The sequence below is a fragment of the Palaemon carinicauda genome, chromosome 14, assembly GCF_036898095.1.
Source record: "Palaemon carinicauda isolate YSFRI2023 chromosome 14, ASM3689809v2, whole genome shotgun sequence".
In the NCBI taxonomy this organism is placed as follows: domain Eukaryota; kingdom Metazoa; phylum Arthropoda; class Malacostraca; order Decapoda; family Palaemonidae; genus Palaemon; species Palaemon carinicauda.
The window spans coordinates 136148320-136205222 of record NC_090738.1 but is presented as its reverse complement, the minus strand read 5'-3'; the positions used below and the strand labels follow the sequence as shown (position 1 = coordinate 136205222).

General features: G+C 38.0%; 1 protein-coding gene across 1 annotated transcript; it reads left to right on the top strand.

Moving 5' to 3' along the window:
- Window positions 1-8661: 8661 nt before the first annotated feature.
- MED1 (Mediator complex subunit 1) lies at window positions 8662-51288 on the top strand. The gene is made up of 11 exons (XM_068387449.1): window positions 8662-8737; window positions 13264-13451; window positions 14019-14152; window positions 14785-14929; window positions 28903-29037; window positions 36078-36189; window positions 38240-38438; window positions 40193-40424; window positions 41396-41576; window positions 42171-42372; window positions 47419-51288. The coding sequence occupies exons 1-11, from the start codon at window positions 8689-8691 to the stop codon at window positions 50714-50716; spliced, it is 4875 nt and encodes a 1624-aa protein (XP_068243550.1). The 5' UTR covers window positions 8662-8688; the 3' UTR covers window positions 50717-51288.
- Window positions 51289-56903: the final 5615 nt, after the last annotated feature.

Genomic DNA, 56903 nt, shown 5'->3' with positions numbered 1-56903 from the left:
CCTGAATTATCTTTATGAAATAAATTCCCTTTCCAAATTCCTGAATTATCTTTATGAAATAAATTCCCTTTCCAAATTCCTGAATTATCTTTATGAAATAAATTCCCTTTCCAAATTCCTGAATTATCTTTATGAAATAAATTCCCTTTCCAAATTCCTGAATTATCTTTATGAAATAAATTCCCTTTCCAAATTCCTTTCCAAATTCCTGAATTATCTTTATGAAATAAATTCCCTTTCCAAATTCCTTTCCAAATTCCTGAATTATCTTTATGAAATAAATTCCCTTTCCAAATTCCTTTCCAAATTCCTGAATTATCTTTATGAAATAAATTCCCTTTCCAAATTCCTGAATTATCTTTATGAAATAAATTCCCTTTCCAAATTCCTTTCCAAATTCCTGAATTATCTTTATGAAATAAATTCCCTTTCCAAATTCCTTTCCAAATTCCTGAATTATCTTTATGAAATAAATTCCCTTTCCAAATTCCTTTCCAAATTCCTGAATTATCTTTATGAAATAAATTCCCTTTCCAAATTCCTTTCCAAATTCCTGAATTATCTTTATGAAATAAATTCCCTTTCCAAATTCCTGAATTATCTTTATGAAATAAATTCCCTTTCCAAATTCCTTTCCAAATTCCTGAATTATCTTTATGAAATAAATTCCCTTTCCAAATTCCTTTCCAAATTCCTGAATTATCTTTATGAAATAAATTCCCTTTCCAAATTCCTGAATTATCTTTATGAAATAAATTCCCTTTCCAAATTCCTTTCCAAATTCCTGAATTATCTTTATGAAATAAATTCCCTTTCCAAATTCCTGAATTATCTTTATGAAATAAATTCCCTTTCCAAATTCCTGAATTATCTTTATGAAATAAATTCCCTTTCCAAATTCCTGAATTATCTTTATGAAATAAATTCCCTTTCCAAATTCCTGAATTATCTTTATGAAATAAATTCCCTTTCCAAATTCCTGAATTGTCTTTATGAAATAAATCCCCTTTCCAAATTCCTGAATTATCTTTATGAAATAAATTCCCTTTCCAAATTCCTGAATTATCTTTATGAAATAAATTCCCTTTCCAAATTCCTGAATTATCTTTATGAAATAAACTCCCTTTCCAAATTCCTGAATTATCTTTATGAAATAAACTCCCTTTCCAAGTTCCTGAATTATCTTTAGGAAATAAATTCCCTTTCCAAATTCCTGAATTATCTTTATGAAATAAATTCCCTTTCCAAATTCCTGAATTATCTTTATGAAATAAACTCCCTTTCCAAATTCCTGAATTATCTTTATGAAATAAATTCCCTTTCCAAATTCCTGAATTATCTTTATGAAATAAACTCCCTTTCCAAATTCCTGAATTATCTTTATGAAATAAACTCCCTTTCCAAATTCCTGAATTATCTTTATGAAATAAACTCCCTTTCCAAATTCCTGAATTATCTTTATGAAATAAATTCCCTTTCCAAATTCCTGAATTATCTTATGAAATAAATTCCCTTTCCAAATTCCTGAATTAATTCATGAAATAAATTCCCTTTCCAAATTCCTGAATTATCTTTATGAAATAAATTCCCTTTCCAAATTCCTGAATTATCTTTATGAAATAAATTCCCTTTCCAAATTCCTGAATTATCTTTATGAAATAAATTCCCTTTCCAAATTCCTGAATTATCTTTATGAAATAAATTCCCTTTCCAAATTCCTGAATTATCTTTATGAAATAAATTCCCTTTCCAAATTCCTGAATTATCTTTATGAAATAAATTCCCTTTCCAAATTCCTGAATTATCTTTATGAAATAAATTCCCTTTCCAAATTCCTGAATTATCTTTATGAAATAAACTCCCTTTCCAAATTCCTGAATTAATTCATGAAATAAATTCCCTTTCCAAATTCCTTTCCAAATTCCTGAATTATCTTTATGAAATAAATTCCCTTTCCAAATTCCTTTCCAAATTCCTGAATTATCTTTATGAAATAAATTCCCTTTCCAAATTCCTTTCCAAATTCCTGAATTATCTTTATGAAATAAATTCCCTTTCCAAATTCCTTTCCAAATTCCTGAATTATCTTTATGAAATAAATTCCCTTTCCAAATTCCTTTCCAAATTCCTGAATTATCTTTATGAAATAAATTCCCTTTCCAAATTCCTTTCCAAATTCCTGAATTATCTTTATGAAATAAATTCCCTTTCCAAATTCCTTTCCAAATTCCTGAATTATCTTTATGAAATAAATTCCCTTTCCAAATTCCTTTCCAAATTCCTGAATTATCTTTATGAAATAAATTCCCTTTCCAAATTCCTTTCCAAATTCCTGAATTATCTTTATGAAATAAATTCCCTTTCCAAATTCCTTTCCAAATTCCTGAATTATCTTTATGAAATAAATTCCCTTTCCAAATTCCTGAATTATCTTTATGAAATAAATTCCCTTTCCAAATTCCTTTCCAAATTCCTGAATTATCTTTATGAAATAAATTCCCTTTCCAAATTCCTTTCCAAATTCCTGAATTATCTTTATGAAATAAATTCCCTTTCCAAATTCCTTTCCAAATTCCTGAATTATCTTTATGAAATAAATTCCCTTTCCAAATTCCTTTCCAAATTCCTGAATTATCTTTATGAAATAAATTCCCTTTCCAAATTCCTTTCCAAATTCCTGAATTATCTTTATGAAATAAATTCCCTTTCCAAATTCCTTTCCAAATTCCTGAATTATCTTTATGAAATAAATTCCCTTTCCAAATTCCTTTCCAAATTCCTGAATTATCTTTATGAAATAAATTCCCTTTCCAAATTCCTTTCCAAATTCCTGAATTATCTTTATGAAATAAATTCCCTTTCCAAATTCCTTTCCAAATTCCTGAATTATCTTTATGAAATAAATTCCCTTTCCAAATTCCTTTCCAAATTCCTGAATTATCTTTATGAAATAAATTCCCTTTCCAAATTCCTTTCCAAATTCCTGAATTATCTTTATGAAATAAATTCCCTTTCCAAATTCCTTTCCAAATTCCTGAATTATCTTTATGAAATAAATTCCCTTTCCAAATTCCTTTCCAAATTCCTGAATTATCTTTATGAAATAAATTCCCTTTCCAAATTCCTTTCCAAATTCCTGAATTATCTTTATGAAATAAATTCCATTTCCAAATTCCTTTCCAAATTCCTTTCCAAATTCCTGAATTATCTTTATGAAATAAATTCCCTTTCCAAATTCCTTTCCAAATTCCTGAATTATCTTTATGAAATAAATTCCCTTTCCAAATTCCTTTCCAAATTCCTGAATTATCTTTATGAAATAAATTCCCTTTCCAAATTCCTTTCCAAATTCCTGAATTATCTTTATGAAATAAATTCCCTTTCCAAATTCCTTTCCAAATTCCTGAATTATCTTTATGAAATAAATTCCCTTTCCAAATTCCTTTCCAAATTCCTGAATTATCTTTATGAAATAAATTCCCTTTCCAAATTCCTGAATTATCTTTATGAAATAAATTCCCTTTCCAAATTCCTGAATTATCTTTATGAAATAAACTCCCTTTCCAAATTCCTGAATTATCTTTATGAAATAAATTCCCTTTCCAAATTCCTGAATTATCTTTATGAAATAAATTCCCTTTCCAAATTCCTGAATTGTCTTTATGAAATAAATTCCCTTTCCAAATTCCTGAATTGTCTTTATGAAATAAATTCCCTTTCCAAATTCCTGAATTATCTTTATGAAATAAATTCCCGTTCCAAATTCCTGAATTGTCTTTATGAAATAAATTCCCTTTCCAAATTCCTGAATTATCTTTATGAAATAAATTCCCTTTCCAAATTCCTGAATTATCTTTATGAAATAAATTCCCTTTCCAAATTCCTGAATTGTCTTTATGAAATAAACTCCCTTTCCAAATTCCTGAATTATCTTTATGAAATAGATTCCCTTTCCAAATTCCTGAATTATCTTTATGAAATAAATTCCCTTTCCAAATTCCTGAATTATCTTTATGAAATAAATTCCCTTTCCAAATTCCTGAATTATCTTTATGAAATAAATTCCCTTTCCAAATTCCTTTCCAAATTCCTGAATTATCTTTATGAAATAAATTCCCTTTCCAAATTCCTTTCCAAATTCCTGAATTATCTTTATGAAATAAATTCCCTTTCCAAATTCCTTTCCAAATTCCTGAATTATCTTTATGAAATAAATTCCCTTTCCAAATTCCTTTCCAAATTCCTGAATTATCTTTATGAAATAAATTCCCTTTCCAAATTCCTTTCCAAATTCCTGAATTATCTTTATGAAATAAATTCCCTTTCCAAATTCCTTTCCAAATTCCTGAATTATCTTTATGAAATAAATTCCCTTTCCAAATTCCTTTCCAAATTCCTGAATTATCTTTATGAAATAAATTCCCTTTCCAAATTCCTTTCCAAATTCCTGAATTATCTTTATGAAATAAATTCCCTTTCCAAATTCCTGAATTGTCTTTATGAAATAAACTCCCTTTCCAAATTCCTGAATTATCTTTATGAAATAGATTCCCTTTCCAAATTCCTGAATTATCTTTATGAAATAAATTCCCTTTCCAAATTCCTTTCCAAATTCCTGAATTATCTTTATGAAATAAATTCCCTTTCCAAATTCCTTTCCAAATTCCTGAATTATCTTTATGAAATAAATTCCCTTTCCAAATTCCTTTCCAAATTCCTGAATTATCTTTATGAAATAAATTCCCTTTCCAAATTCCTTTCCAAATTCCTGAATTATCTTTATGAAATAAATTCCCTTTCCAAATTCCTGAATTGTCTTTATGAAATAAACTCCCTTTCCAAATTCCTGAATTATCTTTATGAAATAGATTCCCTTTCCAAATTCCTGAATTATCTTTATGAAATAAATTCCCTTTCCAAATTCCTGAATTATCTTTATGAAATAAATTCCCTTTCCAAATTCCTGAATTATCTTTATGAAATAAATTCCCTTTCCAAATTCCTTTCCAAATTCCTGAATTATCTTTATGAAATAAATTCCCTTTCCAAATTCCTTTCCAAATTCCTGAATTATCTTTATGAAATAAATTCCCTTTCCAAATTCCTTTCCAAATTCCTGAATTATCTTTATGAAATAAATTCCCTTTCCAAATTCCTTTCCAAATTCCTGAATTATCTTTATGAAATAAATTCCCGTTCCAAATTCCTGAATTGTCTTTATGAAATAAATTCCCTTTCCAAATTCCTGAATTATCTTTATGAAATAAATTCCCTTTCCAAATTCCTGAATTATCTTTATGAAATAAATTCCCTTTCCAAATTCCTGAATTGTCTTTATGAAATAAACTCCCTTTCCAAATTCCTGAATTATCTTTATGAAATAGATTCCCTTTCCAAATTCCTGAATTATCTTTATGAAATAAATTCCCTTTCCAAATTCCTGAATTATCTTTATGAAATAAATTCCCTTTCCAAATTCCTGAATTATCTTTATGAAATAAATTCCCTTTCCAAATTCCTTTCCAAATTCCTGAATTATCTTTATGAAATAAATTCCCTTTCCAAATTCCTTTCCAAATTCCTGAATTATCTTTATGAAATAAATTCCCTTTCCAAATTCCTTTCCAAATTCCTGAATTATCTTTATGAAATAAATTCCCTTTCCAAATTCCTGAATTATCTTTATGAAATAAATTCCCTTTCCAAATTCCTGAATTATCTTTATGAAATAAATTCCCTTTCCAAATTCCTGAATTATCTTTATGAAATAAATTCCCTTTCCAAATTCCTGAATTATCTTTATGAAATAAATTCCCTTTCCAAATTCCTTTCCAAATTCCTGAATTATCTTTATGAAATAAATTCCCTTTCCAAATTCCTTTCCAAATTCCTGAATTATCTTTATGAAATAAATTCCCTTTCCAAATTCCTTTCCAAATTCCTGAATTATCTTTATGAAATAAATTCCCTTTCCAAATTCCTTTCCAAATTCCTGAATTATCTTTATGAAATAAATTCCCTTTCCAAATTCCTGAATTATCTTTATGAAATAAATTCCCTTTCCAAATTCCTTTCCAAATTCCTGAATTATCTTTATGAAATAAATTCCCTTTCCAAATTCCTTTCCAAATTCCTGAATTATCTTTATGAAATAAATTCCCTTTCCAAATTCCTTTCCAAATTCCTGAATTATCTTTATGAAATAAATTCCCTTTCCAAATTCCTTTCCAAATTCCTGAATTATCTTTATGAAATAAATTCCCTTTCCAAATTCCTTTCCAAATTCCTGAATTATCTTTATGAAATAAATTCCCTTTCCAAATTCCTTTCCAAATTCCTGAATTATCTTTATGAAATAAATTCCCTTTCCAAATTCCTTTCCAAATTCCTGAATTATCTTTATGAAATAAATTCCCTTTCCAAATTCCTTTCCAAATTCCTGAATTATCTTTATGAAATAAATTCCCTTTCCAAATTCCTTTCCAAATTCCTGAATTATCTTTATGAAATAAATTCCATTTCCAAATTCCTTTCCAAATTCCTTTCCAAATTCCTGAATTATCTTTATGAAATAAATTCCCTTTCCAAATTCCTTTCCAAATTCCTGAATTATCTTTATGAAATAAATTCCCTTTCCAAATTCCTTTCCAAATTCCTGAATTATCTTTATGAAATAAATTCCCTTTCCAAATTCCTTTCCAAATTCCTGAATTATCTTTATGAAATAAATTCCCTTTCCAAATTCCTTTCCAAATTCCTGAATTATCTTTATGAAATAAATTCCCTTTCCAAATTCCTTTCCAAATTCCTGAATTATCTTTATGAAATAAATTCCCTTTCCAAATTCCTGAATTATCTTTATGAAATAAATTCCCTTTCCAAATTCCTGAATTATCTTTATGAAATAAACTCCCTTTCCAAATTCCTGAATTATCTTTATGAAATAAATTCCCTTTCCAAATTCCTGAATTATCTTTATGAAATAAATTCCTTTTCCAAATTCCTGAATTGTCTTTATGAAATAAATTCCCTTTCCAAATTCCTGAATTGTCTTTATGAAATAAATTCCCTTTCCAAATTCCTGAATTATCTTTATGAAATAAATTCCCGTTCCAAATTCCTGAATTGTCTTTATGAAATAAATTCCCTTTCCAAATTCCTGAATTATCTTTATGAAATAAATTCCCTTTCCAAATTCCTGAATTATCTTTATGAAATAAATTCCCTTTCCAAATTCCTGAATTGTCTTTATGAAATAAACTCCCTTTCCAAATTCCTGAATTATCTTTATGAAATAGATTCCCTTTCCAAATTCCTGAATTATCTTTATGAAATAAATTCCCTTTCCAAATTCCTGAATTATCTTTATGAAATAAATTCCCTTTCCAAATTCCTGAATTATCTTTATGAAATAAATTCCCTTTCCAAATTCCTTTCCAAATTCCTGAATTATCTTTATGAAATAAATTCCCTTTCCAAATTCCTTTCCAAATTCCTGAATTATCTTTATGAAATAAATTCCCTTTCCAAATTCCTTTCCAAATTCCTGAATTATCTTTATGAAATAAATTCCCTTTCCAAATTCCTTTCCAAATTCCTGAATTATCTTTATGAAATAAATTCCCTTTCCAAATTCCTTTCCAAATTCCTGAATTATCTTTATGAAATAAATTCCCTTTCCAAATTCCTTTCCAAATTCCTGAATTATCTTTATGAAATAAATTCCATTTCCAAATTCCTTTCCAAATTCCTGAATTATCTTTATGAAATAAATTCCCGTTCCAAATTCCTTTCCAAATTCCTGAATTATCTTTATGAAATAAATTCCCTTTCCAAATTCCTTTCCAAATTCCTGAATTATCTTTATAAAAATAAATTCCCTTTCCAAATTCCTTTCCAAATTCCTGAATTATCTTTATGAAATAAATTCCCTTTCCAAATTCCTTTCCAAATTCCTGAATTATCTTTATGAAATAAATTCCCTTTCCAAATTCCTTTCCAAATTCCTGAATTATCTTTATGAAATAAATTCCCTTTCCAAATTCCTTTCCAAATTCCTGAATTATCTTTATGAAATAAATTCCCTTTCCAAATTCCTAACTGTCAGGAATTTACGTCTGGACGAATTTCGATCGTGTTCGAAACCCTCAAAAAAGCTAAATTAGAAAACATTAAATATATAGTTGATGATATATGATATATGATATTAATATATAGAATATTATTAATATTATTAATTTAGGAAATAATGTTTATTGTTTGACCTATTATTTAGACCAATAACAACCTTTGTGTAGGCCTATTTTCTAAACGCAATTTGATTCGCATGGCGTTCGAAACCGTGGGAATGGCTTGGGTTGATGGATTGTGAATAATTTGAATTTGTAGTTTAATATGAGTAATATATAATAGTATATTATAAGAAATAAATATATTTCTATAAACTAACCTTTGTGTAGGCCTATTTTCTAAACGCAATTTGATTCGCATGGCGTTCGAAACCGTGAGAATGGCTTGGGTTGGATTATGAATAATTTGATTTTGAAGTTTAAAATAAGCAATATAAAATAATTTATTATAAATAATAAATGTAATTATATATTATATATCTAAATATATATCAAACAGCCTCGTAAAATCCATAAATTCCCGTCAAAGGAATCGGACGAGTTTAGTAAACATCTGAAAATGGCTACCACCGAAAGGCCTTTGCTGGAGACGAACTCGAAAGTACAAAGTACGTTGCTATTATCTCTCACTTTACATTTAAATTGTGTCACATTACTTATAAAGACTCGAAAAGTAACCAGACGAAGCTCGAAGGGAATTAAATAGACGGGAATATATAAACGAAGCCTCCAAATGCATCTCGTCCCAGCGCTAGGGCAGCACCATATTTACTTGTTTATTTGAGGTGTTTACACCTTATAATTACACTTAGTTTATATATCTATGAATGAAATTGATATATTATCTCCGTATTTATCACGATACATCGTATATTCGGCTTAAATACAGTATACTGTAGGTTAAAATACAGTATACTGTAGGCTCTCGTAACCGTTTTGGGAATTTGCTACCGCTGGAATTTGTTACCGCTGGAATTTGTCGGTATTTTCCTTGGAATTAATCTTTAAAAATTCCATATTTGAACCATCATAGTTATGAAATAACACCATTCGATTATCCTATGTCTTTTAGACAACTATCCTACAATTAGGATTCATTTGCTAGGGTCAATGTCCTACACCGTAGGCCAAAATTATAATTATTCCTATTTAGCCGATATTTTATTCTAGACAATTAATATTTAGATATTACGCATATAATTGTTATTCCTGGGGAGGAGCCTTTGTATATCAACGGCCAGTTCCTTCCTCTTACATAGAAAATGGGAATTTTCATCATATTTTCTAGTAATTTGTAAGACTTTTTCAGCAAAACTACAGGAAAACTCCCCCTAATTTAAACCTCCCCATCTAACCTAACCTACAAGCCATGTCCTCACCTACTTACCTAACAAGGGCGGGTAACGCCCCCCTGCGACCCTCCTTAGACTGCCGTAGTCTTAGCCGGTGTGACGGTCTGAACGATCCCCTGGTCTCAGAATTCTCCTTGACATTATATAATGGTTCTTTTCCGCCATTAGCTTGCTTCGCTCGCATGAAAATAAAACATTAAGCTCGTATATACTGGCAAGCGGTAATGTTGAGCTGCGCAAGCTAACATTACAGGAAAATAAAACATCAACCTCGTATGCACTGGCAAACGGTAATGTTCGCGCATGCGCAGATTATCAAGGAGAATTCTGAGACCGGGGGAGCGTTCAGACCGTCACACTAGCCGTCACTGTACATACAGTTGGCGGGGTGTATGTATGATAGCGGCCACCTGTATGTATTATTATGGCGAACTTAGAATGCGGCAATGTAAGGGGGGCCGCAGGGGGCGTTAGCCTCCCCCCGTTACGTATGTAAGTACACGGCTTGTAGGTTAGGTTAGTTGATGTCCATCTTAAATGAAGGCACGAGGAACTGGCCACTAATATACAAAGGCTCCTATTTGGCCGCTATCATATGTACACCCCTACTTGGGATATGCGTAAACTTAATTTACTGAAACACGATATTATGAAGGTAGTTTTAATGATTTATGAATATTATGATTGTGTTACTTCACCAATATTCTCTAAGTTCCTCAGGGTACGTACACCAGCCATCGGTAGCTCCTACATTGTTTATGAAATTACCGATAGGTAGAGCCTCGGTCGTCTTAAATTACGAATCTAACATATGCAGACCCAGCCATATGCATTCCGACTGCTTGGTCAAGTTTGTAGTTGCCGGGAAACGTCTTGTAAATGTGCAGTTATTCATTTGATAATTACCTAAAATGGTTAGGTGGGGAACCTGTCGTTGTAATGCATAGGTCGATAAAGCCGCTGCCAATTACACGTTTGAGGAATTGCTGCCAAGCACGGGCTCCTGCTTTTGGAGTCTATAACTCATATGGACGGAGCCTGGGTAAAATTTCAAAAGTTATGACTGAAAAACACCCTTTTGAAAGAGAAACAAACACAAGAATGCCGTCTGACCTAAGGTTCCTCGCCTAACCTAACCCCTACTCTTTAGCTGTAGTAAGCAGCTCTTCTAGGAGGACACTCCAAAATCAAACCATTGTTCTCTAGTCTTGGTTAGTGCCATACCCTCTGTACCATGGCCTTCCACTATCTTGGATTAGAGTTCTCTTGCTTGAGGGTACACTCAGGTATACTCTTCTATCTTATTTTTCTTCCTCTTGTGTATTCTAAGTTTTTATAGTTTATATATATATGAAAGATCTAATTTAATGTTGTTACTGTTCTTAGAATGTATTTTGATTGTTTATTACTTCTCTTGTTGTTTATTTATTTCCTAGTTTCCTTTCCTCACTGGGCTATTTTCCCCCGTTGGAGCCCTTTGGCTTATAGCATCTTGCTTTTCCAACTAGTGTTTTAGCTTAGCTAGTAATGATAATAATGTCCAACAGATTTAGGAAAAATAAAATTGTCTTGAATATTTGTGGTTGAAGATGACAGATACATTATAGTGTGGTACTGTATTACAGCCATTAAATTTAAAGCAAAATTATTTATTTGTGCATTGAACTTTTGTAGTGAAGAGAAGCCGTGTAAAATCTATGATTGATTGATCAATTATAAGTAATCTGTCATTGTAAACAAAGAAGACAAAATTATTATTATTAGCTAAGCTAGCCTACAACCCTAGTTGGAAAAGCATGATGCTATAAGCCCAAGGGCTCCAATAGGAAAAAATAGCCCAGTGAGGAAAGGAAACAAGGAAATAAACTGCAAGAGAAGTAATAATAACCAAAATAAAACATTTTACGATATTGAACATTAAATTATATCTATCATATTGAATTATAAAAACTTCATAAAAAAAGAGGGAGAGAAACAAGATGGAAAGAGCATGCCCGAGTGTACCCTCAAGCAAGAGAACTCTAACCCAAGATGGTGGAAAACCATGGTGCAGAGGCTATGGCACTACCCAAGACTAGAGAACAATAGTTTGATTTTGGAGTGTCCTTTTCCTAGGAGAGCTGCTTGCCATAGCTAATGAGTCTCTTCTATCCTTACCAAAAGGAAATTAGCCACTGATCTATTAAATTGCAGTAGTTAACCCCTTGAGTTAAGAAGTACTGTTTGGTAATCTTAGTGTTGTCAGGTGTATGAGGGCAGAGGAGAATGCGAAAAGAATAGCCCAGACTATTCGATATATGTGTAGGCAAAGAAAAAATGAACCGTAACTGCCTGGCCAGTCAAAAGGATCCAATAACACACTAGCGGTTGTATCTCAATGGGCGGCGGGTACCGTGGCCAAACTACTACCAATAATAGTAGGGATTATAGTTCTGTACTATTTGATAGTCATTGTCTTGACCCTTTTATCTTGTGAATAACCCCATTGGCTTTTTCCAAAGTAGACAAAATAAATAATTGGGTACTAAAGGTAGTAGGGATTACAGTTTTGTACTGTCATAGCCATTGTCTCTACCCTTTTATTGTATGACTAACCAAATCCCCTTTTTTCCAAAGTAGAGAAAATAAATAATCCGATACCAATGATGGTAGGCATCACAGTTCTGTACTGTGATAGCCATTGTCTTTTCCCTTTTTATTGTATGACTAACCAAATCCCCTTTTTTCCAAAGTAGATGAAATAAGTAATCCGATACCAATGATGACAGGCATCACAGTTCCGTACTGTGATAGCCATGGTCTCGACCCTTTTATCGTATGACTAACCAAATCCCCTTTTTTCCAAAGTAGATGAAATATTCCTATACCAATGATGGCAGGCATCACAGTTCCGTACTGTGATAGCCATTGTCTCGACCCTTTTATTGTATGACTAACCAAATCCCCTTTTTTCCAAAGTAGATGAAATAAATAATCCGATACCAATGATGGCAGGCATCACAGTTCTGTACTGTGATAGCCATTGTCTCGACCCTTTTATTGTACTGTGATAGCCATTGTCTTTTCCCCTTTTATTGTATGACTAACCAAATCCCCTTTTTTCCAAAGTAGATGAAATAAATAATCCGATACCAATGATGGCAAGCATCACAGTTCTGTAATGTGATAGCCATTGTCTCGACCCTTTTATCGTATGACTAACCAAATCCCCTTTTTTCCAAAGTAGATGAAATAAATAATCCGATACCAATGATGGCAGGTACAGTATTACAGTTCCGTACTGTGATAGCCATTGTCTTTTCCCCTTTTATCGTGTGAATAACCGCCCCTGTTTTTTTCAGCTGGTGATGAGCCATCGTCTTTGCCCCTTTTATCGTGTGAATAACCGCCCCTGTTTTTTTCAGCTGGTGATGAGCCATCGTCTTTGCCCCTTTTATCGTGTGAATAACCGCCCCTGTTTTTTTCAGCTGGTGATGAGCCATCGTCTTTGCCCCTTTTATCGTGTGAATAACCGCCCCTGTTTTTTTCAGCTGGTGATGAGCCATCGTCTTTGCCCCTTTTATCGTGTGAATAACCGCCCCTGTTTTTTTCAGCTGGTGATGAGCCATCGTCTTTGCCCCTTTTATCGTGTGAATAACCGCCCCTGTTTTTTTCAGCTGGTGATGAGCCATCGTCTTTGCCCCTTTTATCGTGTGAATAACCGCCCCTGTTTTTTTCAGCTGGTGATGAGCCATCGTCTTTGCCCCTTTTATCGTGTGAATAACCGCCTCCCTTTTTCTTAGCTGGTGATGATGCAGTCGCAGGGAGGTGCACGGGCGCCACCCCATCAACGGGCACCACAACCACCATAACCACAACGACGACGAGCACAGCTTGGCAAATGGAGGTTCTCATGGAACGTCTTCGAAGCAAAGCCGGCGGGTTTCAGTCCCTCGTTGAATCGGCAAAGGGGATCAAGCAGGCTATTATGGTGAGTGTTGTTTGTCAATAGTTTTATATGAAACTCTAGTGCCTTCATTTTACTGCAAACGTTAAGGTTATTTTTAACCCTTTTACCCCCAAAGGACGTACTGGTACGTTTCACAAAACTCATCCCTTTACCCCCAGGGACGTACTGGTACGTCCTTGCAAAAAACTGCTATTTACATTTCTTTTTGCATATTTTTGATAATCTTTTAGAAACTTCAGGCATTCTCCAAGAGAATGAGACCAACCTGACCTCTCTATGATGAAAATTAAGGCTGTTAGAGCAATTTAAAGAAATTATACTGCAAAATGTGCTTGAAAAAAATAACCCCTGGGGGTTAAGGGTTGGAAAGTTCCAAATAGCCTGGGGTAAAAGGGTTAAGAGAGTGGATGTGAGAGGACGCCATTAGTGGGGAAGGGTGAGGAAGGGTTTCAAGTCAACTTGCGGTACAAGTTAATCTTTGCCGAACCTTTTAGTTAATTGTAGATGAAAACCTTGTTCTTATGTATTTACTGTAATAATACTGAAACGTACATGTAGTGTATTAATATGCAACCTTAATTTCAACAGAACAAACATCACATTCTCGATCCCGGCGAGCGGGCAGCTCTAGGATCGTGCCTTGACTCTCTCCAGAACAATATAAAAGTTACGTCTCTATCGGCGATGGTAGAGAGATTGGAGGCTACTGCGAGACAGCTTGGGTAAGTGTTCTATTCCGGTTAACATTCCGATGTGTAAAGCTGACGGTTAATGCAGTTATACTTAGATTATTTGTCCGCTTAAATTCTTTGCTGTTACATTTATATGGTCTTTTATGTAAAAAAAAAATAAAATTACTGTAGGTATCTTTTAAAATTGTATTTTAGGGTTTGGTCCCTTTCAATTGTTAGGTTGGAAGCATTTTAGACATTATAGTTGTTGTCCCAGCAAAGATCTGGCAGTAATTTTAGTCATCTGGAAGTGTTTTAAATGTTATAGATGCTGTCCTAGCAAAGATCTGGCAGGGATTTTAGTCTTTTGGGAGTGTTTTAAACATTATAGATGTTGTCCTAGCAAAGATCTGGGAGTGATTTTAGTCTTCTGAAAGCATTTTAAAAGTCATAGATTGTGTCCTAGCAAAGATCTGGCAGTAATTTTAGTCTTTTGGGAGTGTTTTAAACGTTATAGATGCTACCTGAGCAAATGTAATAGTCGATGGAAGACGAGTGAAGTCCCAACTAGACACTAAGGCGATTGTTCCTTTTCATGAGATCTTAATAATTTTATAGACTTTTTCCGACTATGAAGTTTTAGCATTAAATTTGAGTGTCTTATCGGTTTATTTCCTTGCCAGGTTGAAGTTTACGGCCGCAACCACCGGATCCGAAGTATTCGTCTCGTGCGACATGTTTTACGTGGAAGTGTTACTAGACCCGGACGGCAGAGTGCGCGACGTCAAAGTGGAGCTCGCCGGGGACCAAAATGCACGTGAAGGACAGGTAGGTAACAAGTCTGGCCTGGTCGTACCCACCGCCATTCTCGCTATCCTGCTGTACTGTATATTTTATTAGTTGTTTCATATTCAAATCGAGGATCTTAACTTTTTTTATATGAGCTTGGAGCTGGGATAAAGAAAGAGAGGCTATATAGTCCATTCCTTTTAGCGATTCATATTTGCACCGACTCGCAACGGTGCCCTTTTAGCTCGGAAAAGTTTCCTGGTCGCTGATTGGTTAGAATCATCTTGTCTAACCAATCAGCGATCAGGAACCTTTTCCGAGCTAAAAGGGCGTCTAACCAATCAGCGATCAGGAAACTTTTCCGAGCTAAAAGGGTGTCTAACCAATCAGCGATCAGGAAAGTTTTCCGAGCTAAAAGGGCGTCTAACCAATCAGCGATCAGGAAACTTTTCCGAGCTAAAAGGGCGTCTAACCAATCAGCGATCAGGAAAGTTTTCCGAGCTAAAAGGGCGTCTAACCAATCAGCGATCAGGAAACTTTTCCGAGCTAAAAGGGCGTCTAACCAATCAGCGATCAGGAAACTTTAACGAGCTAAAAGGGCGTCTAACCAATCGACGATCAGGAAACTTTTCCGAGCTAAAAGGGCGTCTAACCAATCAGCGATCAGGAAACTTTTCCGAGCTAAAAGGACGTCTAACCAATCAGCGATCAGGAAACTTTTCCGAGCTAAAAGGACGTCTAACCAATCAGCGATCAGGAAACTTTAACGAGCTAGAAGGGCGTCTAACCAATCAGCGATCAGGAAACTTTTCCGAGCTAAAGGGGCGTCTAACCAATCAGCGATCAGGAAACTTTTCCGAGCTAAAAGGGCGTCTAACCAATCAGCGATCAGGAAACTTTTCCGAGCTAAAAGGGCGTCTAACCAATCAGCGACCAGGAAACTTTTCCGAGCTAAAAGGGCGTCTAACCAATCAGCGATCAGGAAACTTTTCCGAGCTAAAAGGGCGTCTAACCAATCAGCGACCAGGAAACTTTTCCGAGCTAAAAGGGCGTCTAACCAATCAGCGACCAGGAAACTTTTCCGAGCTAAAAGGGCGTCTAACCAATCAGCGACCAGGAAACTTTTCCGAGCTAAAAGGGCGTCTAACCAATCAGCGACCAGGAAACTTTTCCGAGCTAAAAGGGCGTCTAACCAATCAGCGACCAGGAAACTTTTCCGAGCTAAATGGGCGTCTAACCAATCAGCGACCAGGAAACTTTTCCGAGCTAAAAGGGCGTCTAACCAATCAGCGACCAGGAAACTTTTCCGAGCTAAAAGGGCGTCTAACCAATCAGCGACCAGGAAACTTTTCCGAGCTAAAAGGGCGTCTAACCAATCAGCGACCAGGAAACTTTTCCGAGCTAAAAGGGCGTCTAACCAATCAGCGACCAGGAAACTTTTCCGACCTAATAGGGCGTCTAACCAATCAGCGACCAGGAAACTTTTCCGAGCTAAAAGGGCGTCTAACCAATCAGCGACCAGGAAACTTTTCCGACCTAATAGGGCGTCTAACCAATCAGCGACCAGGAAACTTTTCCGAGCTAAAAGGGCGTCTAACCAATCAGCGACCAGGAAACTTTTCCGAGCTAAAAGGGCGTCTAACCAATCAGCGACCAGGAAACTTTTCCGAGCTAAAAGGGCGTCTAACCAATCAGCGACCAGGAAACTTTTCCGAGCTAAAAGGGCGTCTAACCAATCAGCGACCAGGAAACTTTTCCGAGCTAAAAGGGCGTCTAACCAATCAGCGACCAGGAAACTTTTCCGAGCTAAAAGGGCGTCTAACCAATCAGCGACCAGGAAACTTTTCCGAGCTAAAAGGGCGTCTAACCAATCAGCGACCAGGAAACTTTTCCGAGCTAAAAGGGCGTCTAACCAATCAGCGACCAGGAAACTTTTCCGAGCTAAAAGGGCGTCTAACCAATCAGCGACCAGGAAACTTTTCCGAGCTAAAAGGGCGTCTAACCAATCAGCGACCAGGAAACTTTTCCGAGCTAAAAGGGCGTCTAACCAATCAGCGACCAGGAAACTTTTCCGAGCTAAAAGGGCGTCTAACCAATCAGCGACCAGGAAACTTTTCCGAGCTAAAAGGGCGTCTAACCAATCAGCGACCAGGAAACTTTTCCGAGCTAAATGGGCGTCTAACCAATCAGCGACCAGGAAACTTTTCCGAGCTAAAAGGGCGTCTAACCAATCAGCGACCAGGAAACTTTTCCGAGCTAAAAGGGCGTCTAACCAATCAGCGACCAGGAAACTTTTCCGAGCTAAATGGGCGTCTAACCAATCAGCGACCAGGAAACTTTTCCGAGCTAAATGGGCGTCTAACCAATCAGCGACCAGGAAACTTTTCCGAGCTAAATGGGCGTCTAACCAATCAGCGACCAGGAAACTTTTCCGAGCTAAATGGGCGTCTAACCAATCAGCGACCAGGAAACTTTTCCGAGCTAAATGGGCGTCTAACCAATCAGCGACCAGGAAACTTTTCCGAGCTAAAAGGGCGTCTAACCAATCAGCGACCAGGAAACTTTTCCGAGCTAAATGGGCGTCTAACCAATCAGCGACCAGGAAACTTTTCCGAGCTAAAAGGGCGTCTAACCAATCAGCGACCAGGAAACTTTTCCGAGCTAAAAGGGCGTCTAACCAATCAGCGACCAGGAAACTTTTCCGAGCTAAAAGGGCGTCTAACCAATCAGCGACCAGGAAACTTTTCCGAGCTAAAAGGGCGTCTAACCAATCAGCGACCAGGAAACTTTTCCGAGCTAAAAGGGCGTCTAACCAATCAGCGACCAGGAAACTTTTCCGAGCTAAAAGGGCGTCTAACCAATCAGCGACCAGGAAACTTTTCCGAGCTAAAAGGGCGTCTAACCAATCAGCGACCAGGAAACTTTTCCGAGCTAAAAGGGCGTCTAACCAATCAGCGACCAGGAAACTTTTCCGAGCTAAAAGGGCGTCTAACCAATCAGCGACCAGGAAACTTTTCCGAGCTAAAAGGGCGTCTAACCAATCAGCGACCAGGAAACTTTTCCGAGCTAAATGGGCGTCTAACCAATCAGCGACCAGGAAACTTTTCCGAGCTAAAAGGGCGTCTAACCAATCAGCGACCAGGAAACTTTTCCGAGCTAAAAGGGCGTCTAACCAATCAGCGACCAGGAAACTTTTCCGAGCTAAAAGGGCGTCTAACCAATCAGCGACCAGGAAACTTTTCCGAGCTAAATGGGCGTCTAACCAATCAGCGACCAGGAAACTTTTCCGAGCTAAATGGGCGTCTAACCAATCAGCGACCAGGAAACTTTTCCGAGCTAAAAGGGCGTCTAACCAATCAGCGACCAGGAAACTTTTCCGAGCTAAATGGGCGTCTAACCAATCAGCGACCAGGAAACTTTTCCGAGCTAAATGGGCGTCTAACCAATCAGCGACCAGGAAACTTTTCCGAGCTAAATGGGCGTCTAACCAATCAGCGACCAGGAAACTTTTCCGAGCTAAAAGGGCGTCTAACCAATCAGCGACCAGGAAACTTTTCCGAGCTAAATGGGCGTCTAACCAATCAGCGACCAGGAAACTTTTCCGAGCTAAAAGGGCGTCTAACCAATCAGCGACCAGGAAACTTTTCCGAGCTAAATGGGCGTCTAACCAATCAGCGACCAGGAAACTTTTCCGAGCTAAATGGGCGTCTAACCAATCAGCGACCAGGAAACTTTTCCGAGCTAAAAGGGCGTCTAACCAATCAGCGACCAGGAAACTTTTCCGAGCTAAAAGGGCGTCTAACCAATCAGCGACCAGGAAACTTTTCCGAGCTAAAAGGGCGTCTAACCAATCAGCGACCAGGAAACTTTTCCGAGCTAAATGGGCGTCTAACCAATCAGCGACCAGGAAACTTTTCCGAGCTAAAAGGGCGTCTAACCAATCAGCGACCAGGAAACTTTTCCGAGCTAAATGGGCGTCTAACCAATCAGCGACCAGGAAACTTTTCCGAGCTAAAAGGGCGTCTAACCAATCAGCGACCAGGAAACTTTTCCGAGCTAAATGGGCGTCTAACCAATCAGCGACCAGGAAACTTTTCCGAGCTAAAAGGGCGTCTAACCAATCAGCGACCAGGAAACTTTTCCGAGCTAAAAGGGCGTCTAACCAATCAGCGACCAGGAAACTTTTCCGAGCTAAATGGGCGTCTAACCAATCAGCGACCAGGAAACTTTTCCGAGCTAAAAGGGCGTCTAACCAATCAGCGACCAGGAAACTTTTCCGAGCTAAATGGGCGTCTAACCAATCAGCGACCAGGAAACTTTTCCGAGCTAAAAGGGCGTCTAACCAATCAGCGACCAGGAAACTTTTCCGAGCTAAATGGGCGTCTAACCAATCAGCGACCAGGAAACTTTTCCGAGCTAAATGGGCGTCTAACCAATCAGCGACCAGGAAACTTTTCCGAGCTAAATGGGCGTCTAACCAATCAGCGACCAGGAAACTTTTCCGAGCTAAATGGGCGTCTAACCAATCAGCGACCAGGAAACTTTTCCGAGCTAAATGGGCGTCTAACCAATCAGCGACCAGGAAACTTTTCCGAGCTAAAAGGGCGTCTAACCAATCAGCGACCAGGAAACTTTTCCGAGCTAAATGGGCGTCTAACCAATCAGCGACCAGGAAACTTTTCCGAGCTAAATGGGCGTCTAACCAATCAGCGACCAGGAAACTTTTCCGAGCTAAAAGGGCGTCTAACCAATCAGCGACCAGGAAACTTTTCCGAGCTAAAAGGGCGTCTAACCAATCAGCGACCAGGAAAGTTTTCCGAGCTAAAAGGGCGTCTAACCAATCAGCGACCAGGAAAGTTTTCCGAGCTAAAAGGGCGTCTAACCAATCAGCGATCAGGAAAGTTTTCCGAGCGAAAAGGGCATCTAACCAATCAGCGATCAGGAAACTTTTCCGAGCTAAAAGGGCGTCGAACCAATCAGCGATCAGGAAACTTTTCCGAGCTAAAAGGGCGTCTAACCAATCAGCGATCAGGAAACTTTTCCGAGCTAAAAGGGCGTCGAACCAATCAGCGATCAGGAAACTTTTCCGAGCTAAAAGGGCGTCTAACCAATCAGCGATCAGGAAACTTTTCCGAGCTAAAAGGGCGTCTAACCAATCAGCGACCAGGAAACTTTTCCGAGCTAAAAGGGCGTCTAACCAATCAGCGATCAGGAAACTTTTCCGAGCTAAAAGGGCATCTGACCAATCAGCGATCAGGAAATTTTTCCGAGCTAAAAGGGCGTCTGACCAATCAGCGATCAGGAAACTTTTCCGAGCTAAAAGGGCGTCTAACCAATCAGCGACCAGGAAACTTTTCCGAGCTAAAAGGGCACCGCTGCGAGTTGGTGCAAATATGACTCGCTAAAAGAAAGAGAGGTCATAGAAGGTGCTTGCTTCCATTCTAAGCATTTGCATTCTTCTTTTGAAGATTTTGAGTAACAGACTAGGACCCTTGCGTAAGCCATCTGCAATCATACTTCCTATTTGTTTTGACTGTGGGTTTTATATTGGCAATATAAAATAGAACTAATTCACATCCCTATGATTTCTAAGTAATTTTTCCCGTTTACTGTAATTTTTTCATGATTTTTTTCTGAAAAGTGGACTGCAGCTGAATGTATGCAGTTACCAAAATTACCACCAATTGCTAGCAGTGCACACCCACAGGTACAATGAAATTTTATGGGGTAAAGGCATTAGATATTCAATTCAATGGTGATATGTAGTGCTTAGAAATCCTTATTTTATCCAATGTAGCATTTTGAGAGCTGCATGAGACTTTAATCACATTTTATGATGATTGTGAACTTTGCACTGAACAATTATTGGTTGATCGAAGTATTCAAGCAGACTAGTTTTTTCCTACGCATGTACAAACCTTTCATCATTTAAATTAGGGAATGTCTAAAGCGGAGCTGATCGACCGTTGAAGTTGTTAACCCTTTTACCCCCAAAGGACGTACTGGTACGTTTCACAAAAGCCATCCCTTTACCCCCATGGACGTACCCGTACGTCCTTGCAAAAAAATGCTATAAAAATTTGTTTTTCATATTTTTTTATAATTTTTTGAGAAAATTCAGGCATTTTCCAAGAGAATGAGACCAACCTGACCTCTCTTTGACAAAAATTAAGGCTGTTAGAGCAATTTGAAAAAAATATACTGCAAAATGTGCTGGGAAAAAAATAACCCCCTGGGGGTTAAGGGTTGGAAATTTCCAAATACCCCGGGGGTAAAAGGGTTAACAAGGTAGTAAACGGCATGTGGTTAGTGCGGGCAAGTAACCCCACCGACTCCTGTCTAAACTTCTTCACTTTCGTCTTTGGCTGCAACGATTATAACCATGGTGTTGCATCCTATCCCAGGCTGTTTAATCTTTTTCTCAAATATATTTGTTTAAATATTTGATTTTGGTTTTGTTTTGATAATGAACAAACCCGTAATTTGCATGTGGGTGAAAGGATAGAATCTGCGTTGGTGTATGGCTAAACCGACGTTAGAACGATAGAGCTACACTCGCTTACCTTTTATAGGGTATCATTGTTCACAATTATTCCTATATGCCGATTGTAGATCATGGCCTCTAGTTAGAGGGCTGGTGTATTCTTTGAGAAGAAAAGAATGCTTAGATTATTTTTGGCATCATTTTTGGTAATGCCCAAGACAATGTTGAAGAGAGAGACTACAGTAGTACTGTACTTTGCGGTGCTCACCGAGCCTGCAGATTACTTAAGCTTCTTCATATACTGTACGTCTGTGGTTTGATAAAACGTAGTATGGCTTTGTATTGGTAAGTTTTTTTATGGTTGGTGGAATGTGGGGTTATAAGCACACTCCAGCAGGGTCTAAAAACATTTCTATTCAGATGAAGGCCTTGCTACCTTGAAAGTGTAGGGGCCAGAATCTTATTGGACTAACTGAAAGTGAGAGAGTTCTCAGATCCACAGATTTGATCGTCTAATCAGTCTAGGGTATGTATCAAAATGTTACCATGGCAGATCCAGAGAAGGTCTTGATCCTTTAGGGACGCCAAGGACCTACATATTGAAACTTGCTGACGATAGGTTCTCTTTTACCAGTGGTACCTTCAGGTTAAGAGTACCCTGAGTGCCGTCATCACTCACAAGGATGAAGACTCGGCAGGCTTTTTAGGCGATTAACTCCCACCGCAAATGCGAGTGTCCAGTTCCGAAGGACAGAGCCAGCACCATAAATGGGGTTGGGTGGCCCAATGACTGAAGGCCTGGTTGTCAGCGGGGGATGAAAAATCCGTGGTACTGATTAAATAAGAATCGGAAGAGATACCAAGCACCCTTCCCTATGTCGATCGTAGTGGAGAGAAAGCCGCGGCCCTGTGAAGAGGAGGATGGATAGAATGTAGGATACATTATGCTTAATTGGCCATACATTGTGCTGTAATATCATACCCTTCCAAGGATATAGGTGCCTTCTCAACTGTCTGTCAGTAATCGGAAGCCTAGCCCAACCCATGAGAATCTGCACTCGAAGTGTTGGTAGGTGGTATGAATCAACACTACCACACTTCAATCAGGTCCGAGTGTATCAACATTCCAGGATTTTAAACCAATCAGTGTGGTAATAAAGGATGATCGTTTGTATTTGTGTAGGAACAAATGATAAATTTTAAATAATATGACTATGCGGGCAAGTCCAAAACAGAAGGATGACCTAGAGGGCGCTCGTGTTGGGTGACGGGGCGTGGTCCAAGTGTGGTTTCTGAGGCCTTTGTTACAGCCCTTCCCTTTGATGAAGGAATTATCTAAATGGAAGACAGCCTGTGAATAGTGGTTTTCACACGCCCCTGATGTATACACAACACCCACGAGGTGCTCGCGTGAGGGTAGTAACCTCTGCATTCCATGCTTTTATCTTTCTCTGGTATATTTGGAAGATTTATATCAGAAAAGTGTAAAGAAGGACTCTTTTCACCGGCCGTCACAAGTCTCTCCCCAGAAATAGATTTTTCCTTCGTCAAAATCCCTTTTGTAGTGCTGATTAAAAAAACGTGAGTCTTTTTGGGAGGCCATTATCACGATACTGTACAGTACTGTTAATATTATGATGAATAATAGTAATCACAACTTGTCAGAAAACACGTGGTCACAACTCTACGAATAACAGTTCCAAAGATGCACGCACGATACTGTATGACGCTTCTATGAGTGCTGCTCAGAGACAAGAGTGGCGCAAAAATTACGTGAAAACGACATGAGCATTGTACTGTATGGGTCCTTTATTGTTAGATCCAGTACTGAATTGGATCCTTCTCTCTGGTTACGGTTCATTTTCCCTTTGCCTACTCACGTACTGAATAGTCTGGCCTATTCTCTACATATTCCCTTCTGTCCTCGTACACCTGACAACGTTGAGATTACTAAAAGATTCTTCTTCACACAAGGGGTTACTGCACTGTAATTGTTCAGTGGCCACTTTCCTCTTGGTAAGGGTAGAAGAGACTCTTTTAGCTATGGTAAGCAGCCCTTCTAGAAGGACACTCCAAAATCAAACCATTGTTCTCTAGTCTTGGGTAGTGCCATAGCCTCTGTACCATGGTCTTCCACTATCTTGGGTTAGAGTTCTCTTGCTAGAGGGTACACTCGGGCACTCTATTCTATCTTATTTCTCTTCTTGCTTTGTTAAAGTTTTTATGATTTATACAGATATTTATTTTAATGTTACTAATCTTGAAATATTTTATTTTTTCTTGTTTCCTTTCCTCACTGAGCTGTTTTGTCTGTTGGGGCCCCTTGGCTTATAGCATCCTGCTTTTCCAACTAGGGTTGTAGCTTAGCAAATAATAATAATAATAATAGAGTATGAGCACTACAACTGCTTTCACAAAAGTGCACATACAGAGCAAAAATATTTGCTTGCGACTAATGCAATGCTCATATCTCAATTGAAATTAGTATGCTCGCATCACTATTTGCTTGTACTCAAAGTTTCTCGTAAACCGAGATACTACTGTACCTTGTCAACTTCAACACTGTTAACCCTTTTACCCCTATGCTATTTGGAACTTTCCAACCCTTAACCCCCATGTGTTTTCTTTTTCAAGCACATTTTGCAATATATATATTTTTTAAATTGCTCTAACAGCCTTAATTTTCGTCAGAGAGAGGTCAGGTTGGTATCATTCTTTTGGAAAATGCCTGAAGTTTCTCATAAAATTTTCAAAAAATGTAAATAATATATTTTTTTTTAAATTGCTCTAACAGCCTTAATTCTCATCATAAAGATGTCAGGTTGGTCTTATTCTTTTGGAAAATGCCGGAAGTTTCTCATAAAATTATCAAAAATATGCAAAAAAATGTAAATAGCAGATTTTTGCAAGGACGTACCAGTACGTTCATGGGGGTAAAGGGATGAGTTTTGTGAAACGTACCAGTACGTCCATTGGGGGTAAAAGGGTTAAGAACATTCCATATTTTAAAGGACTCAAATTTGTATTGTATAGTTAGGAAAAATACAAATTTTCCTTTTGAAATTAGCTATTTATAGAGTTGTTTTCAGTATCATTATAATGCCCTTGGATTTTTGTGCTTCCTAAGCTTTCTTTTTATTAAGATTAATCTCCTTTGACTGTAGTTAAGAAATTGGAGGTCACATCTTGTGAAAGAATTCTCCTTAGGTGTAAAGTTTATATTTAGATAATGACTCATGACCAAAAGAAAACCCTTCTGTTTATAAATAAAAGAATATATCTCTTATTTCTTCTTGACCTTCAAATCTCATGAAATTAAGGGTGATGGGATCATCAGTGTTTGATGTTCCATAATACTCCAATGCAAATGAAGAGATTTAGTATTTTGCAAAATGTTATCTCAAGTAAATTTTCCTCTGGGAGAAATGCTATTTATTTATGGCTGCAATAAATGCAGGAATTAAAAAAGTATCCATAGAAATGCTATTCATTTACGGCCAAACTAAATGCAGGAATTAAAAATCTATCTGAAGAAATGCTATTTATTTACCACTGCAATAAATGCAGGAATTGAAAATGTATCCGTAGAAATGCCATTTATTTACGACTGCAATAAATGCAGGAATTGAAAATTTATCTGTAGAAATGCTATTTAATTACCTCTGCAATAAATGCAGGAATTGAAAATGTATCCGTAGAAATGCCATTTATTTACGGCTGCAATAAATGCAGGAATTGAAAATTTATCTGTAGAAATGCTGTTTAATTACCTCTGCAATAAATGCAGGAATTGAAAATGTATCTGTAGAAATGCTGTTTATTTACGGCTGCAATAAATGCAGGAATTGAAAATGTATCTGTAGAAATGCTGTTTATTTACGGCTGCACTAAATGCAGGAATTGAAAATGTATCTGTAGAAATGCTATTTATTTACGGCTGCAATAAATGCAGGAATTGAAAATGTATCTGTAGAAATGCTATTTATTTACTGCTGCAGTAAATACAGGAATTGAAGATGTATCTTCAGAAATGCTATTTATTTATAGCCGCAATAAATGCAGGAATTGAAAATGTATTTGTAGAAATGCCATTTATTTACGGCTGCAATAAATGCAGGAATTGAAAATGTATTTGTAGAAATGCCATTTATTTACGGCTGCAATAAATGCAGGAATTGAAAATGTATCTGTAGAAATACCATTTATTTACGACTGCCATAAATGCAGGCATTAAAAATTTATCTTTAGAAATGTTATTTATTTACGGCTGCAATAAATGCACGAATTGAAAATGTATCTTTAGAAATGCCATTTATTTACCGCTGCAATAAATGCAGGAATTGAAAATGTATCTGTAGAAATGCTATTTATTTACAGCTGCAATAAATGCAGGAATTGAAAATGTATCTGTAGAAATGCTATTTATTTACAGCTGCAATAAATGCAGGAATTGAAAATGTATCTTTAGAAATGCTGTTTATTTATAGCTGCAATAAATGCAGGAATTGAAAATGTATCCGTAGAAATGCCATTTATTTACGGCTGCAATAAATGCAGGAATTGAAAATGTATCTTTAGAAATGCTGTTTATTTACGGCTGCAATGAATGCAGGAATTGAAAATGTATCTGTAGAAATGCTATTCATTTACGGCTGCACTAAATGCAGGAATTGAAAATGTATCTGTAGAAATGCTATTCATTTACGGCTGCAATAAATGCAGGAATTGAAAATGTGTCTGTAGAATTGCTATTTATTTACGGCTGCACTAAATGCAGGAATTGAAAATGTATCCGTAGAAATGCTATTTATTTACGACTGCAATAAATGCAGGAATTGAAAATGTATCTGAAGAAATGCCATTTATTTACGGCTGCAATAAATGCAGGAATTAAAAATGTATCTGTAGAAATGCTATTTATTTATAGCTGCAATAAATGCAGGAATTGAAAATGCATCTGCAGAAATGCTATTTATTTATAGCTGCAATAAATGCAGGAATTGAAAATGTATCCGTAGAAATGCTGTTTATTTACCGCTGCAATAAATGCAGGAATTAAAAAATGTATCTGTAGAAAAGCTATTTATTTACGGCTGCACTAAATGCCGGAATTAAAAATGTATCTGTAGAAATGCTATATATTTACGGCTGCTGTAAATGCAGGAATTGAAAATGTATCTGTAGAAAGGCTATTTATTTACGGCTGCCATAAATGCAGGAATTAAAAATGTATCTGTAGAAATGCTATTTATTTATGGCTGCACTAAATGCAGGAATTGAAAATGTATCTGTAGAAAGGCCATTTATTTACGGCTGCAGTAAATGCAGGAATTGAAAATGTATCTGTAGAAATGCTATTTATTTACTGCTGCCATAAATGCAGGAATTGAAAATGTATGTTCAGAAATTCTATTTATTTATACATACATATACCAAAGGCACTTCCCCCAATTTTTGGGGGTAGCCGACATCAACAATGAAACAAAACAATGAATGCAGGAATTGAAAATGTATATGCAGAAATTCTATTTATTTATAGCTGCAGTAAATGCAGGAATTGAAAATGTATCTGTAGAAATGCTATTTATTTACGGCTGCAATAAATGCAGGAATTGAAAATGTATCTGTAGAAATGCTATTTATTTACGGCTGCAATAAATGCAGGAATTGAAAATGTATCTGTAGAATGCCATTTATTTATGGCTGCAATAAATGCAGGAATTGAAGATGTATCTGTAGAAATGCTATTTATTTACGGCTGCAATAAATGCAGGAATTGGAGATGTATCTGTAGAAATGCTATTTATTTATGGCTGCAATAAATGCAGGAATTGAAAATGTATCTGTAGAAATGCTATTTATTTACAGCTACAATAAATGCAGGAATTGAAAATGTATCTGTAGAATGCCATTTATTTATGGCTGCAATAAATGCAGGAATTGAAGATGTATCTGTAGAAATGCTATTTATTTACGGCTGCAATAAATGCAGGAATTGAAAATGTATCTGTAGAATGCCATTTATTTATGGCTGCAATAAATGCAGGAATTGAAGATGTATCTGTAGAAATGCTATTTATTTACGGCTGCAATAAATGCAGGAATTGAAAATGTATCTGTAGAAATGCCATTTATTTATGGCTGCAATAAATGCAGGAATTGAAAATGTATCTGTAGAAATGCTATTTATTTACGGCTGCAATAAATGCAGGAATTGAAAATGTATCTGTAGAATGCCATTTATTTATGGCTGCAATAAATGCAGGAATTGAAGATGTATCTGTAGAAATGCTATTTATTTACGGCTGCAATAAATGCAGGAATTGGAGATGTATCTGTAGAAATGCTATTTATTTATGGCTGCAATAAATGCAGGAATTGAAAATGTATCTGTAGAAATGCTATTTATTTACAGCTACAATAAATGCAGGAATTGAAAATGTATCTGTAGAATGCCATTTATTTATGGCTGCAATAAATGCAGGAATTGAAGATGTATCTGTAGAAATGCTATTTATTTACGGCTGCAATAAATGCAGGAATTGAAAATGTATCTGTAGAATGCCATTTATTTATGGCTGCAATAAATGCAGGAATTGAAGATGTATCTGTAGAAATGCTATTTATTTACGGCTGCAATAAATGCAGGAATTGAAAATGTATCTGTAGAAATGCCATTTATTTATGGCTGCAATAAATGCAGGAATTGAAAATGTATCTGTAGAAATGCTATTTATTTACGGCTGCAATAAATGCAGGAATTGAAAATGTATCTGTAGAATGCCATTTATTTATGGCTGCACTAAATGCAGGAATTGAAAATGTATCTGTAGAAATGCTATTTATTTATGGCTGCAACAAATGCAGGAATTGAAAATGTATCTGTAGAAATGCTATTTATTTATGGCTGCACTAAATGCAGGAATTGAAAATGTATCTGTAGAAATGCTATTTATTTACGGCTGCAATTAATGCAGGAATTGAAAATGTTTCTGTAGAAATGCTGTTTATTTACCGCTGCAATAAATGCAGGAATTGAAAATGTATCTGTAGAAATGCCATTTATTTACGGCTGCAATAAATGCAGGAATTGAAAATGTATCTGTAGAGTTGCTGTTTATTTACGGCTGCAATAAATGCAGGAATTAAAGATGCATCTGTAGAAATGCTATTTATTTACGGCTGAAGTAAATGCAGGAATTGAAAATGTTTCTATAGAAATGCTGTTTATTTACGTCTGCAATAAATGCAGGAATTGAAAATGCATCTGCAGAAATGCCATTTATTTACGGCTGCAATAAATGCAGGAATTGAAAATGTATCCGCACAAATGCCATTTATTCACGGCTGCCATAAATGCAGGAATTGAAAATGTATCCGTAGAAATGCCATTTCTTAATGGGTGCAGTAAATGCAGGAATTGAAAATGTTTCTGTAGAAATGCTGTTTATTTACCGCTGCAATAAATGCCGGAATTATAAATGTACCTATTGTTTTTGTAACCATTGTTTTCCCGTCTATTTTTCAGTCGTCTCCCGAGCTTGTTGATTGTTTGAGTAGAGGGGACTTCGCAGACTTTACGGCGCATTTGGAAGGATTCTCTTCAATCTATCAGCTGAATGCAGACAAAAAGAGCAAAAGTAAAGCCTTTCAGGCTCTCCAGGTAGGTCTCTGACGTACGCTGAACTAAAAATAAAAAGCTTGTGAATATTGTAGTTTTTAATTATGTTCTTTTTAGGTTATAAGAGCTACTTTTTGTCAAAGAGCTACTGATTGCCAAAGAGTTGTACTTTATCAAAATGCTACATTTTGTCAAAGAGCTACTGTTTCTCAAAGAGCTGCTGTTTGTCATAGCTACTGTTGTTCAAAGAGCTACTGTTTTTCAAAGAGCTTTTGACACTTTTACATTAATCAAAGTTATATAGAAGCCTTAAAATATTACAGCACTTTTTTATTTATTCTGATTAATGAATTAATAAAATTTTCAATATTTAACTTAGCCGGTGATTATAATAGCTGCTGCTCGACAGAAAACTCTACGGAAAAAATCCGCCAGCGATCGCTATGCAGGTAGGGGGTGTACTTCAACAGCGCCATCTGTCGTCCAATTACCCAGTACTCATTGTAAACATAGAACTCAATTTTCTCTCTGTCGTGCTACCGGCAAGACCTACTAATTCGCTGTTGCTAACTGGATTTGTTTTCACAACTATTTGGTGAAGTACACTTTTCTAGTTTTGAGCTTTCGCTGTGCAGGCTTTCTCTTCAATAAATCCTTGCATTCTTTTTTTGATATCGGATTATTTGTTGATGACTTTGGATAGTTTTTGAATTCCCCTTTGACCAATTCAAAATGGCTGACCCTTCTCAAGTCCCAAAATTCAGGAAGTGTAATGCTAGGGACTGTTCAAGGCGTCTTCCGAAGGCCTCTATCGATCCTCACACCGTTTGTTCCAATTGTCGGGATAAAACCTGTCAATTGGAAGATCGATGTGAGGAATGCGTTGGGCTTTCGGAATTCGATTTTATCGAATTCCAAAAATATACACGTAGGCTAGAGAGAGATAGAGTCAGGAGAAGTTCATCTCGTTCTGTTGATTTTTCCTCTCCTCATGCCCCACAACCTATTCCTTCCCCTGTAGTGGTTGCTCCTAATCCCCCTTCTGGCACTCAGGAACCTTCGATGGCTGATATGATGCGTGCCATCCAAGCTCTGGGTGAGAGAGTTGAGTCCCTGGCTAGTGACCGTAACCAGCTCATGGCGGACGTCAAGGAGCTGAAGTGTAAAAGTGCAGTGGGAAGTGATAAAGTGAGTGATAGTGTTGTGGATAGTGATGCGCTTGAGGGTTCGTCTGTTCGTGCCTGTCGTCCTCCTAGTCCAGGACCTCTTGCAAGCTCCCAAGTCCAGGGGAGAAGCAATGTCGTACGACCAATGGGTTCGAGAGGCTTTAATCAGCGAACAGACGTTCCCTCTGTGGTTTCGGGCGTATCTAACCAAGATCGCCCCACCCACACAAAGACGAGAGAGCCCATTTATTCCTCGTCTGCGGAAGAGGTTTCTCGTAAGAAACCATGGACCAAGGTCTCACGACCGCTTAAGCGCAAGTCGGTCTCTTCCGCGCAAGTCCAATGGCCCAGTTGTAGCCACTGGGTCAGTTCGGACTCGCTGCAGTCTTCCGATGACTGCTCACCTCCTAAGAGAGGCAAAGCGGTACCGCCGCAGACAGTTACACCGTCTGTCGCCGCACCTGCTCCTGCAGACCCCAAGTGGTCTTTGCTGCAGAACATGCAGTCACAATTAACGTCTCTGATGCAGGACTTTCGTGCGGAGAAGGTTGCTGCTGCACCAGCCTCTTGCCTACAACCAACCACACACTCGGTTGTGCGTCCTGTGGACGCTGAGGCAACCTTCTTGCGCACTCCAGTTGAGAGAGTTCCGCCACCCATGCGTTCCAGTGTACCCTGCCAGCCGCATGTTGACGTTCAGCGACGCACGGAGCCTTCCGTTGACGTTCGCGAGACACAACAACAGTCAGAATTGTTTTGTTTTGACGCGGTGCGTCAACCTCCGCAACCCAGTGTGGTTGCCACTGCTCACCCGCATCAGGCTAGACAGTCTGGAGTAGACGCTGTGCGTCCCCGCGCTGCTATGGTTGTTGCCAGTTCCATGATGCTGCGTCCGGTTCAGTCACGCGTGCACCCGTGCGACCGGACTCGGCTAACCAGCCGTTACCTACTCCATTGCCGCTTCCTCCTCAATACTCGGATGATGGACTTTCGGATGATGATGGTGCCGCTCACGTTGATGAACCACATTCGGATCTTGACGAGCCTAAGTCCACGCAACCCTCTTTGGACTTTAGAAAAGTTCTAGCTCTGTTCAAAGAGATGTTTCCGGACCAGTTTGTGTCTGTGGCTCCGCGCTCTCCTCCGTCAGAGTTTGTATTAGGTATGCCGTCATCCTCGCCTGCCTTTACTAGACTCGTCCTCGCACGCTCGTCCAAGAGAGCTTTACGAGTGATAGGAGAATGGATGCAGTCCAAAGAGAGTCTAGGGAAGACAGCCTTTATGTTTCCCCCTGCTAAACTCTCTTCTAAATCGAGCGTCTGGTATGCCACGGGAGAAGTTCTCGGCTTGGGAGTTCCTGCCTCTGCCCAGGGCGACTTCCCAAGTCTTGTAGACTCTCCCCGCAGGCTAGCCATGAGACGCTCGAAAATATGTTGGTCATCTTCGGACCTAGACCACCTTTTGAAAGGGTTATTTAGAGCCTTTGAGGTCTTCAACTTTTTAGACTGGTGTCTGGGAGCTTTAAGCAAGAAGATCTCTCCGACAGAGAAGGAAACTTCCTTGCTCATCATGTCCTGCATGGACAAGGCCATACGTGACGGGTCTAATGAGCTTGCTGCATCGTTCGTATCCGGAGTCCTCAAGAAGCGTGAGAACCTTTGCTCTTTCCTGTCAGCTGGAGTAACACCTTGTCAAAGATCCGAACTTCTGTTTGCTCCTCTTTCTAAGTGCCTCTTTCCAGAGGACTTGATTAAGGAGATTGCTGCTTCTTTGATACAGAAGGACACTCATGACCTGGTTGCGTCCTCTGCTCGCAAAGCCACCCCTTTGCCTACCTTGTCAGCTAGACCAAGGATGGACACTCCAGCGTCCCGATTTATTCCGCCCTTTCGTGGCAGAGCCTCCAGCAGAGGAGGTGCTCGTGCCGAAGGGAGACGTGGAAAGAAGAAAGGAACCAAGTCCTTTAAAGGCAGAGTCTGACTGCCAGCTTCTTCAGACAGCAGTGGGAGCCAGACTCAAGAACTTCTGGCAGACCTGGGAGAAGAGAGGCGCAGATGCACAATCTGTGAAGTTGCTCAGAGAGGGGTACAAGATCCCGTTTGTACGAAAACCCCCTCTAGCAACGTCTCCCATCGATCTCTCTCCCAGGTACAGAGAGGAAGACAAGAGACGAGCATTGAAACAGGAGGTGTCTCTCTTACTAGAAAAGGGAGCGGTAGTCAAAGTCCGGGACCATCAAACCCCGGGCTTCTACAACCGTCTCTTCTTAGTGGCAAAGAAGACAGGAGGGTGGAGACCGGTGCTAGACGTCAGTGCGCTGAATGTCTTTGTCACAAAGCAGACGTTCTCCATGGAGACCACAAAGTCCGTTCTAGCAGCGGTCAGAAGGGAAGACTGGATGGTCTCTTTAGACCTAAGGGACGCATACTTCCACGTCCCCATCCACCCAGACTCCCAACCTTTTCTGAGATTTGTTTACGAAAAGGTTGTCTACCAGTTTCAAGCCCTGTGCTTTGGCCTAAGCACAGCTCCTCTTGTGTTTACGAGGCTGATGAGGAATGTAGCCAAATTCCTTCATTTAGCGGACATCCGAGCCTCCCTCTATTTGGACGACTGGCTTCTAAGAGCTTCTTCCAGTCGTCGCTGTCTGAAGGATCTAAAGTGGACTCTAGATCTGACCAAGGAATTGGGTCTCCTTGTCAATATGGAAAAGTCTCAAGTGGTCCCATCCCAAACTATTGTGTATTTAGGGATGGAGATTCACAGTCTAGCTTTTCGGGCTTTTCCGTCGGCCCCCAGAACGAGCCAAGCCCAGTTATGCATCCAGAACATGCTGAAGAAGGAACGGTGTTCAGTCAGGCAGTAGATGAGTCTGATAGGGACACTATCATCCCTGGAACAGTTCGTATCGTTAGGAAGACTACACCTCCGTCCTCTTCAATATCACCTAGCTGTTTACTGGAAAAAGGACAAGACGCTAGAAGCGGTCTCGATCCCCATTTCCGAGAAGATGAAGTCTTGCCTGACTTGGTGGAAGGACAGTATCAGCCTCAGAGAGGGTCTGCCCCTGGCTGTTCAGACTCCCAACCACGTTCTATTCTCGGACGCATCGGACACAGGCTGGGGCGCGACATTAGACGGTTGGGAATGCTCGGGAACTTGGAACTCGAGTCAAAGGACAATGCATATCAACTGCAAGGAGCTACTGGCAGTTCATCTGGCCTTGAAAAGCTTCAAGTCTCTCCTTCAAGGCAAAGTGGTGGAGGTGAACTCGGACAACACCACGGCTTTGGCGTACATCTCCAAGCAAGGAGGGACCCACTCGATGACGTTGTACGAGATCGCAAGGGACCTCCTGACCTGGTCAAAAGGTCTAAACATTTCGCTAGTAACGAGGTTCATCCAAGGCAGCTTGAATGTCATGGCAGATTGCCTCAGTCGAAAGGGACAAATCATTCCAACAGAATGGACCCTACACAAGGATGTATGCAAGAGACTTTGGGCCACATGGAGCCAGCCAACCATAGATCTCTTCGCAACCTCGATGACCAAGAGGCTCCCAATATATTGCTCACCAATCCCGGACCCAGCAGCAGTTCATATAGATGCCTTTCTCCTAGATTGGTCACATCTAGACCTATATGCATTTCCCCCGTTGAAGATTGTCAACAAGGTACTGCAGAAGTTCGCCTCTCACGAAGGGACAAGGTTGACGTTAGTTGCTCCCCTCTGGCCCGCGAGAGAATGGTTCACCGAGGTACTTCGATGGCTAGTGGACGTTCCCAGAACGCTTCCTCTAAGGGTGGACCTTCTACGTCAGCCACACGTAAAGAAGGTACACCAAGGCCTCCACGCTCTTCGTCTGACTGCCTTCAGACTATCGAAAGACTCTCGAGAGCTAGAGGCTTTTCGAAGGAGGCAGCCAGGGCGATTGCTAGAGCAAGGAGGACATCCACCCTTAGAGTCTACCAATCGAAGTGGGAAGTCTTCCGAAACTGGTGCAAGTCAGTATCGGTATCCTCGACCAGTACCTCTGTAACTCAAATAGCTGACTTCCATTTATACCTGAGGAAAGAACGATCTCTTTCAGCTCCCACTATCAAGGGTTACAGAAGCATGTTGGCATCAGTCTTCCGTCACAGAGGCTTAGATCTTTCCAACAACAAAGATCTACAGGACCTCCTTAAGTCTTTTGAGACCACGAAGGAGCGTCGTTTGGCTACACCTGGTTGGAATTTAGACGTGGTACTAAGATTCCTCATGTCAGAAAGGTTCGAGCCGCTACAATCAGCCTCCTTTAAAGATCTCACTTTAAAGACACTTTTCCTGGTTTGCTTAGCCACAGCTAAAAGAGTCAGTGAGATTCACGCCTTCAGCAGGAACATCGGATTTTCATCTGAAACGGCTACATGTTCTCTACAACTTGGTTTTCTAGCCAAAAACGAGCTACCTTCTCGTCCTTGGCCGAAATCGTTCGATATTCCAAGCCTATCAAATATGGTTGGAAATGAACTAGAAAGAGTCTTATGCCCTGTGAGAGCTCTTAAGTTCTATTTAAGACGAACTAAACCTTTACGAGGACAGTCAGAAGCTTTATGGTGTTCAGTTAAGAAACCATCTTTGCCTATGTCAAAGAATGCTTTATCCTATTTTATCAGACTGTTAATACGAGAAGCTCATTCACATCTGAGTGAAGAAGACCAAGCTTTGCTGAAGGTAAGGACACATGAAGTTAGAGCTGTCGCAACTTCAGTGGCCTTTAAACAAAATAGATCTCTGCGAAGTATAATGGACGCAACCTATTGGAGAAGCAAGTTAGTGTTCGCGTCTTTTTATCTTAAGGATGTCCAGTCTCTTTACGAGAACTGCTACACTCTGGGACCATTCGTAGCAGCGAGTGCAGTAGTGGGTGAAGGCTCAACCACTACAATCCCCTAATTCCATAACCTTTTTAATCTTTCTCTTGAAATGTTTTTTATTGTTGTTTTTGGGTTGTCCGGAAGGCTAAGAAGCCTTTCGCATCCTGGTTGATTTGGCGGGTGGTCAAATTCTTTTCTTGAGAAGCGCCTAGATTAGAGGTTTTGATGAGGTCCTGTGGTATGGGTTGCAACCCTTCATACTTCAGATCCTAGGGGTCGCTCAGCATCCTAAGAGGATCGCGAGGCTCCGTAAGGAAGACGTACTTAAAAAGGCAGAGTAATTGTTCAAGTCGACTTCCTTACCAGGTACCTATTTATTTTATTTTTGTTATTTTGATAACTTCTAAAATGAAATAAAAAATCCTTAGCTCATAATAATGTAAACATTTATTGCTGGTCTCTACCCACCCCCCTGGGTGTGAATCAGCTATTATAATCACCGGCTAAGTTAAATATTGAAAAATGTTATTTTGATAATAAAATAAATTTTTGAATATACTTACCCGGTGATTATAAATTAAAGGACCCTCCCTTCCTCCCCAATAGAGACGCAGTGGACCGAGGAGAAAATTGAGTTCTTTGTTTACAATGAGTACTGGGTACTTGGACGACAGATGGCGCTGTTGAAGTACACCCCCTACCTGCATAGCGATCGCTGGCGGATTTTTTCCGTAGAGTTTTCTGTCGAGCAGCAGAGCTGCAGCTATTATAATCACCGGGTAAGTATATTCAAAAATTTATTTTATTATCAAAATAACATATTTTTTACATTATTCAAAGTTATATAAAATCCTTAAAATGTTACAGCACTTTTTTATACATTGTGATTAATGAATTTATAACTTGTTTTTAAATTAAACAAAGTTATATAGGAGCCACCTTTATATTCTGTTAATTTTTCTCAATATGTTATAGTCAACGAGTAGTGAATACAGAATGTGTAAGATATATTAATCTGAATTCCTTTGACACCCTAATTTTTCAATCTTTCTCTCAGGCTCTCGAAACCGATCTCACCAAGCTGTTCGAGTTGGCGCAGGAAACTCTCACAGATCCTTATAATCTTGTCCTCAAGTCTCCAGTGGGGCTCCTTCAGTGTAGACGAGGCGGTTAGTAATGTTGAAGAATAAGGTGTAGTTTAGTGTAGATGTAGACAGGATCGGTTATAAAAATGGCTAAAAGATGAGCAAGGGTTAATAAAGATTCTAAAAGTTTATAATTGATTCTGAGCGGGTGGGGCTCCTTCAGTGTAGACGAGGCGGTTAGTAATGTAATAAAGTATAGTTTAGTGTAGATGTAGACAGGATCGGTTAGAAAAATTGCTAAAAGATGAGCATGGGTTACTATAGATTCCGAAAGTCTATAACTGATACTGAGCGGGTGGAAGGGAACCTCAGTTTAGTAAGGAACTGGAGAATTACGACGACGCCAAACATTCTTAAATTTATTTCCATCACCAACAAATAACGACGTTTCAAACATCTCTTGTGTTCATAATCATGAAAAGTTGTCCAAAGAGAACGAAGACTTACAATCCATGTCCGTTCTCTTTGGACAACTTTTCAATAATATACAGAGGTTCATATGAAAATGAAATAAGAATAGCAGAGTCACTTTTTATAAAATCTAAAAAGCCACAACTTCATCAAGAAATTTTTAGTTTTCCTTTGAAGATTGCCTAATTATGCCTTTTCCCATTCTACATACATACATATACCAAGGCACTTCCCCCAATTTTGTGGGGTAGCCGACATCAACAAATGAAACAAAACAAAAAAGGGGACCTCTACTCTCTACGTTCCTCCAGCCTAAACAGGGGACTCAACCGAGTTCAGCTGGTACTGCTAGGGTGCCACAGCCCACCCTCCCCCATTATCCACCACAGATGAAGCTTCATAATGCTGAGTCCCCTACTGCTGCCACCTCCGCGGTCATCTAAGGCATCGGAGGCTGCAGCAGGGCCTACCGGAACTGCATCACAATCGCTCGCCATTCATTCCTATTTCTAGCACGCTCTCTTGCCTCTCTCACATCTATCCTTCTATCACCCAGAGCTTCCTTCACTCCATCCATCCACCCAAACCTTGGCCTTCCTCTTGTTTGTTTGCAATATTTATGTATAGCTTACTCTTTATCGTTTTACTTTCTTTTACCCAGGAACATGATTATGAACACAGATGTTTGAAACGTCGTTATTTGTTGGTGATGGAAATAAATTTAAGCCTATAACTTTGTTGGTTTATCTACTTTACTTTTAGTGTTTTCTTTGACTACTTAAAGGGTCTGTTGTTATCTGGAAGCTTTGTTTTGGTCATTTTAAATCGTGTAGAAAGGTTAACTACTGACAATCAAGCTATATCCATAGAGTTTTGTTAACATTTCAAAACCCTATAATTAAAAGAAACACTGAGGTACAAAAGAGAAAATTTTGAATTTAGGAATAATGAAGATAATGTACATTATTATGATCAAATGCTCCAACAATTGAAATTACTGCATGTAGTATGCAATATTTTTGTAGGTTAAATCATGTTAGTTAAAATGATGGTAGTACAGGTAATTCTATTGGTCTTCTAATTAGAAAAATTAATATTGTAGATTTTTTGTTAATAGATTTCCATCATTTTATACTGAAACATATAAGCCGAATGAAATCGTATTTACAAAAATTTATCTTCATGTTGATTCTATAGAGGAAATTAGAAATGAGTTATGTTATAGCATACAGTTGTGGGATTGTTCTATAAAGGTTTACTAAATCGTATTAAGATAACATGAAATATCCTTTGCTATTTAGTGCAGCAAATGTTTTTATGTTGAAGATCTATTTTAATGTTTTTATTATTCAAATATGTTATTTAAATCCTTCATTACTTCTCTTGTAGTTTATTTATTTCCTTATTTCCTTTCCTCACTGGGCTACATTTCTCTGTTGGAGTCCTTGGGCTTATAGCCTCCTGCTTTTCAAATATTCTATTTTATTTGTTCATTACTTCTCTTTTAGTTTGTTTATTTCCTTATTTTCTTTCCTCACTGGGCTACATTTCCCTGTTGGAGTCCTTGGGCTTATAACCTCCTGCTTTTCCTACTAGGGTTGTAGCTTAGCTAGTAATAATAATAATAATCATAATAACAACAACATATTTCCCTTCCCACTAGGTCACGCCATGCGACTAGTTTATTTTGTGTCCCCGTACGAACTCCTGGATGTCGCTGCGGGCCGCTCGGTGACTCTGACAACCGACACTCTGTCTTCCTGCAACTTGTCTCACTACGTGACCGTGAATATCGATGCCTCCACGTCTCACAAACTGCAGACGACAACGTTAATGAACATACAGCAGGCTAATGGACAGAGGTTAGCTCTTTCTAACAAGGCTATGATACGGTATTCAGATCATTCGTAGATACAGTTGTAAATGTTTATAGGGTAAATTGCAAAGGTTACTTTAAAGGCTTCTTTGTTCTTTTGAATTATTTAAAGGTTTAAGTGAATTATTTTAAGCTCGGAAGAATATCGACGGAGCAGTCTTTAGCTTTGGTCAAGCAAACAAAAGTTGAATAACAAATGTTTCCTGTATTTTAAGAAGCCTTTCAATCTCTTTTTTCATATCTTATTACATTATACTTTTGTATTATTATTCCGATTGAAAACATACATCAATTGAATTAAAATTTCTTTGTTCAGCTTCATTTTACGCTGTAATATTTAGGTTGATATAGGTACAGAATGTTTGACTTACAAATATTCGACTTACAAATATTCGACTCACAAATATTCGACTCACAAATATTCGACTTACAAATATTCGACTTACAAATATTCGACTCACAAATATTCGACTCACAAATATTCGACTTGCAAGTATTCGACTTGCAAGTATTCGACTTGCAAGTATTCGACTTGCAAGTATTCGACTTGCAAGTATTCGACTTGCAAGTATTCGACTTGCAAGTATTCGACTTGCAAACATTCGACTTGCAAACATCCGACTCACAAACATCCGACTCACAAATATCCGACTCACAAATATCCGACTCACAAATATCCGACTCACAAATATCCGACTGACAAATATCCGACTCACAAATATCCGACTCACAAATATCCGACTCACAAATATCCGACTCACAAATATCCGACTCACAAATACCCGACTGACAAATATCCGACTCACAAATATCCGACTCACAAATATCCGACTCACAAATATCCGACTCACAAATATCCGACTCACAAATATCCGACTGACAAATATCCGACTCACAAATATCCGACTCACAAATATCCGACTCACAAATATCCGACTCACAAATATCCGACTGACAAATATCCGACTGACAAATATCCGACTCACAAATATCCGACTCACAAATATCCGACTCACAAATATCCGACTCACAAATATCCGACTCACAAATATCCGACTCACAAATACCCGACTCACAAATACCCGACTCACAAATATCCGACTGACAAATATCCGACTCACAAATATCCGACTGACAAATATCCGACTCACAAATATCCGACTCACAAATATCCGACTCACAAATATCCGACTCACAAATATCCGACTCACAAATATTCGACTCACAAATATTCGATTCACAAATATTCGACTTAACAAATATTCGACTTACAAATATCCGACTTACAAATATTCGACTCACAAATATTCGACTCACAAATATTCGACTCACAAACATTCGACTCACAAATATACGGAGATACAAACAGAAATCCAACAGAAAATAACATAAGATAAAGAAATACTAAAAACAAAAAAAAAAACACTATTGTATCATTTAATGCAGCAAGAAAAACATTTGTAATAACCTGATATCTATTTCCTATGAAACCTGACTAAGTATTGACTTTTATAGCTGGAAATTATAGGCATGGAAGTCAGGTTAGGCCTACAGGTAAGGCCTACCCTAAGCGGAAATTTAACAAAATTAGGCTTAGAATCAATTCGACTTAGAAACAGTTCTTGGAACCAATCAAGTTTGTAAGTTGAGGAACTTCTGTATGCCTGGTCATTGAGAATAGGTGCTAGTGATCTTAACAATAGAAATTGCTTTAAAAACTCACTCCCTCACGCCCTGCAGGTTGCCGTCGTTTTCCGGCCTCTCGGCCGACAACAGCATGACATTACCCGGATGTTTCTCCTTGAAGTTGAGAAGTCCGCTACCTCTCTCCCTGCCTCTGATCAAGCGCATCACGGAGGTCACGGGCCTGGAGTGCGCCGACCTTTCCAACCAACAGCCGCTGATCTCCCTCATCGTGGAGCAAGCTTCGGATGGCCGGTCCGAGTGTAATAGCAATCGGGGACTCTTCGTGGTGAGGTTTTCTCTTATATAAAGAGAGAGAGAGAGAGTCTCTCTCTCTCTCTCTCTCTCTCTCTCTCTCTCTCTCTCTCTCTCTCTCTCTCTCTTTGTGTGCTCTACTCCTGTAAAAATGAGTTAAAATTAATATCTTCAGTTTGTGAATTTTGGAAATTATTAGGATATTGACTGATCAGTGTTTTTGGAAAATTAATTTGCATTTACAGCTTTTGCTAATTGGAAAATTTGAAATAATTATCCTCTTAGTTTGGTATAAGATTTAGTGGGGCAGATATCTGTTTACTTTCTAATTCTTGTATACTGTAATTTTTCTTTATTCAATTGTCATTTGACTTGGTAACACTTGCTGTAATTTATTCTAGATTTTTTCTACCGTACAATATACAGTATCTAGACCACAGCACAGTATGTAAAGTAAAGTGCATATTGTTTACATATGCATTATGAATATTACGAAATGCATAAATGAGGGAGGCAAACGACCCAATAGCTTGACCATTATCTATATCAAGAAGAAGGAATCAGTTTCGGACGTAAGCACCAAATGTCAACAGATCTCTAAGAGCTTGAGAATGTTAATATGGGAAACTATTCTAAAATCATCTTAACCCTTTTACCCCCAGGCTCTTTGGAAATTTCCAACCCTTAACCCCCAAGGGGTTATTTTTTTCCCATCACATTTTGCAGTATACTTTTTTTAAATTGCTCTAACAGTTAATTTTTGTCATAGAGAGGTCAGGTTGGTCTCACTCTCTTGGAAAATGCCTGAATTTTCTCAAAAAATTATCAAAAATATGAAAAAAAAAATTTTTATAGCATTTATTTGCAAGGACGTACCGGTACGTCCATGGGGTTAAAGGGATGGCTTTTGTGAAACGTACCAGTACGTCCTTTGGGGGTAAAAGGGTTAATATAGAAAACTATTCTAAAATCATCTAGATATCATATTTTTTTTTTTTTTTCCAGACTTTGCCAGATCAACAGCACTGTTATTTCATGACGAGTGCCGGCGAACTCCCGGGCGTCATGGTCAGCTCCGTTCCGTTCACTCACCCGACGCACATAACCAGCATTCTGATGTGTCTTCGAGCTCAGACGGCCTTCAATACTCTCATTGCCTCTTGCGTTCGACCTGCCAGCAAGCAAGGTAGGTTTAAATGTTGAATTTTGGAGATATTGGTTTTTTTAAGGAGGTTTCTTGCATTTTGTGGTATTTAATTTTATATGGATTGTAGTACGGTATAGATTGATCATTCGTTTTGTTTTTCCAACTAGGGTTGTAGCTTAGCTAGTAATGATAATATAATAATAATATATGAAATATTTATTTTAATTTTGTTACTGTTCTTAAATATTTAATTTTAATTGTTAATTAATTCTCTTATTTCTTCCTTTCCTCACTTGGCTATTTTCCCTGTTGGAGCCCCTGGGCTTATTGCCTCTTGCTTTTCCAATTAGGGTTGTAGCTTAGCAAGTAATAATAATAATGATAATAATACATATATACATACATATACCATGGCACTTGCCCCAATTTTTGGGGGGGTAGCCGACATCAAACAAATGAAACAAAAAAGGGGACCTCTCCTCTCTAATAATAATAATAATAGTTCTTAACTAAACTGTTTAGTTTCTCTATTTTGTATTCTAATAAATGTCAATCATTTTTATTAAAGGTTCTCCTTTATAATCTTTGTTTTAGTCTGGTGATCGTAATTCATTCGATATCTTTATCAAACAGATCTCGACTCAGCGTACATGTTCGAAGTTACGGCCGCCAGCCACGAATACATCTCCGTAACTTTCGAACACCCCCAGGAAGAGAGCACCGCCACTGCCGAAATCGACTTGACCGACATTAGCAATGCTCGCTGTCGCTTGCACACGTTGACTCCGGATCTCGGCTTCTGCTCGGAAGAATATGTCACGAAAGTCTTGCAGAGGTTTGTGGGTTGGTTTTGGAGGGAAGAGTGTCCCCAGTAACTTAGGAATGATAAGATTTGGGTCTTTTCAAGATTTTAAAGTTAAAATATAACGAGTTATCGTAGATTTAGACTGAAATTTAAAGAAAATATTGTAGATTTTGTCTTAAATTCAACAAATTATCCTAGCTTTGGTCTGAAATTCAATAAATTAGCCAAGATTTGGTCTGAAATTCAATAAATTAGTCAGGATTTGGTCTGAAATTCAATAAATAGCCAAGATTTGGTCTGAAATTTAATAAATTAGCCAAGATTTGGTCTGAAATACAATAAATTAGCCAAGATTTGGTCTTAAATTCAATAGATTAGCCAAGATTTGGTCTGAAATTCAATAAATTAGCCAAGATTTGGTCTGAAATTCAATAAATTAGCCAAGATTTGGTCTGAAATTCAATAAATTAGCCAAGATTTGGTCTGAAATTCAATAAATTAGCCAAGATTTGGTCTGAAATTCAATAAATTAGCCAAGATTTGGTCTGAAATTCAATAAATTAGCCAAGATTTGGTCTGAAATTCAATAAATTAGCCAAGATTTGGTCTGAAATTCAATAAATTAGCCAAGATTTGGTCTGAAATTCAATAAATTAGCCAAGATTTGGTCTGAAATTCAATAAATTAGCCAAGATTTGGTCTGAAATTCAATAAATTAGCCAAGATTTGGTCTGAAATTCAATAAATTAGCCAAGATTTGGTCTGAAATTCAATAAATTAACTTAGATTTGGTCTAAAATTTTTACAAAATTGCCTAGATTTGATTTTAAATTCAACAAATTAGCCTAGATTTTGACTGAAATTCAATAATTAATCCAAGATTTGGGTTAAAATTTTAAATAAATAGCCTAGATTTGACCTTAAATTCAGCAAAGCCTAGATTTTAACTGAAATTTAACAAATAAATCTAGGTTTGGTCTCAAATTAAACAAATTAGCTTAGATTTAGTCTAAAATTTTAACAAAATAGCCCAGGTTTGGTCGGAAATTTTAATTAACTTAGATTTGGTCTGAAATTCAACAAATTAACCTAGGTTTGGTCTGAAATTAAATAAATTAACATAGAATTGGTCTAAATTTTAATGAAATAGCCCAAGTGGTAAAAAACTTTAATTAACGTAGATTTGGTCTGAAATTCAACAGATTAACTAACATTGGATCTAAAATGTTAACAAAATAGCCCAGGTTTGGTCTAAAAATTTAACATAGATTTTGTCTAAAATTCAACAAATTAACTATTGGGTCTAAAATGTTAACAAAATAGCCTACGTTAGGTCTAAGATTTAACCCATTAACCTAGACCTGGTTTAAGATACTGTACGGAAATTCTTGAACCATATTTGCTCAAGTACTGTCGGCATTACACGAGAGTCTAATTAACGATCCTTCGGCCTCCGGCTGTACTTACTTTATATCCTTTTACATCACGTCATTTCATTTTGCTCTCCAAACTCTTCTAGCTTTTACTTTGTAGCGTAACGTTGGAGCAAATGCTTTTTTGTTGACCAGGCGGACATGAGTCTTTTTATAGTTTATTTAGGACATATTTGTTTTTGATGTTGTTAATAGTTTATATATGACACATCTGTTTTGACGTTGTTGCCTTTTTTAGAATGATTTATTGTTAATTTGTTCTCTTCATTTATTTATTTCCTTATTTCCTTTCCTCACTGGGCTATTTTTCCCTGTTGGAGCCCCTGGGCTTATAGCATCTTGCTTTTCCAACTAGGGTTGTAGCTTGGATAGTAATAATAATAATAATAATAATATTAGGTGCTGAATGGCCTTACGAGCCCCAGCACTTGTCTGTATGCCAACACATACACCGAATAGTCAGTCCTATTCCGTACGCATTCTTCATCAATCCATTGTCTTCTCTTCCTACCTCTGCTTCTTTTGCAATCACTGGAGACTCATTCTGTTACAGTATTCTTAATGTCCATTTATTATCTGTCATTCTCATTATATGTCCTGTTCATGTCCATTTCTTTTTCTTACATGTGGTTATATAGAAATTAAAATGAAAGGTTCGAGTTTAATTGTTGCCCTAAACTAGAGGCAAAATACTGAAAAAGGTGTCCTTGGCAAGAGTATACTGTATAAGTTATTGAAATTTAGCCACTGTAATATCAAATATCTTTAGTAACTTTAGATTTCAGCCTCATGCAGTATTTTTTTTTTCTATTACAGTATACTGTATTCAATGCTTCTTAGAGATCTTACAAAATAACTGTTAATATTTTACAGTATATGCAATGCTTATTTCTTTTTATGTAAATGTTATTAAATAACTTTTAACATAAGACATATCAGTACTGTATATTAATAGCATCTTTCCAACATAGAATTTTCCGTATAAGCATAGCTTTCTATCATAGAAAATAATTGAAAAAAGTTCAGTGATTACAGTAACTCGTATGCTTATATATATTCTCTGTTGATGAGTTTAAAACACTGTACAGTGGATCCTCTAATACCCAGGGCACCAGCTGCCCGTTGAGATACTACCGCTTGAGAGTTAGGGGTCCTTTGACTGGCCAGACAGTACTACGTTGAATCCTTCTCTCAGGTTACGGTTCTTTCCCTTTGCCTACACAGACACCGAATAGTCTGGATTATTCTTTACAGATTCTCCTTTGTCCTCATACACCTGACAACACTGAGATTACCAAATAATTCTTCTTCACCCAAGTGGTTAACTATGGCAATGTAATTGTTCACTGGCTACTTTCCTCTTGGTAAGGGTAGAAGAGACTAGCTATGGTAAGCAGCTCTTCTAGGAGAAGGACACTCCAAAATCAAACCATTGTTTTCTAGTCTTGGGTAGGGCTATAGCCTCTGTACCATAGTCTTCCACTGTCTTTGGTTAGAGTTCTCTTTCTTGAGGGTACACTCGGGCACACTGTTCTATCTGGTTTCTCTTCCTCTTGTTTTGTTAAAGTTTTTATTGTTTATATAGGAAATATTTATTTTAATGTTGTTACTATTCTTAAAATATTTTATTTTTCCTCGTTTCCTTTCCTCACTGGGCTATTTTCCCTGTTGGGGCCCCTTGGCTTATAGCATCCTCATTTTCCAACTAGGGTTGTAGCTTAGCATTTAATAATATTAATAATAATAATAATAAAAGGATATACTTGTTGAGCTCATGATATTGTGTTTGTTTCTGTTATTTATAAATCTAGGATAAGTAGTAGAATAGATATTTTGGCATTTTAATTTTTTTTCAGTTTAGTAAAATGGTAAATAGATTTGAAATTTAAAAGGCGAAATTGAAGTAATTTATTTTAGTATCATGGATTTTGTCTGTTTATTATTGTTATACGTAAGGGATAAGCAGTAGAATAGATATTTTTGTTCAGTTGTTTAGTAAAATGGTAAATAGATTTGAAATTTAAAAGGCAAAATTAAAGTAATTTATTTTAGTATCATTGATTTTGTGTTTATTGTTTTTATATTTGAATTACATTTAGAGTTGATCAAACTATTTGCATGTCATGATTCACAGTACTTGGGTTTGTCAGATAGTGGATGTTTGGAGCTTAACCCTTTTACCCCCAGGCTAATTGGAACTTTCCAACCCTTAACCCTCAGGGGTTATTTTTTTTTCAAGCACATTTTGCAGTATATTTTTTTTGAATTGCTCTAACAGCCTCAATTTTTGTCATAGAGGTCAGGTTGGTCTCATTCTTTTGGAAAATGCCTGAAGTTTCTCAAAAAATGATCAAAATTATGCAAAAAAAAAAATGTAAATAGCAGTTTTTTGCAAGGTTGTACCAGTACGTCCATGGGGGTAAAGGGATGAGTTTTGTGAAACGTATCAGTACGTCCTTTGGGGTAAAAGGATTAAATATTGATTATTACACTAAATAAAAAAAAAATGTTTGGAGGTGAAATTTTAGAAACTGTGTTCTTGATTATTTCGAGTCCTGTCAATGACGTAGTGAAAATGGCAACAAATTGACTATGCTGTCATGATTCACAGTACTTGGCTTTGTCAGATAGAATATATTTGGAGCTTAAATATTGATTATTACACTAAATAAAAAAAAAATGTTTGGAGGTGAAATTTTAGAAACTGTGTTCTTGATTATTTCGAGTCCTGTCAATGACGTAGTGAAAATGGCAACAAATTGACTATGCTGTCATGATTCACAGTACTTGGCTTTGTCAGATAGAATATATTTGGAGCTTAAATATTGATTATTACACTAAATAAAAAAAAAAATGTTTGAAGGAGAAATTTTAGAAACTGTGTTCTTGATTATTTCGAGTCCTGTCATGACGTAGTGAAAATGACAACAAATTGACTATGCTGTCATGATTCACAGTACTTGGCTTTGTCAGGTAGAATATATTTGGAGCTTAAATATTGATTATTACACTAAATAAAAAAAAAATGTTTGGAGGTGAAATTTTAGAAACTGTGTTCTTGATTATTTCGAGTCCTGTCAATGACGTAGTGAAAATGGCAACAAATTGACTATGCTGTCATGATTCACAGTACTTGGCTTTGTCAGATAGAATATATTTGGAGCTTAAATATTGATTATTACACTAAATAAAAAAAAAATGTTTGGAGGTGAAATTTTAGAAACTGTGTTCTTGATTATTTCGAGTCCTGTCAATGACGTAGTGAAAATGGCAACAAATTGACTATGCTGTCATGATTCACAGTACTTGGCTTTGTCAGATAGAATATATTTGGAGCTTAAATATTGATTATTACACTAAATAAAAAAAAAAATGTTTGAAGGAGAAATTTTAGAAACTGTGTTCTTGATTATTTCGAGTCCTGTCATGACGTAGTGAAAATGACAACAAATTGACTATGCTGTCATGATTCACAGTACTTGGCTTTGTCAGGTAGAATATATTTGGAGCTTAAATATTGATTATTACACTAAATAAAAAAAAAATGTTTGAAGGAGAAATTTTAGAAACTGTGTTCTTGAAATAGAGTCCTGTCAATGACGTAGTGAAAATGACAACGAATTGATTCTGCCTCTTTTTCCAGGTGCATGTCAATCCCCGTCACGATGCGGGCAGTGATGCGGAAGGTGGCCAAAGAGGAGAGAAGGGACACCATCGCCAGCGGAGACACGGCCGTCATGATGGGGGGCGGCAAGCTGAACTCTGACCTGAACCAGAACACGAAGTTTATGCTGAACGACTACGACAAGATAAGCGTTCGGCGCGATCAGCTGATGGCCCCCCACATGACCAACCTGAATAACGTGGTGGCCAACACGGCCTCCGGTGGTGGCCAGAACTATTACAACGGGCCGTATTCGGGCAGCAACCACCACACTGGCAATTCGGAGACCAACACTAATCCCTTAGCGGCCCTGGGAAACGCGGTGCAGGAGGCCGGAACGCCCCTCGGCTACGGTGCGCTGCTGGGGGCGGTGAATCACAAATCCGGTCTTAATCAGTCTTTTTTAGGTGATGCTAAAACTGCAAAAGTTAGAAAGAAAAAACAGGGTGTGGATATTGATAAGAAAAGTCCAAAATTTGGTGACGATGTCATTGACATCGATGATGGAAGCTCGGATGCATTTCTAGCCGACGGTGTCGCTAGTATGATGGAAAAAAGACCTGATGTGAAATATGAAAAGATTCCAAATTTTATCAATAAGCGAAGGTCGTCTAGTGATAGTGGTGCTACTGATTTTGCAACGAGTGATTTAGCAGCTTTAAGGGAACAAGTGTACGGTCCGGCCAGTGTCGCAAACTATGCAAAAATCAACTCCTACACACACAAGGAAAACAAGGAAGTCGTCAAGAAAGTGAAGAAGCCTAGGATCGACGGGAGCGATTCCCGCAAGTCGCCCATAGTCTTGGACCTGACGGAAACGGAGGGATCCGGAAAGAAGGTTGGCGGGAGTAGCAGCAGCCACGCCTCGTCCCTGAGTGCAGCTCTCCTGAAGAGGCCAGGCATCGAGATCATCCCGATTCCGATATCGATCCCTTCCTCCATCACCGTGACTCCCGTGGTGAAGTCCGAGGACAAAAACAAGGACAAGAAGGATCGGCGGGACAAGAAGGACCTCGACAGGAGAGACAAGAAGAGAAAGCGTGAGGATTCTCCAAGCAGTAATAGCTCCAGCAGTACGTCTAAAGCATCCAAAGTACAAATAATTAGTAGTAGCTTAAAACACTCATCAATATCATCTTTAGAGAAATTTAAGAGTGAAAGTGGTAGTAAGTCTGGATTGTCTGGGATCACAGTCAAGCCCAGCACACCGCCGTATCAGTCGCCATCTAAGAAATCATCTCTCTCACCCAGCATTTCAAAGTCAGTACTTCACAATAAAGTATCTGTCAGTCCAACTCATAAGCCAAATAAAGTCATCTATAGCCCAAGTAATAGTGGTAGCGGTCAGTCGTCTTCATCCTCATCATCGCCCAAGGGAAGGAGCAGTCCTAAGCCTTCCACTGGAAGCCCAAAACATTCCAACATGTCTCCAAAACACACTAGTTTAGGTAAGCCAAGCATGACGCAACTGAAGTCAGCATCTCCAACTTTTTCTAAGCCATCCCTATCTCCTAAACTGACTAAAAGCAAAGATAAAGAAAGAAGTTCCAGCTCAAGTCCGTCACGTCCAGCAACTTCGAGTTCTTCGTCGTCGTCTTCAAGTTCCTCGCCAAGTACTGGGTCTAAAGCAAAGGTGTCGAGCTCGTCATCAGGGAGCGAGAAGATTAAGGCCAGCATCAGTGACGCTCTGACGATCACCAAAGTCTCCACCGGTGAATCGTCGTCGTCCTCGTCGCTTGCCACTTCGTTTCTCGCAAATGCTCAACCACAAGCTGCTCCAGCTTCTTTGGATGATAAAGCTCCTTCGTTTTCCCTTGACAAGGCAAAAGTATCTCCTCCCAAAAATAGAAAAGGATCAAGTCTCTCTGATATAGTAGATAAACTAAGAGCTGGTGTGGGTGGCAGTTCAGATTCTGTCACCATCATTGAAAAGAGTGACAAGGATCCAAAAGATTTAGTAAAGTCAGGCTCTGGAGAGAAGAAAGAGGGGGACAAGAAAACAGACTATACAAGCAAGACCTCGAATGTAGGCATCAAATTAACCATTAACAAAGCCAAAATGAAGGATGGCAACGGTTCCAAATCTTCATCCTCCTCCTCCTCTTCCTCGTCTTCATCAAGCTCAAAGTCAGCAATCTTAAAATCCTCGTCGGGATTAAAGCCAGGAGTAGCCAGCGGTCCGGCATCGAAGAAGACCCCATTGTTAAGCAGTTTACCCCCAATACCAAAATTACCTCGTTCGTCAGTGTCAAACGTAACTGCCACTGCAGTCTCCCCTCTTGGTGCTTCAAGCTTACCCGGGGTACATTCGAGTCCTCTGCAGTATCAGCGAGAAAGGACCAAAGACAAGGACAGAGATATCAAGGACAAAGAAAAAGACAAAGATCGATCGAGTTCGGGTGATCGGAATAAATCCAAGGAATCCTCGCCCGGAAAATACCTCTCGAACAGTAGCTCATTAGACATGAAGAAATTGGGGCAGAATAAATCCTCTCTTCCTAAACCTCCATCGAAAGAGGACCACGTCCAGAACCAAAGAAAACTGGATCCCGATAATCCGGAAAAGGTTGCCAAATCGATGTTTCAATCTGACCTGGACGCGGAGAAGAAGGAGAAGTTAGGGCCAACCAAGGCAGAAGCAGATTCGACTTTAAATTCCTTCCTAGACTCTTCAACACCCGGAAGGAATCTCGAAAACTCTTCAGATAAAGGAAGCTCAGGGATTCACAATTCATTATTAGGTATCAACAAACTGTCCTCAACAGGGACAGGTTCATCCATCTCGCCGTCGGTGAACTCCACGGGCTCTGGAGACGTGCGATCCAGGGATATCTATCAACAACCGCAATATAAACCTAACAAGGATGCCAAAGATGATGGGAAGGGGAAAACAGACATGGTACCTCCTCGCCCTCCAGTTAGTTCCGGCGTCAGTGGTCCAAACGTTTCCGTTTTTGACCACGCCGCCGACCTCAACACGACGCCGGTTGTCTCTTCCACAACGGCAAGCTCTAGTCCAAGCACAGCTATGTCAAATCGCCAGCCCTTGATGCACCCACCGCCCTCGAAGTCTTTGGACAGCAAAGATCAAAGCAACAACGCCGCCTTGGATCACGTAGAGAAATCGCCGTCGGTTTCCATCAAGATTGTGAAGTCTCCCGCTCCCGTAGCTTCTCCGCTTAGTATGATTTCTCCCCACTCGGTTGCTTCTCAGCCGTCTCCTTGTATAATCGACGACGATTTAATGGACGAAGCATTGATGGGGACTCGTAAGTAATGAACTGTCAGGATTTGTAAATTTTTTTTACTATTATACATCAATTTGTACAAAGCAATGGAGGTTTAGATATTGTTATGGATAAGCTATATTATATATATAAATGAATATATATAAGGTAATTTATTGGGTTAGATTTTTATTATGTGCAAGTTTTTCTTTTGTATAAGGAACATATTTGTATTTTTTTTAATTGCCGTTCTGAAAATATTGTTTATCGGTTTGAAGGGGATCAGTTTTTGCCGAGGCTAATAGAAATAGTTCATGACTGAGTGGGTTACCGTTACCTAAGTAAATATCCATCGTGATAGCCAAGTAATTTTCTTTAGCATCTGCAATATTTATACAGTGATACTATATATGTAAGCTAAGGTTATGACTGTATATGAAAGTTTGTACATTGTTTTTTTTTTTTTCAAACGGATCAACAAAAGGAAATTACAGGATAAGGATCTCACTTCTGACTGGCTTTGAGAGTGAGTGTCCCTCTGATTTCAGATGATTTTGATCATTTGCATAATGATCACCCCTCAGAAGGTATGCCCTTGTGTTATTAAATGTTTAATATCGAATTGGAAGTTTTACTACCTCTGGAAAATGCTGTGTGGTTAGCAGAAATTTATTTTCAGATGGTAGGAAACCCTGCCTACCTCCAGAAAATGCTGTGTGGTTAGCAGAAATTTATTTTCAGATGGTAGGAAACCCTGCCTACCTCCAGAAAATGCTGTGTGGTTAGCAGAAATTTTAAAGGTCTAGGACCTCCAATTTCAGATGGTAGGAATGCCTGCCTACCTCCAGAAAATGCTGTGTGGTTAGCTGTAATTTAGAAAGGTCTAAGAGCTCTATTTTCAGATGGTAGGAAACCCTGCCTACCTCCAGAAAATGCTGTGTGGTTAGCTGTAATTTAGAAAGGCCTAAGACCTCAATTTTTGATGGTAGGAAACCCTGCTTATCTCCAGAAAGTTGTGTGGTTAGCAGAAATTTGAAAGGTCTAGGACCTCCATTTTCAGACAGTAGGAAACCCTGCCTACCTCCAGAAAATGCTGTGTAGTTAGCAGAAATTTGAAAGGTCTAAGACCTCCATTTTCAGATGGTAGGAAACCCTTCCTACCTCCAGAAAATGCTGTGTGGTTAGCAGAAATTTGAAAGGTCTAAGACCTCCATTTTCAGATGGTAGGAAACCCTGCCTACCTCCAGAAAATGCTGTGTGGGTAGCAGAAATTTGAAAGGTCTAAGACCTCCATTTTCAGATGGTAGGAAACCCTTCCTACCTCCAGAAAATGCTGTGTGGTTAGTAGACATTTAGAAAAGTCTAAGACCTCCATTTTCAGATGGTAGGAAACCCTGCCTACCTCCAGAAAATGCTGTGTGGTTAGTAGACATTTAGAAAAGTCTAAGACCTCCATTTTCAGATGGTAGGAAACCCTGCCTACCTCCAGAAAATGCTGTGTGGTTAGTAGACATTTAGAAAAGTCTAAGACCTCCATTTTCAGATGGTAGGAAACCCTGCCTACCTCCAGAAAGTTCTGTGTGGTTAGCAGAAATTTGAAAGGTTTAGGACCATTTTCAGATGGTAGGGAACCCTGCCTATCTCTAGAAAGTTCTGTGTGGTTAACAGAAATTTGAAAGGTGTAGGACATCCATTTTCAGATGGTGGGAAACCCTGCCTCATATAGAATTGAATTGAAATGTGCCTAACAAAGTGTTTCTACCACAATATTTATTTGTGGATGTCAAGCCCTGCCATTATTGTTCCTTCCAGATGTAGTTGCTTTGTGGTGAAGAATGTTTAGTGTGAGAAAGGAGAGAAAGATAAAGATATCCTCCTTGCCTTTGAGAACATTTTAGATTAAAGAATAAAAGTACTGAATTACCCCTGTGGGTGTTTGGAATTAACTTTGAAGTAAAAGATGAAGTAGATTATTGAGAAATCTTATGGAACCCAGAGTGATTTTCAAGTTCAAAATCAGTTTAGAGAAAGAATGATTATTGAGAGTTGGGATTTGCATAAGTGATTTTTTTTTAAATTTTCGAAATAAACAATTTTTGTTTTTATTGGGATTTTACTGTTGCAATAATAGGTTAAATTCAAGTAATGTTGTGGCAGATATATAAAGCAGTTGAAGAGTAAGGAAAGAGAGAGAGAAGCGCAAACAATTTTGCTGGTACCGATTTCAATGTCAGCTGTTTGATCTTCATGATGTAAGGTGGGTCCTTTGCAATTGGCTTCATTAATTCCTGTACACTTCACAGGAAGCTTGGGAAATATATGTCCGCTGTGCATTGTACAGGTAACCTGTATATAGCAAAAGAGAAATTGTTTACAAGCTCAGCTACTTATTTTACAGTGTTACTTGCTACAATATAGGCCCAGGATTCAGATGTCGGGAAGCCAAGTGTACAATATGTATCAACGTGGTAGGCATATACTAGAATGTGATGGTTTTGAAATTCTGATGAGAATTTGTTTATTTATTGAAAATAAATTTTATGTACCGGTAATATATTATATAATGTTAATAACTGATATCTTCGTTATCTCACACCTTGCCTTTTAAGCATAAACCCTTACTTCAGTTTCAAGTTAACAATTATCTGTTTGTGGTCTGGGGAAAGTAATTGTTAGGTATGTTGTCATTTCTCTGTCCATGATTGTCAATTGAGGAATTTATAAAATCCAGGAATTCTGATTTATTCATAACTATTCTTGTGTCATAAGTTTTTTTTCAAGAGCAAGAGAAAATGTTCTTTCAACTCTCAAGATAGTGTGGTATTTGAGTTTTGTTTGGATAGAGAAAGGATTAGTTTTGTCGCATGCTTATTTCATTGAAGAGAAAAAGTAATTTTGTCTCTTTTAATATTCACTAGAAATGCTTATTTGTATTCAAAAGCTGTACTAGAATTTTTCCATCGCACTCCACTTCGTCCAGACAGGTAAACCTTGGTTGTATGTATTGAGGAATGTGCAGCTATAAAAAATCCCTCCTCGTGTATCCTAGAAAGTGCTGGATCAGTACCATACGACTGAAAATGTTCACAAGGTACGTACTCTAACAATCTCTATAATATACATTGCATATAAAAATTGTTTGCTTTATATTAAAAGTATTGAAAAGTATTAGTTAAGGAAATAGAAGGAAGAAAGGTTGGAAGGCTCAGGACTTCTTTTGTGTCTAACTCAAACGTAAAACTTTTATGGGTGATGATTGTTGGCCTCCTAACACTTTACGTTCTTAGGTGGTAGTTGAACTAGGAGTTCCTTATTTAGATTGTTGTCGGAATAGTGCTTTTATGTTTGGTTAGTATGATTTGCCTGTCCTGGGTGTACTGTATATTCGTTTGGAGTTGGAGTTGTTTTTCCCTACTGAATACAGTGCATTGACTGACATAAAGTTTAGGTAATGAATACAATGCATTGACTGACTTAAGGTACAGAATACAGTGCATTGACTGACTTAAGGTACAGAATACAGTGCATTGACTGACTTAAGGTACAGAATACAGTGCATTGACTGACTTAAGGTACAGAATACAGTGCATTGACTGACTTAAGGTACAGAATACAGTGCATTGACTGACTTAAGGTACAGAATACAGTGCATTGACTGACTTAAAGTTTAAGTAATGAATACAGTACATTGACTGACATAATGTTCAAGGACTGAATACAGTGCATTGACTAACGTTAAGTTTAGGTCACGCGTCCAGCGCTGAAATCTACCTTGGCTATTCTTTGCCTTATGTCTATTTAACTTTAGCTTAAGATAAAATTTTCCATGTTTACTGTGGACAGAAAGATGGATTTAGAGTTTTTTACCACTTAATGTTTTGGAAAGTAGCATAATTTTACGTTTGAGTTATGAACCATGTTGTCCCCTTTGTCTTCGGTTAGGTTAGAAAAGGTTATCTTATATAACAGTATATATAAATGAAATACCGTCTTCCCTGCCCTAGGGGCAGTTTATCTACATAAAAGTGTGGACTCCAGGCTCCCTATACTGTATCTATATTCAATTCATTCCAGGCTCCCTATAAACCTGGTACAGCATCTTCAATGCCATATTTGTTTGCTAGAATATGATATGTCTCTCACCTAGAAGAGCTTCCATTATTGGGATGATGGCCTCGCCACAGTCGTTTGTTTACCATTGGAAGCCGTTGTTTACTTGCAAGGTCCCTGAAGTACACAGGAACAGTAACATTCCACTTCTAGTCTTTTACTGACAGTTGTGCAAGTCTCGGAAGAATCTTTCTCAATGTTCAGGGAGAGTACGGTGGATCAGGATCTAGTTTGCTTTTGTTTTGTTTGGCTAGAGAAGAAATAGTAGGGTTTTGATAGTCATTCACTAGGTCAGGCTCCCATTATTTGACCCTCACACTCTTTTGCTTTTATTCCCTGGGGATATGTTAGGTTTACATTGTAAGCGTTAGTTTGTAACTTGCTTCGCTTGCAAATTATAGTGTTAGTTTTTAACGTGTTTTACTTGCAAACTACATAGCCTAGCTTATTGTGTAGTGGGGATAACTTATGTCTTCCATAGTTATTTTATTGGATCCTTTTCCTTCTTTCATTTCTATACTGCTGCTATCCTTTCCTCTTGCTAATTCTGCTAGAAAATTTTCCCTCTGAGCCTTTTAGGTTTGTTTTTGATAAATTTTATAGAATGTAAGCTGGAACAGAGGGTCTTTGATTTATCTGTTTCCTATCAGACTTCATGGGGACAGTTTTGCTTGTGGCTGAACAGTCCATAGTTTTCCCTCCTTCAGCCTCATGAGACTGAAATCATACCCTCTTTGGGAAACTTAACTTTATTACTTCTTTCTTTTCTAATCCAGAAATAGAACTCCATCGATTCTTTTCTAACCCAGAACCTTTACACCTGGATATTCTTGCCCAATATCTATAGAAGACCTTTCAACCACCAGCATTATTTGATTTGCTGTATGATTCTTCCTCCACTCGACAAGCAGTATGTAAGGCATAGGTGGCCTTCCGGAGGGCCAGGACCCCTTGCTAGATAAACCCATACTTCTTGGCTTCCTTTTTGGTCCGCCTCTGCCGATAGGAAGTATGAGCCTTCAATAATTTTGTCACTAATGGCTCTGATAGAATCTCTCCAGCAGACTTTAGATGTGGAATTAGAATTGGATGTGTCTAACGATTGCTGTCCTTTACTTTAGAACAGATTTCTTTATTACTGTACTCCTGTCTTGGAATTAGAATCGGATGCTTCCTAAGACTACTGTTTTTTATTTTTGAACAGCTTTCTTTACCAACTACTACTGTTTCCTGGTCATCCAATAGTGCTTGATTTTTTGTCAGGATTAGATTATACTATGAGTTGTTTCTCTTAAAAGGCTTCCACGGGTGGCAGTAATTTTAATAGCCTTAGCATCGGAGACCAAAGTCCACAAACTATTTCCTTTTCCCAGAGCTAGCACTCCTCACTCTCAGTCCCAGCCACCTGATACTGAATCCAGGTCTTCTCGATGTGGCCAAAAAGGAAAAGCCCTGTTCATTGATGGTGGTGTATCTAATACATTTTGGCATTACATCCCCCTTTGTGAAAGCCTCTATTTGTATAGATCTATCATTGGAAAGTAGTCTTATGGAACACCCAAACCAATGTATCCCTTTCTACAGGAGCTACCCATTTTCTTACAACCTCCTTCATAGTGATGGTAGTTCTCCATCTGCTAACTAAGTGGTTTGAGAAAAGTAGTGCCATAGCCTCTGTACCATGGTCTTCCACTGTCTTGGGTTAGAGATCTCTTGCTTGAGGGTACACTCGGGCACACTATTCTATCTAATTTCTCTTCCTCTTGTTTTGTTAAAGTTTTCATAGTTTGAATAGGAAATATTTATTTAAACGTCATTGTTCATAAAATATATTTTTCCTTGTTTCCTTTCCTCACTGGGCTATTTTCCCTGTTGGGGTCCTTGGGCTTATAGCATCTTGCTTTTCCAACTGGGGTTGTAGTTTAGCAAGTAATAATAATAATAATTAGGTTTCTTTGCGAGCAGTTTTAGGTCATCCAGAGGATTACAGGTTGGTCTGGCCACAGGGTGTTCATATGACATTACGTGAAACAAATCCGAGTGGTTCAGCTTACTACTTGCATTCTTCTGTTTGATTATAGGTCCTAGAGATGGTAAGTCTGGCAGAGAGGCCAGGGATCTTCAGTC

What these genes read in the sequence shown, in the direction of transcription:
- MED1 (XM_068387449.1), top strand. Translation starts at nt 8,689, where the DNA reads ATGGCTACCACCGAAAGGCCTTTGCTGGAGACGAACTCGAAAGTACAA. An exon ending in GGATCAAGCAGGCTATTATG is followed by an intron (nt 13,452 to 14,018) that starts GTGAGTGTTGTT and finishes TAATTTCAACAG; the next exon opens with AACAAACATCACATTCTCGA. An exon ending in TCGACCTGCCAGCAAGCAAG is followed by an intron (nt 41,577 to 42,170) that starts GTAGGTTTAAAT and finishes TTTATCAAACAG; the next exon opens with ATCTCGACTCAGCGTACATG.